Here is a 72,089-nt window from a genome sequence, read left to right as displayed (position 1 = left end):
AAAATGGAAAAAAGAAAACTACCAGTATTCCAGTATATATAGAGTATAAACATATACTTTTATAATACGGCTTGTTGGTTGTTAACACCTCTGAGATTTTATGTATTAATTTATTTGTTTTTTATTTTTTTATTATCGAGTACATTTTAGGTTAAGTATTAAGTTGGCATACCAGTTTTTTTTTTTTTCAATTTTCGTGTACTTCATTTTGTTTGGTATCTGTGACATTTGTACATTTTTTATTTTGTGTTTATATATATATATATATATACAGCAACCATGTAGTATGTTTGTGTAAAAAAACAGAAAGAAAATGTGATAAACCATTGAGATAGTTACGTCACTGTTTGTACACCCTTTTCTCTCTCTTCTAGTATAAAAAAATTACACCCTACAATTAACAGATTTGGCAGCTTGTTTCTTCTTTTTTATCACCTTTTTTTAATTACTTTACTGTACTTTATTACACTTCATTTGATCTGATAAACACACACACACACACACACACACACACACACACACACACACACACACACACACACACACACACACACACACACACACACACACACACACACATACATACTCATATATATATATATATAAAACACAAAAACATGTTGTGGATGATTCATATTCTATCCCCGGGAAAAACTGACCGGGAAACTACTGAAGATAAATTGATGAAAAGTTGTATACAGGTTCATCTTATGGTGTAAGTGAATACTAAAAAAATAATTTTTAATTTATAAATTCCGAATTTAAAGGATTAAAATATAATAAAAATTAAATTTATAATTTTTTCAATTTCTGGTTTAAAATGTAGAGATATGAATTTGATTTCGGTATGCGCAATCCTTATGCAAATAATAATAAAAATTAATTTCCAGATTATTCGAAATTCTCATTTGAAAGTATTAAAATTACGTAAAATTGAAATTTAATGTTTCTTTTTTAATTTCTTGGAAACAAATGAAAATATCAATTTGATTTCTTATATGTTTAACCATGTGGATATCTAAAAACAAATTTTTGATTTTCTTGAAATTCGATTATTAAAGGGGTAAAGAGAGATAAAAAAATTTCGAACAATTATTTATCCTTTTAGATTAGATTAGATTTATCCTTTTTCCGACTATACGATATATTTAGTAGATTTAGTCATGAAAAATATTCTTTAGTTAAATATCTAAAAACTATTTTCTGATTTATTATTTTTTTTTTCTTTAATTACGAAATTTTAACGGGTGCGGTGTTGTACGGCGTGGCTACTAAATGAACACAGCAACTATTTTACTGTATGTATGATGCAGGCTGTACCTGCTTCCGATTACTTCACAAAAAAAAATAAAAACAAATTATCGTAGTGGGAAACGCAAGTAATCACATAGCACGGACGAAGCCGCGAAGGGAACACATATGTGTGTTCTGACTGTTAAAATTTATTTACAAATGGCATCAATTTTTTTTTCTAATGTTACGGTTAAAATTAATTTTTTTTAAATTTGATTTATTTTTTTACTTATCATTATCAAATAAGGGAAAAATTCAAAAAATTTACAAATAGATTATAAATTCCTCCCTTCAGATCCTGGCAATCATATAATTAATAATTATTTTATTTTTAATTTCAGTTATTTAAAAATTTTTTATTAAATTTTTTGTTTAAATAAACGCTGACAACTAAGTTGTAGGATTTTCCCGTTACACGGATTTTTAGGTAGATTTTTGATATGAAAGCTACCTATTTTAATGGGTATTATGATTCAACTTCCGGAAAATTTCGACATATCTTTGCGTTCCATATCCCCAAGACCCTAAAACCACCTTCAGTTCAAAAGTTTATATATGCATTTATATATTTCACTTTCTTGTGGACACGATAACTGCCGTAATTTTGCGCGCCAATCACTTTCAAATTCACGACCTAAAATCTCGGTCTAGTTCGTTAATGGGCAAAATCGGATTATGAGGGTGGAAATGGCGGGGGGGGTGTTGCTTTTTCAAGAAATCGAAATATATAACTTTCTGATTAAGTAAAATATCGAATTCGTTTAAAGTTCGTACTTTTCTTTGGATAAGGGCCTAAAATTTATTTAGGTAAAGTTTTTTGATATCTCTAAGGGTCCAAGGGAGGGAAAAAATTGGGTTTCGAAGAGAAAAAAATCATACCTCTCTTAATAGACACAGTATTGGATTTTTTTTTACAGTGTTATGACCAACCCTTACGGCAAGGGATGACCAAAATGTTACTGTAATTGTAAGAAGATGGGGCTTGTCGTATGCTAAACATGTGAAACTTTTTTTACATGCAATCATTGTCGTATTGAGTAAATTTGAAGTTTTTCTTAACTTTAAAGTGGAAATCTTTTTTATCCCATATTTAGCACCGGTGAAAAACGCCTCCGACTTCTGGCGTGCCGAAAGGGATATTTTTTTCTAATGCACGGCTTACACATACAGTTTATAATTTTTTTAAATATAATTTATTTTCTTTTTTTCAATTCAATGATTCTCACTAAATCCCGCGAGCATATCGTATTTCATTATCGCGGGTGTAACAGTACTAGTTGCCATTTTAAATACATTTTTCCACTTCAAATATTATTAATTTATTTAATTCTACAGTTGCATCACTACAAAAAATATTACTTAATATTCTAAGAAGTGTAACAGCTGTTTTTGTGTAAGTTAGATGTGACTAGTGCGTGCTAATGAAAAATTATCTTTTACCGAGTGTAACCAGGTATTATATTGTAGATTATATCATTTATAAACTGTATTGTGTATTATTATTTTAGTATTGTCTCCAGAATGAATATTTTCATTCGGTGTCGTTTTCAAATAAGCGACATAATCTTTCATAGTGCGTTGCTACGGACCAGCTACAACCTGTTAGTCCTAGTAACGGCGAATCATCGGATGTAAACAATAACCTATTATCTCTTGTAAACCCGAACATACAAGGTATTAGAATATGTAGGCTTCTAAAGTGTTCTAATAGGGACCCTCGGAAATCAGCGCGACGTAAGTTAACTCTAAAGACGACATTATCGATAACATGGGTGACTTTTCAGGAGTATTCATTGAAAGTGATGTTATGGATTTTAGTAAGGCAAACCCTCCATGCCAAGTAATACCAGTATTGCTCATATAAAACTATAATATCAATTGGCAGAATGATGAAATTCCAGTGGCAAAAAAAACCCCAATGCACAAATTATACTTAACCTAATATTCGCGTACAATCAACTGGTATTTTTGCTGTTCCTATGTCAAATAAATTTAGTATTTTTGAAAAAAGTTGTTGACAACGAAGATTTTCATGCAAAAACATTAAAACCTGAACCTATATATTTGTATCAGCCGTCAATGCAATAACTGAATTGAAAATATCACAGTTATATCCTAATTGTTATTAAATAAACAAATTGACAATGAAATCGGGCCACACGGTAAAAGTTCTGCCAGTTGATATTAAAATATTATAATGTCAAAAATGCTTGAAAACAATATCAGTCGTTGTGTATATATATATATATATATATATATAGTTAAACATGAAAGAGAATATTGAGTGGTCATGCGAGGCATGTATCACTCCGTTGATAAATCTGTAATCATTGATGAATTGACGAAGTTAGGCCACGAGGTTTAGAAACGTTCTACTTGGTCAACCGAAGGAACCGCTGCCACTTTATTTCGTAGATTTGGAACCCAATTCAAATAATTAAGAAATTTTTGTTGTGAAATCTCTCAAGTATACAATAGTAAGCTTTGAAAGTCTGTATTTTAAAAAAAAAATGGTCCGATGCAAAGGTTGCAAACGTTTGAGGGCATACTAATTTTGGGTTTCAATCAGTCATTCATGCAGCACATCTTGTTTTAGACAGAGTATTTCTAAAATGGTCGGCTGGTTATACTTTTTCGGTTTCTACATGTAAAACTAAAAAAATATTCGTTTCCCCCCTATTCGCTATTTTGTAATTTTTATATAAAAATTTATATCTCAAATTCGGATCGACTAATCACATTAATATTTGGTAAGCGTCTTTGTAATAAGGTAAAAATTTAGCAAAATATCAGCAATTAAATTCCTATTCAAATTACAAAATGGTGGGCATGTTTATTTTTAAATCCATTATATCTCCGTAAATATTATTTTTATCAAAATTTATGTAATACTAAAATATTAAGACATTTATTTTCAACAAAATTACATTTTATTTGTTTAAATCGGTTAACAAATAGATGAATTAATGGCAGAAAATGATGTTGTAATTGTATCTGCTTTCATGTCCTCCACTTTAAGTTCAATTCAACACTTTAACATCTCGGTGAAATATTAATTTTTTTTTATTTATTGAAAATTCTAGTATTGTAAATTAGTAAAAAAAATTAAGTAATAATTTTTCTCACAATAATCGATCTAATTATTATGACAAAATTACATCAATTTTCTCCTATCGACTATTTATTAACCGTTTAAAAAAAAAAAAATTGCATTTTGTTCAAAATAAAAGACTTAATATTTTATCAAATAATATAAATTATGATAAAATTAATATTTATGAAGATATAACGGATTGAAATACAAATATGGCTGCCATTTTGTAATTTGCGAACGTATTAAAGTCTTGATTTTTTTTATAATTTTTAACTTTAATTACCAAGACGCTTACCAAATATTAATGTGATTCGTTTATCCGAACGTCAGATATAAATTTTTATATAGAAATAACAAAATGGCGTACAATGGGAGAAGGAAGGAGAAATTGTCATTTTTCCTAAAGATATTTTTTGTTTAGTTTACAAGTAGAATCCGAAAAAGTATAGCCAGCCCACTATTTTAGAAACTATTTTATATATATATATATATATATATATATATATATATACAAAATGATTCAAAGAGACGGGAAATTTAAAAAATTAAATGAAAATTTTTTTTAGAATGAAACTTTATTTCATGTAATTGTACAAATGTTGCCATTTTAGGATAAATACATTTTAGTTTATTTTTTAAAGATGACATCTTGCAGGTGACCTCCTCCTACGTAAACACTCAGGAAGTGTCTTTCTTAAATTGATCATGGTTTGACGTAACATCTCGACTGGAATTTTCGCAATTGCTTCTCAGATCTTTGCCTTCAGTTCTTCCGTTGTAGTAGGTCTACTGTGGAACACTTAGCTTTTAAGGTAACCCCGAAAAAGTAATCGCAAGCTGAGAGATCAGGCGATCTGGGAGGCCATCTAACGTCACCGTTTCGTGAAATGACACGTTGTCCAAACAATCGGTGTACAGCTGCCATCGATATTCGTGCAGTATGAGTCTGGCTCCACTTATCAAGTGGTACCAATCGTTCACGGCTACCAACACAACTTTCAAAATTTCCCGTTTCTTTGAATCACTCTATATACACAGTGATTCAGGAGGATAGGGCAATACTTTTTGACAACTCAATCTAGAGGCTAAAAATAAGAAAAAAGTGCATATAAACATAGATCCGAAAACGCTTCGTTAGCGTTTCAAACGAATTGAAATGCATTACCAACTTGATGTAGCTCCTACACACTCGTCGGTTTTGTTGTTAATAAAAGTCGACATGTTTAAAATTTTATTTCTTTTTTGTTGACATTATTTACATCAATCTTCTTATAATTAAATTCTCTACAATTTATTTTTTTTAAATGTATGATTTATTCCCAATTAACAACGTTATTGTACGTCAAACGTAAAAAAAATGTGTTTTTTGACACTATTTTTGGCGTTTTACATATCTTAGAAACTAAGAGAGATACAGTTCTTGGAGCTATTTTTTCGATTTCCCAGCTCAAAAACCATAAGAAATAATTGAATCGTTCCTTAATTGACTTTCCCAGAATATCAGAAAGCCTTAATTTACCCGGAGGAACTGAAACTCGGGCGAAATCTTTCATCCTGTATAACTCTCTAACGAAGCGTTTTTCGGACATATGTTTATATGAACTTTTTTCTTATTTTTAGCCTCTAGAATGAGTTGTCAAAGTATTGCCTTATCCTCCTGAATCAACCTGTATATATATTTTGTGTATAAAATTAATGTTTAAATACATTAATTGTATTAAATAAAAGGAAGATATTAAGAAACATTTTTAATTCCGTAATTGAATTATTTGTTTGTAAAAAAATAATCAATTTATCAAGCGAAAAAGAAAACTTCACAATTTAAATTACAATAACTTGAAAAGAAAAAAAAACAAGTTTTTTTTTGTCTGTTCGAACTGTTTACTATATATTTCTGTAACTAAGTATAAGTTGAATGTAAAAGAATGTTAGTTAAAAGGAAGTATAAAATAAAATTGTAAAATTTTAAATAAGACATAAAAAAAGGAATATGAGAGAATGAGAAAGTAATATTGTTGTATTGGTTAATTGGGTATGGGATGGAAATAGAAGTAAGACAAAAAATGGAAAAAAGAAAACTACCAGTATTCCAGTATATATAGAGTATATACATATACTTTTTTAATACGGCTTGTTGGTTGTTAACACCTGTGAGATTTTATGTATTTATTTATTTGTTTTTTATTTTTTTATTATCGAGTACATTTTAGGTTAAGTATTAAGTTGGCATACCTGTTTTTTTTTTTTTCAATTTTCGTGTACTTCATTTTGTTTGGTATCTGTGACATTTGTACATTTTTTGTTTTGTGTTTATGTATATATATATATATATATATATATATATATATACAGCAACCATGTAGTATGTTTGTGTAAAAAAACAGAAAAAAAATGTGATAAACCATTGAGATAGTTACGTCACTGTTTGTACACCCTTTTCTCTCTCTTCTAGTATAAAAAAATTACACCCTACAATTAACAGATTTGGCAGCTTGTTTCTTCTTTTTTAACTCCTTTTTTTTATTACTTTACTGTACTTTATTACACTTCATTTGATCTGATAAACACACACACACACACACACACACACACACACACACACACACACACACACACATATATATATATATATATATAAAACACAAAAACATGTTGTGGATGATTCATATTCTATCCCCGGGAAAAACTGACCGGGAAACTACTGAAGATAAATTGATGAAAAGTTGTATACAGGTTCATCTTATGGTGTAAGTGAATACTAAAAAATAATTTTTAATTTATAAATTCCGAATTTAAAGGGTTAAAATATAATAAAAATTAAATTTATAATTTTTTCAATTTCTGGTTTAAAATGTAGAGATATGAATTTGATTTCGGTATGCGTAGTCCTTATGCAAATAATAATAAAAATTAATTTCCAGATTATTCGAAATTCTTATTTTAAAGTATTAAAATTACGTAAAATTGAAATTTAATGTTTCTTTTTTAATTTCTTGGAAACAAATGAAAATATCAATTTGATTTCTTATATGTTTAACCATGTGGATATCTAAAAACAAATTTTTGATTTTCTTGAAATTCGATTATTAAAGGGGTAAAGAGAGATAAAAAAATTTCGAACAATTATTTCAGATTTATCCTTTTTCCGTCTATACGATATATTTAGTAGATTTAGTCATGAAAAATATTCTTTAGTTAAATATCTAAAAACTATTTTCTGATTTATTATTTTTTTTCTTTAATTACGAAATTTTAACAGGTGCGGTGTTGTACGTAGTGGCTACTAAATGAACACAGCAACTTTTTTACTGTATGTATGATGCAGGCTGTACCTGCTTCCGATTACTTCACAAAAAAAAATAAAAACAAATTATCGTAGTGGGTAACGCAAGTAATCATATAGCACGGACGAAGCCGCGAAGGGAACACAGATGTGTGTTCTGACTTAAAATTTATTTACAAATGGTATCAATTTTTTTTTCTAATGTTGCGGTTAAAATTAATTTTTTTTAAATTTGATTTATTTTTTTACTTATCATTATCAAATAAGGGAAAAATTCAAAAAATTTACAAATATATTATAAATTCCTCCCTTCAGATCCTGGCAATCATATAATTAATAATTATTTTATTTTTAATTTCAGTTATTTAAAAATTTTTTATTAAATTTTTTGTTTAAATAAACGCTGACAACTAAGTTGTAGGATTTTCCCGTTACACGGATTTTTAGGTAGATTTTTGATATGAAAGCTACCTATTTTAATGGGTATTATGATTCAACTTCCGGAAAATTTCGACATATCTTTGCGTTCCATATCCCCAAGACCCTAAAACCACCTTCAGTTCAAAAGTTTATATATGCATTTATATATTTCACTTTCTTGTGGACACGATAACTGCCGTAATTTTGCGCGCCAATCACTTTCAAATTCACGACCTAAAATCTCGGTCTAGTTCCTTAATGGGCAAAATCGGATTATGAGGGTGGAAATGGCGGGGGGGGGGGGTGTTGCTTTTTCAAAAAATCGAAATATATAACTTTCTGATTAAGTAAAATATCGAATTCGTTTAAAGTTCGTACTTTTCTTTGGATAAGGGCCTAAAATTTATTTAGGTAAAGTTTTTTGATATCTCTAAGGGTCCAAGGGAGGGAAAAAATTGGGTTTCGAAGAGAAAAAAATCATACCTCTCTTAATAGACACAGTATTGGATTTTTTTTTACAGTGTTATGACCAACCCTTACGGCAAGGGATGACCAAAATGTTACTGTAATTGTAAGAAGATGGGGCTTGTCGTATGCTAAACATGTGAAACTTTTTTTACATGCAATCATTGTCGTATTGAGTAAATTTGAAGTTTTTCTTAACTTTAAAGTGGAAATCTTTTTATCCCATATTTAGCACCGGTGAAAAACGCCTCCGCCTTCTGGCGTGCCGAAAGGGATTATTTTTTTCTAATGCACGGCTTACACATACAGTTTATAATTTTTTTAAATATAATTTATTTTCTTTTTGTCAATTCAATGATTCTCACTAAATCCCGCGAGCATATCGTATTTCATTATCGCGGGTGTAACAGTACTAGTTGCCATTTTAAATACATTTTTCCACTTCAAATATTATTAATTTATTTAATTCTACAGTTGCATCACTACAAAAAATATTACTTATTATTCTAAGAAGTGCAACAGCTGTTTTTGTGTAAGTTAGATGTGACTAGTGCGTGCTAATGAAAAATTATCTTTTACCGAGTGTAACCAGGTATTATATTGTAGATTATATCATTTATAAACTGTATTGTGTATTATTATTTTAGTATTGTCTCCAGAATGAATATTTTCATTCGGTGTCGTTTTCAAATAAGCGACATAATCTTTCATAGTGCGTTGCTACGGACCAGCTACAACCTGTTAGTCCTAGTAACGGCGAATCATCGGATGTAAACAATAACCTATTATCTCTTGTAAACCCGAACATACAAGGTATTAGAATATGTAGGCTTCTAAAGTGTTCTAATAGGGACCCTCGGAAATCAGCGCGACGTAAGTTAACTCTAAAGACGACATTATCGATAACACGGGTGACTTTTCAGGAGTATTCATTGAAAGTGATGTTATGGATTTTAGTAAGGCAAACCCTCCATGCCAAGTAATACCAGTATTGCTCATATAAAACTATAATATCAATTGGCAGAATGATGAAATTCCAGTGGCAAAAAAACCCCCAATGCACAAATTATACTTAACCTAATATTCGCGTACAATCAACTGGTATTTTTGCTGTTCCTATGTCAAATAAATTTAGTATTTTTGAAAAAAAAGTTGTTGACAACGAAGATTTTCATGCAAAAACATTAAAACCTGAACCTATATATTTGTATCAGCCGTCAATGCAATAACTGAATTGAAAATATCACAGTTATATCCTAATTGTTATTAAATAAACAAATTGACAATGAAATCGGGCCACACGGTAAAAGTTCTGCCAGTTGATATTAAAATATTATAATGTCAAAAATGCTTGAAAACAATATCAGTCGTTGTATATATATATATATATATATATAGTTAAACATGAAAGAGAATATTGAGTGGTCATGCGAGGCATGTATCACTCCGTTGATAAATCTGTAATCATTGATGAATTGACGAAGTTAGGCCACGAGGTTTAGAAACGTTCTACTTGGTCAACCGAAGGAACCGCTGCCACTTTATTTCGTAGATTTGGAACCCAATTCAAATAATTAAGAAATTTTTGTTGTGAAATCTCTCAAGTATACAATAGTAAGCTTTCAAGGTCTGTATTTTAAAAAAGAAATGGTCCGATGCAAAGGTTGCAAACGCTTGGGGGCATACCAATTTTGGGTTTCAATCAGTCATTCATGCAGCACATCTTGTTTTAGACACAGTATTTCTAAAATGGTCGGCTGGTTATACTTTTTCGGTTTCTACATGTAAAACTAAAAAAATATTCGTTTCCCCCCTATTCGCTATTTTGTAATTTTTATATAAAAATTTATATCTCAAATTCGAATCGACTAATCACATTAATATTTGGTAAGCGTCTTTGTAATAAGGTAAAAAATTAGCAAAATATCAGGAATTAAATTCCTATTCAAATTACAAAATGGTGGGCATGTTTATTTTTAAATCCATTATATCTCCGTAAATATTATTTTTATCAAAATTTATGTAATACTAAAATATTAAGCGATTTATTTTCAACAAAATTACATTTCATTTGTTTAAATCGGTTAACAAATAGATGAATTAATGGCAGAAAATTGATGTTGTAATTGTATCTGCTTTCATGTCCTCCACTTTAAGTTCAATTCAACACTTTAACATCTCGGTGAAATATTAATTTTTTTTATTTATTGAAAATTCTAGTATTGTAAATTAGTAAAAAAAATTAAGTAATAATTTTTCTCACAATAATCGATCTAATAATTATGACAAAATTACATCAATTTTCTCCTATCGACTCTATTTATGAACCATTTAAAAAAAAAAAAAATTGCATTTTGTTCAAAATAAAAGACTTAATATTTTATCAAATAATATAAATTATGATAAAATTAATATTTATGAAGATATAACGGATTGAAATACAAATATGGCTGCCATTTTGTAATTTGCGAAGGTATTAAAGTCCTGATTTTTTTTATAATTTTTAACTTTAATTACCAAGACGCTTACCAAATATTAATGTGATTCGTTTATCCGAACGTCAGATTTAACTTTCATTACCAAGACGCTTACCAAATATTAATCTGATTCGTTTATCCGAACGTCAGATATAAATTTTTATATAGAAATAACAAAATGGCGGACAATGGGAGAAGGAAGGAGAAATTGTCATTTTTCCTAAAGATATTTTTTGTTTAGTTTTACAAGTAGAATCCGAAAAAGTATAGCCAGCCCACTATTTTAGAAACTATTTTATATATATATATATATACAAAATGATTCAAAGAGACGGGAAATTTAAAAAATTAAATGAAAATTTTTTTTAGAAGGAAATTTTATTTCATGTAATTGTACAAATGTTGCCATTTTAGGATACATACATTTTAGTTTATTTTTTAAAGATGACATCTTGCAGGTGACCTCCTCTTCTACGTAAACACTCACGAAGTCTCTTCGTTAAATTGTTCGTGGTTTGACGTAACATCTCGACTAGAATTTCCCCAATTACTTCTCGTATTTTTGCCTTCAGTTTTTCCGTTGTAGCAGGTCTACTGTGGAACACTTTGCTTTTAAGGTGACCCCACAAAAAGTAATCGCAAGCTGAGAGATCAGGCGATCTGGGAGGCCATCTAACGTCACCGTTTCGTGAAATGACACGTTGTCCAAACAATCGGTGTACAGCTGCCATCGATATTCGTAAAGTATGAGTCTGGCTCCACTTATCAAGTGGTACCAATCGCCCACGGCTACCAACACAACTTTCAAAATTTCCCGTTTCTTTGAATCACTCTATATACAGAGGGATTCAGGAGGAAAGGGCAATACTTTGACAACTCAATCTAGAGGCTAAAAATAAGAAAAAAGTGCATATAAACATAGATCCGAAAACGCTTCGTTAGCGTTTCAAACGAATTGAAATGCATTACCAACTTGATGTAGCTCCTACACTCTCGTCGGTTTTGTTGTTAATAAAAGTCGACATGTTTAAAATTTTATTTCTTTTTTGTTGTCATTATCTACATCAATCTTCTTATAATTAAATTCTCTACAATTTTTTTTTTTTTTATGTATGATTTATTGCCAATTTAACAACGTTATTGTACGTCAAACGTAAAAAAAGTGTTTTTTGACACTATTTGTGGCGTTTTACATATCTTAGAAACTAAGAGAGATACAGTTCTGGGAGCTATTTTTTCGATTTCCCAGCTCAAAAACCATAAGAAATAATTGAATCGTTCCTTAATTGACATTCCCAGAATTTCAGAAAGCCTTAATTTACCCGGAGGAACTGAAACTCGGGCGAAATCTTTCATCCTGTATATCTAGCTAACGAAGCGTTTTCGGAGATATGTTTATATGAACTCTTTTCTTATTTTTAGCCTCTAGAATGAGTTGCCAAAGTATTGCCCTATCCTCCTGAATCAACCTGTATATATATTTTGAGTATAAAATTAATGTTTAAATACATTAATTGTATTAAATAAAAGGAAGATATTAAGAAACATTTTTAATTCCGTAATTGAATTATTTGTTTGTAAAAAAATAATCAATTTATCAAGCGAAAAAGAAAACTTCACAATTTAAATTACAATAACTTGAAAAGAAAAAAAAACAAGTTTTTTTTTGTCTGTTCGAACTGTTTACTATATATTTCTGTAACTAAGTATAAGTTGAATGTAAAAGAATGTTAGTTAAAAGGAAGTATAAAATAAAATGGTAAAATTTTAAATAAGAGATACAAAAAGGAATATGAGAGAATGAGGAAGTAATATTGTTGTATTGGTTAATTGGGTATGGGATGGAAATAGAAGTAAGACAAAAAATGGAAAAAAGAAAACTACCAGTATTCCAGTATATATAGAGTATAAACATATACTTTTATAATACGGCTTGTTGGTTGTTAACACCTCTGAGATTTTATGTATTAATTTATTTGTTTTTTATTTTTTTATTATCGAGTACATTTTAGGTTAAGTATTAAGTTGGCATACCAGTTTTTTTTTTTTTCAATTTTCGTGTACTTCATTTTGTTTGGTATCTGTGACATTTGTACATTTTTTATTTTGTGTTTATATATATATATATATACAGCAACCATGTAGTATGTTTGTGTAAAAAAACAGAAAGAAAATGTGATAAACCATTGAGATAGTTACGTCACTGTTTGTACACCCTTTTCTCTCTCTTCTAGTATAAAAAAATTACACCCTACAATTAACAGATTTGGCAGCTTGTTTCTTCTTTTTTATCACCTTTTTTTAATTACTTTACTGTACTTTATTACACTTCATTTGATCTGATAAACACACACACACACACACACACACACACACACACACACACACACACACACACACACACACACACACACACACACACACACACACACACACACACACACACACACACACACACACACACACACACACACACACACACACACACACACACATACATACTCATATATATATATATATAAAACACAAAAACATGTTGTGGATGATTCATATTCTATCCCCGGGAAAAACTGACCGGGAAACTACTGAAGATAAATTGATGAAAAGTTGTATACAGGTTCATCTTATGGTGTAAGTGAATACTAAAAAAATAATTTTTAATTTATAAATTCCGAATTTAAAGGATTAAAATATAATAAAAATTAAATTTATAATTTTTTCAATTTCTGGTTTAAAATGTAGAGATATGAATTTGATTTCGGTATGCGCAATCCTTATGCAAATAATAATAAAAATTAATTTCCAGATTATTCGAAATTCTCATTTGAAAGTATTAAAATTACGTAAAATTGAAATTTAATGTTTCTTTTTTAATTTCTTGGAAACAAATGAAAATATCAATTTGATTTCTTATATGTTTAACCATGTGGATATCTAAAAACAAATTTTTGATTTTCTTGAAATTCGATTATTAAAGGGGTAAAGAGAGATAAAAAAATTTCGAACAATTATTTATCCTTTTAGATTAGATTAGATTTATCCTTTTTCCGACTATACGATATATTTAGTAGATTTAGTCATGAAAAATATTCTTTAGTTAAATATCTAAAAACTATTTTCTGATTTATTATTTTTTTTTTCTTTAATTACGAAATTTTAACGGGTGCGGTGTTGTACGGCGTGGCTACTAAATGAACACAGCAACTTTTTTACTGTATGTATGATGCAGGCTGTACCTGCTTCCGATTACTTCACAAAAAAAAATAAAAACAAATTATCGTAGTGGGAAACGCAAGTAATCACATAGCACGGACGAAGCCGCGAAGGGAACACATATGTGTGTTCTGACTGTTAAAATTTATTTACAAATGGCATCAATTTTTTTTTCTAATGTTACGGTTAAAATTAATTTTTTTTAAATTTGATTTATTTTTTTACTTATCATTATCAAATAAGGGAAAAATTCAAAAAATTTACAAATAGATTATAAATTCCTCCCTTCAGATCCTGGCAATCATATAATTAATAATTATTTTATTTTTAATTTCAGTTATTTAAAAATTTTTTATTAAATTTTTTGTTTAAATAAACGCTGACAACTAAGTTGTAGGATTTTCCCGTTACACGGATTTTTAGGTAGATTTTTGATATGAAAGCTACCTATTTTAATGGGTATTATGATTCAACTTCCGGAAAATTTCGACATATCTTTGCGTTCCATATCCCCAAGACCCTAAAACCACCTTCAGTTCAAAAGTTTATATATGCATTTATATATTTCACTTTCTTGTGGACACGATAACTGCCGTAATTTTGCGCGCCAATCACTTTCAAATTCACGACCTAAAATCTCGGTCTAGTTCGTTAATGGGCAAAATCGGATTATGAGGGTGGAAATGGGGGGGGGGGGGTGTTGCTTTTTCAAAAAATCGAAATATATAACTTTCTGATTAAGTAAAATATCGAATTCGTTTAAAGTTCGTACTTTTCTTTGGATAAGGGCCTAAAATTTATTTAGGTAAAGTTTTTTGATATCTCTAAGGGTCCAAGGGAGGGAAAAAATTGGGTTTCGAAGAGAAAAAAATCATACCTCTCTTAATAGACACAGTATTGGATTTTTTTTTACAGTGTTATGACCAACCCTTACGGCAAGGGATGACCAAAATGTTACTGTAATTGTAAGAAGATGGGGCTTGTCGTATGCTAAACATGTGAAACTTTTTTTACATGCAATCATTGTCGTATTGAGTAAATTTGAAGTTTTTCTTAACTTTAAAGTGGAAATCTTTTTTATCCCATATTTAGCACCGGTGAAAAACGCCTCCGACTTCTGGCGTGCCGAAAGGGATATTTTTTTCTAATGCACGGCTTACACATACAGTTTATAATTTTTTTAAATATAATTTATTTTCTTTTTTTCAATTCAATGATTCTCACTAAATCCCGCGAGCATATCGTATTTCATTATCGCGGGTGTAACAGTACTAGTTGCCATTTTAAATACATTTTTCCACTTCAAATATTATTAATTTATTTAATTCTACAGTTGCATCACTACAAAAAATATTACTTAATATTCTAAGAAGTGTAACAGCTGTTTTTGTGTAAGTTAGATGTGACTAGTGCGTGCTAATGAAAAATTATCTTTTACCGAGTGTAACCAGGTATTATATTGTAGATTATATCATTTATAAACTGTATTGTGTATTATTATTTTAGTATTGTCTCCAGAATGAATATTTTCATTCGGTGTCGTTTTCAAATAAGCGACATAATCTTTCATAGTGCGTTGCTACGGACCAGCTACAACCTGTTAGTCCTAGTAACGGCGAATCATCGGATGTAAACAATAACCTATTATCTCTTGTAAACCCGAACATACAAGGTATTAGAATATGTAGGCTTCTAAAGTGTTCTAATAGGGACCCTCGGAAATCAGCGCGACGTAAGTTAACTCTAAAGACGACATTATCGATAACATGGGTGACTTTTCAGGAGTATTCATTGAAAGTGATGTTATGGATTTTAGTAAGGCAAACCCTCCATGCCAAGTAATACCAGTATTGCTCATATAAAACTATAATATCAATTGGCAGAATGATGAAATTCCAGTGGCAAAAAAAACCCCAATGCACAAATTATACTTAACCTAATATTCGCGTACAATCAACTGGTATTTTTGCTGTTCCTATGTCAAATAAATTTAGTATTTTTGAAAAAAGTTGTTGACAACGAAGATTTTCATGCAAAAACATTAAAACCTGAACCTATATATTTGTATCAGCCGTCAATGCAATAACTGAATTGAAAATATCACAGTTATATCCTAATTGTTATTAAATAAACAAATTGACAATGAAATCGGGCCACACGGTAAAAGTTCTGCCAGTTGATATTAAAATATTATAATGTCAAAAATGCTTGAAAACAATATCAGTCGTTGTGTATATATATATATATATATATATATATATATATATATAGTTAAACATGAAAGAGAATATTGAGTGGTCATGCGAGGCATGTATCACTCCGTTGATAAATCTGTAATCATTGATGAATTGACGAAGTTAGGCCACGAGGTTTAGAAACGTTCTACTTGGTCAACCGAAGGAACCGCTGCCACTTTATTTCGTAGATTTGGAACCCAATTCAAATAATTAAGAAATTTTTGTTGTGAAATCTCTCAAGTATACAATAGTAAGCTTTGAAAGTCTGTATTTTAAAAAAAAAATGGTCCGATGCAAAGGTTGCAAACGTTTGAGGGCATACTAATTTTGGGTTTCAATCAGTCATTCATGCAGCACATCTTGTTTTAGACAGAGTATTTCTAAAATGGTCGGCTGGTTATACTTTTTCGGTTTCTACATGTAAAACTAAAAAAATATTCGTTTCCCCCCTATTCGCTATTTTGTAATTTTTATATAAAAATTTATATCTCAAATTCGGATCGACTAATCACATTAATATTTGGTAAGCGTCTTTGTAATAAGGTAAAAATTTAGCAAAATATCAGCAATTAAATTCCTATTCAAATTACAAAATGGTGGGCATGTTTATTTTTAAATCCATTATATCTCCGTAAATATTATTTTTATCAAAATTTATGTAATACTAAAATATTAAGACATTTATTTTCAACAAAATTACATTTTATTTGTTTAAATCGGTTAACAAATAGATGAATTAATGGCAGAAAATGATGTTGTAATTGTATCTGCTTTCATGTCCTCCACTTTAAGTTCAATTCAACACTTTAACATCTCGGTGAAATATTAATTTTTTTTTATTTATTGAAAATTCTAGTATTGTAAATTAGTAAAAAAAATTAAGTAATAATTTTTCTCACAATAATCGATCTAATTATTATGACAAAATTACATCAATTTTCTCCTATCGACTATTTATTAACCGTTTAAAAAAAAAAAAATTGCATTTTGTTCAAAATAAAAGACTTAATATTTTATCAAATAATATAAATTATGATAAAATTAATATTTATGAAGATATAACGGATTGAAATACAAATATGGCTGCCATTTTGTAATTTGCGAACGTATTAAAGTCTTGATTTTTTTTATAATTTTTAACTTTAATTACCAAGACGCTTACCAAATATTAATGTGATTCGTTTATCCGAACGTCAGATATAAATTTTTATATAGAAATAACAAAATGGCGTACAATGGGAGAAGGAAGGAGAAATTGTCATTTTTCCTAAAGATATTTTTTGTTTAGTTTACAAGTAGAATCCGAAAAAGTATAGCCAGCCCACTATTTTAGAAACTATTTTATATATATATATATATATATATATATATATACAAAATGATTCAAAGAGACGGGAAATTTAAAAAATTAAATGAAAATTTTTTTTAGAATGAAACTTTATTTCATGTAATTGTACAAATGTTGCCATTTTAGGATAAATACATTTTAGTTTATTTTTTAAAGATGACATCTTGCAGGTGACCTCCTCCTACGTAAACACTCAGGAAGTGTCTTTCTTAAATTGATCATGGTTTGACGTAACATCTCGACTGGAATTTTCGCAATTGCTTCTCAGATCTTTGCCTTCAGTTCTTCCGTTGTAGTAGGTCTACTGTGGAACACTTAGCTTTTAAGGTAACCCCGAAAAAGTAATCGCAAGCTGAGAGATCAGGCGATCTGGGAGGCCATCTAACGTCACCGTTTCGTGAAATGACACGTTGTCCAAACAATCGGTGTACAGCTGCCATCGATATTCGTGCAGTATGAGTCTGGCTCCACTTATCAAGTGGTACCAATCGTTCACGGCTACCAACACAACTTTCAAAATTTCCCGTTTCTTTGAATCACTCTATATACACAGTGATTCAGGAGGATAGGGCAATACTTTTTGACAACTCAATCTAGAGGCTAAAAATAAGAAAAAAGTGCATATAAACATAGATCCGAAAACGCTTCGTTAGCGTTTCAAACGAATTGAAATGCATTACCAACTTGATGTAGCTCCTACACACTCGTCGGTTTTGTTGTTAATAAAAGTCGACATGTTTAAAATTTTATTTCTTTTTTGTTGACATTATTTACATCAATCTTCTTATAATTAAATTCTCTACAATTTATTTTTTTTAAATGTATGATTTATTCCCAATTAACAACGTTATTGTACGTCAAACGTAAAAAAAATGTGTTTTTTGACACTATTTTTGGCGTTTTACATATCTTAGAAACTAAGAGAGATACAGTTCTTGGAGCTATTTTTTCGATTTCCCAGCTCAAAAACCATAAGAAATAATTGAATCGTTCCTTAATTGACTTTCCCAGAATATCAGAAAGCCTTAATTTACCCGGAGGAACTGAAACTCGGGCGAAATCTTTCATCCTGTATAACTCTCTAACGAAGCGTTTTTCGGACATATGTTTATATGAACTTTTTTCTTATTTTTAGCCTCTAGAATGAGTTGTCAAAGTATTGCCTTATCCTCCTGAATCAACCTGTATATATATTTTGTGTATAAAATTAATGTTTAAATACATTAATTGTATTAAATAAAAGGAAGATATTAAGAAACATTTTTAATTCCGTAATTGAATTATTTGTTTGTAAAAAAATAATCAATTTATCAAGCGAAAAAGAAAACTTCACAATTTAAATTACAATAACTTGAAAAGAAAAAAAAACAAGTTTTTTTTTGTCTGTTCGAACTGTTTACTATATATTTCTGTAACTAAGTATAAGTTGAATGTAAAAGAATGTTAGTTAAAAGGAAGTATAAAATAAAATTGTAAAATTTTAAATAAGACATAAAAAAAGGAATATGAGAGAATGAGAAAGTAATATTGTTGTATTGGTTAATTGGGTATGGGATGGAAATAGAAGTAAGACAAAAAATGGAAAAAAGAAAACTACCAGTATTCCAGTATATATAGAGTATATACATATACTTTTTTAATACGGCTTGTTGGTTGTTAACACCTGTGAGATTTTATGTATTTATTTATTTGTTTTTTATTTTTTTATTATCGAGTACATTTTAGGTTAAGTATTAAGTTGGCATACCTGTTTTTTTTTTTTTTCAATTTTCGTGTACTTCATTTTGTTTGGTATCTGTGACATTTGTACATTTTTTGTTTTGTGTTTATTTATATATATATATATATATATATATATATATATATATATATATATATATATATATATATATATATATATATATATACAGCAACCATGTAGTATGTTTGTGTAAAAAAACAGAAAAAAAATGTGATAAACCATTGAGATAGTTACGTCACTGTTTGTACACCCTTTTCTCTCTCTTCTAGTATAAAAAAATTACACCCTACAATTAACAGATTTGGCAGCTTGTTTCTTCTTTTTTAACTCCTTTTTTTTATTACTTTACTGTACTTTATTACACTTCATTTGATCTGATAAACACACACACACACACACACACACACACACACACACACACACACACACACACACACACATATATATATATATATATAAAACACAAAAACATGTTGTGGATGATTCATATTCTATCCCCGGGAAAAACTGACCGGGAAACTACTGAAGATAAATTGATGAAAAGTTGTATACAGGTTCATCTTATGGTGTAAGTGAATACTAAAAAATAATTTTTAATTTATAAATTCCGAATTTAAAGGGTTAAAATATAATAAAAATTAAATTTATAATTTTTTCAATTTCTGGTTTAAAATGTAGAGATATGAATTTGATTTCGGTATGCGTAGTCCTTATGCAAATAATAATAAAAATTAATTTCCAGATTATTCGAAATTCTTATTTTAAAGTATTAAAATTACGTAAAATTGAAATTTAATGTTTCTTTTTTAATTTCTTGGAAACAAATGAAAATATCAATTTGATTTCTTATATGTTTAACCATGTGGATATCTAAAAACAAATTTTTGATTTTCTTGAAATTCGATTATTAAAGGGGTAAAGAGAGATAAAAAAATTTCGAACAATTATTTCAGATTTATCCTTTTTCCGTCTATACGATATATTTAGTAGATTTAGTCATGAAAAATATTCTTTAGTTAAATATCTAAAAACTATTTTCTGATTTATTATTTTTTTTCTTTAATTACGAAATTTTAACAGGTGCGGTGTTGTACGTAGTGGCTACTAAATGAACACAGCAACTTTTTTACTGTATGTATGATGCAGGCTGTACCTGCTTCCGATTACTTCACAAAAAAAAATAAAAACAAATTATCGTAGTGGGTAACGCAAGTAATCATATAGCACGGACGAAGCCGCGAAGGGAACACAGATGTGTGTTCTGACTTAAAATTTATTTACAAATGGTATCAATTTTTTTTTCTAATGTTGCGGTTAAAATTAATTTTTTTTAAATTTGATTTATTTTTTTACTTATCATTATCAAATAAGGGAAAAATTCAAAAAATTTACAAATATATTATAAATTCCTCCCTTCAGATCCTGGCAATCATATAATTAATAATTATTTTATTTTTAATTTCAGTTATTTAAAAATTTTTTATTAAATTTTTTGTTTAAATAAACGCTGACAACTAAGTTGTAGGATTTTCCCGTTACACGGATTTTTAGGTAGATTTTTGATATGAAAGCTACCTATTTTAATGGGTATTATGATTCAACTTCCGGAAAATTTCGACATATCTTTGCGTTCCATATCCCCAAGACCCTAAAACCACCTTCAGTTCAAAAGTTTATATATGCATTTATATATTTCACTTTCTTGTGGACACGATAACTGCCGTAATTTTGCGCGCCAATCACTTTCAAATTCACGACCTAAAATCTCGGTCTAGTTCCTTAATGGGCAAAATCGGATTATGAGGGTGGAAATGGCGGGGGGGGGGGGGTGTTGCTTTTTCAAAAAATCGAAATATATAACTTTCTGATTAAGTAAAATATCGAATTCGTTTAAAGTTCGTACTTTTCTTTGGATAAGGGCCTAAAATTTATTTAGGTAAAGTTTTTTGATATCTCTAAGGGTCCAAGGGAGGGAAAAAATTGGGTTTCGAAGAGAAAAAAATCATACCTCTCTTAATAGACACAGTATTGGATTTTTTTTTACAGTGTTATGACCAACCCTTACGGCAAGGGATGACCAAAATGTTACTGTAATTGTAAGAAGATGGGGCTTGTCGTATGCTAAACATGTGAAACTTTTTTTACATGCAATCATTGTCGTATTGAGTAAATTTGAAGTTTTTCTTAACTTTAAAGTGGAAATCTTTTTTATCCCATATTTAGCACCGGTGAAAAACGCCTCCGCCTTCTGGCGTGCCGAAAGGGATTATTTTTTTCTAATGCACGGCTTACACATACAGTTTATAATTTTTTTAAATATAATTTATTTTCTTTTTGTCAATTCAATGATTCTCACTAAATCCCGCGAGCATATCGTATTTCATTATCGCGGGTGTAACAGTACTAGTTGCCATTTTAAATACATTTTTCCACTTCAAATATTATTAATTTATTTAATTCTACAGTTGCATCACTACAAAAAATATTACTTAATATTCTAAGAAGTGTAACAGCTGTTTTTGTGTAAGTTAGATGTGACTAGTGCGTGCTAATGAAAAATTATCTTTTACCGAGTGTAACCAGGTATTATATTGTAGATTATATCATTTATAAACTGTATTGTGTATTATTATTTTAGTATTGTCTCCAGAATGAATATTTTCATTCGGTGTCGTTTTCAAATAAGCGACATAATCTTTCATAGTGCGTTGCTACGGACCAGCTACAACCTGTTAGTCCTAGTAACGGCGAATCATCGGATGTAAACAATAACCTATTATCTCTTGTAAACCCGAACATACAAGGTATTAGAATATGTAGGCTTCTAAAGTGTTCTAATAGGGACCCTCGGAAATCAGCGTGACGTAAGTTAACTCTAAAGACGACATTATCGATAACACGGGTGACTTTTCAGGAGTATTCATTGAAAGTGATGTTATGGATTTTAGTAAGGCAAACCCTCCATGCCAAGTAATACCAGTATTGCTCATATAAAACTATAATATCAATTGGCAGAATGATGAAATTCCAGTGGCAAAAAAACCCCCAATGCACAAATTATACTTAACCTAATATTCGCGTACAATCAACTGGTATTTTTGCTGTTCCTATGTCAAATAAATTTAGTATTTTTGAAAAAAAAGTTGTTGACAACGAAGATTTTCATGCAAAAACATTAAAACCTGAACCTATATATTTGTATCAGCCGTCAATGCAATAACTGAATTGAAAATATCACAGTTATATCCTAATTGTTATTAAATAAACAAATTGACAATGAAATCGGGCCACACGGTAAAAGTTCTGCCAGTTGATATTAAAATATTATAATGTCAAAAATGCTTGAAAACAATATCAGTCGTTGTATATATATATATATATATATAGTTAAACATGAAAGAGAATATTGAGTGGTCATGCGAGGCATGTATCACTCCGTTGATAAATCTGTAATCATTGATGAATTGACGAAGTTAGGCCACGAGGTTTAGAAACGTTCTACTTGGTCAACCGAAGGAACCGCTGCCACTTTATTTCGTAGATTTGGAACCCAATTCAAATAATTAAGAAATTTTTGTTGTGAAATCTCTCAAGTATACAATAGTAAGCTTTGAAAGTCTGTATTTTAAAAAAAAAATGGTCCGATGCAAAGGTTGCAAACGTTTGAGGGCATACTAATTTTGGGTTTCAATCAGTCATTCATGCAGCACATCTTGTTTTAGACAGAGTATTTCTAAAATGGTCGGCTGGTTATACTTTTTCGGTTTCTACATGTAAAACTAAAAAAATATTCGTTTCCCCCCTATTCGCTATTTTGTAATTTTTATATAAAAATTTATATCTCAAATTCGGATCGACTAATCACATTAATATTTGGTAAGCGTCTTTGTAATAAGGTAAAAATTTAGCAAAATATCAGCAATTAAATTCCTATTCAAATTACAAAATGGTGGGCATGTTTATTTTTAAATCCATTATATCTCCGTAAATATTATTTTTATCAAAATTTATGTAATACTAAAATATTAAGACATTTATTTTCAACAAAATTACATTTTATTTGTTTAAATCGGTTAACAAATAGATGAATTAATGGCAGAAAATGATGTTGTAATTGTATCTGCTTTCATGTCCTCCACTTTAAGTTCAATTCAACACTTTAACATCTCGGTGAAATATTAATTTTTTTTTATTTATTGAAAATTCTAGTATTGTAAATTAGTAAAAAAAATTAAGTAATAATTTTTCTCACAATAATCGATCTAATTATTATGACAAAATTACATCAATTTTCTCCTATCGACTATTTATTAACCGTTTAAAAAAAAAAAAATTGCATTTTGTTCAAAATAAAAGACTTAATATTTTATCAAATAATATAAATTATGATAAAATTAATATTTATGAAGATATAACGGATTGAAATACAAATATGGCTGCCATTTTGTAATTTGCGAACGTATTAAAGTCTTGATTTTTTTTATAATTTTTAACTTTAATTACCAAGACGCTTACCAAATATTAATGTGATTCGTTTATCCGAACGTCAGATATAAATTTTTATATAGAAATAACAAAATGGCGTACAATGGGAGAAGGAAGGAGAAATTGTCATTTTTCCTAAAGATATTTTTTGTTTAGTTTACAAGTAGAATCCGAAAAAGTATAGCCAGCCCACTATTTTAGAAACTATTTTATATATATATATATATATATATATATATATACAAAATGATTCAAAGAGACGGGAAATTTAAAAAATTAAATGAAAATTTTTTTTAGAATGAAACTTTATTTCATGTAATTGTACAAATGTTGCCATTTTAGGATAAATACATTTTAGTTTATTTTTTAAAGATGACATCTTGCAGGTGACCTCCTCCTACGTAAACACTCAGGAAGTGTCTTTCTTAAATTGATCATGGTTTGACGTAACATCTCGACTGGAATTTTCGCAATTGCTTCTCAGATCTTTGCCTTCAGTTCTTCCGTTGTAGTAGGTCTACTGTGGAACACTTAGCTTTTAAGGTAACCCCGAAAAAGTAATCGCAAGCTGAGAGATCAGGCGATCTGGGAGGCCATCTAACGTCACCGTTTCGTGAAATGACACGTTGTCCAAACAATCGGTGTACAGCTGCCATCGATATTCGTGCAGTATGAGTCTGGCTCCACTTATCAAGTGGTACCAATCGTTCACGGCTACCAACACAACTTTCAAAATTTCCCGTTTCTTTGAATCACTCTATATACACAGTGATTCAGGAGGATAGGGCAATACTTTTTGACAACTCAATCTAGAGGCTAAAAATAAGAAAAAAGTGCATATAAACATAGATCCGAAAACGCTTCGTTAGCGTTTCAAACGAATTGAAATGCATTACCAACTTGATGTAGCTCCTACACACTCGTCGGTTTTGTTGTTAATAAAAGTCGACATGTTTAAAATTTTATTTCTTTTTTGTTGACATTATTTACATCAATCTTCTTATAATTAAATTCTCTACAATTTATTTTTTTTAAATGTATGATTTATTCCCAATTAACAACGTTATTGTACGTCAAACGTAAAAAAAATGTGTTTTTTGACACTATTTTTGGCGTTTTACATATCTTAGAAACTAAGAGAGATACAGTTCTTGGAGCTATTTTTTCGATTTCCCAGCTCAAAAACCATAAGAAATAATTGAATCGTTCCTTAATTGACTTTCCCAGAATATCAGAAAGCCTTAATTTACCCGGAGGAACTGAAACTCGGGCGAAATCTTTCATCCTGTATAACTCTCTAACGAAGCGTTTTTCGGACATATGTTTATATGAACTTTTTTCTTATTTTTAGCCTCTAGAATGAGTTGTCAAAGTATTGCCTTATCCTCCTGAATCAACCTGTATATATATTTTGTGTATAAAATTAATGTTTAAATACATTAATTGTATTAAATAAAAGGAAGATATTAAGAAACATTTTTAATTCCGTAATTGAATTATTTGTTTGTAAAAAAATAATCAATTTATCAAGCGAAAAAGAAAACTTCACAATTTAAATTACAATAACTTGAAAAGAAAAAAAAACAAGTTTTTTTTTGTCTGTTCGAACTGTTTACTATATATTTCTGTAACTAAGTATAAGTTGAATGTAAAAGAATGTTAGTTAAAAGGAAGTATAAAATAAAATTGTAAAATTTTAAATAAGACATAAAAAAAGGAATATGAGAGAATGAGAAAGTAATATTGTTGTATTGGTTAATTGGGTATGGGATGGAAATAGAAGTAAGACAAAAAATGGAAAAAAGAAAACTACCAGTATTCCAGTATATATAGAGTATATACATATACTTTTTTAATACGGCTTGTTGGTTGTTAACACCTGTGAGATTTTATGTATTTATTTATTTGTTTTTTATTTTTTTATTATCGAGTACATTTTAGGTTAAGTATTAAGTTGGCATACGTGTTTTTTTTTTTTTTCAATTTTCGTGTACTTCATTTTGTTTGGTATCTGTGACATTTGTACATTTTTTGTTTTGTGTTTATGTATATATATATATATATATATATATATATATATATATATATATATATATATATATATATATATATATATATATATATATATATATATACAGCAACCATGTAGTATGTTTGTGTAAAAAAACAGAAAAAAAATGTGATAAACCATTGAGATAGTTACGTCACTGTTTGTACACCCTTTTCTCTCTCTTCTAGTATAAAAAAATTACACCCTACAATTAACAGATTTGGCAGCTTGTTTCTTCTTTTTTAACTCCTTTTTTTTATTACTTTACTGTACTTTATTACACTTCATTTGATCTGATAAACACACACACACACACACACACACACACACACACACACACACACACATATATATATATATATATAAAACACAAAAACATGTTGTGGATGATTCATATTCTATCCCCGGGAAAAACTGACCGGGAAACTACTGAAGATAAATTGATGAAAAGTTGTATACAGGTTCATCTTATGGTGTAAGTGAATACTAAAAAATAATTTTTAATTTATAAATTCCGAATTTAAAGGGTTAAAATATAATAAAAATTAAATTTATAATTTTTTCAATTTCTGGTTTAAAATGTAGAGATATGAATTTGATTTCGGTATGCGTAGTCCTTATGCAAATAATAATAAAAATTAATTTCCAGATTATTCGAAATTCTTATTTTAAAGTATTAAAATTACGTAAAATTGAAATTTAATGTTTCTTTTTTAATTTCTTGGAAACAAATGAAAATATCAATTTGATTTCTTATATGTTTAACCATGTGGATATCTAAAAACAAATTTTTGATTTTCTTGAAATTCGATTATTAAAGGGGTAAAGAGAGATAAAAAAATTTCGAACAATTATTTCAGATTTATCCTTTTTCCGTCTATACGATATATTTAGTAGATTTAGTCATGAAAAATATTCTTTAGTTAAATATCTAAAAACTATTTTCTGATTTATTATTTTTTTTCTTTAATTACGAAATTTTAACAGGTGCGGTGTTGTACGTAGTGGCTACTAAATGAACACAGCAACTTTTTTACTGTATGTATGATGCAGGCTGTACCTGCTTCCGATTACTTCACAAAAAAAAATAAAAACAAATTATCGTAGTGGGTAACGCAAGTAATCATATAGCACGGACGAAGCCGCGAAGGGAACACAGATGTGTGTTCTGACTTAAAATTTATTTACAAATGGTATCAATTTTTTTTTCTAATGTTGCGGTTAAAATTAATTTTTTTTAAATTTGATTTATTTTTTTACTTATCATTATCAAATAAGGGAAAAATTCAAAAAATTTACAAATATATTATAAATTCCTCCCTTCAGATCCTGGCAATCATATAATTAATAATTATTTTATTTTTAATTTCAGTTATTTAAAAATTTTTTATTAAATTTTTTGTTTAAATAAACGCTGACAACTAAGTTGTAGGATTTTCCCGTTACACGGATTTTTAGGTAGATTTTTGATATGAAAGCTACCTATTTTAATGGGTATTATGATTCAACTTCCGGAAAATTTCGACATATCTTTGCGTTCCATATCCCCAAGACCCTAAAACCACCTTCAGTTCAAAAGTTTATATATGCATTTATATATTTCACTTTCTTGTGGACACGATAACTGCCGTAATTTTGCGCGCCAATCACTTTCAAATTCACGACCTAAAATCTCGGTCTAGTTCCTTAATGGGCAAAATCGGATTATGAGGGTGGAAATGGCGGGGGGGGGGGGGTGTTGCTTTTTCAAAAAATCGAAATATATAACTTTCTGATTAAGTAAAATATCGAATTCGTTTAAAGTTCGTACTTTTCTTTGGATAAGGGCCTAAAATTTATTTAGGTAAAGTTTTTTGATATCTCTAAGGGTCCAAGGGAGGGAAAAAATTGGGTTTCGAAGAGAAAAAAATCATACCTCTCTTAATAGACACAGTATTGGATTTTTTTTTACAGTGTTATGACCAACCCTTACGGCAAGGGATGACCAAAATGTTACTGTAATTGTAAGAAGATGGGGCTTGTCGTATGCTAAACATGTGAAACTTTTTTTACATGCAATCATTGTCGTATTGAGTAAATTTGAAGTTTTTCTTAACTTTAAAGTGGAAATCTTTTTTATCCCATATTTAGCACCGGTGAAAAACGCCTCCGCCTTCTGGCGTGCCGAAAGGGATTATTTTTTTCTAATGCACGGCTTACACATACAGTTTATAATTTTTTTAAATATAATTTATTTTCTTTTTGTCAATTCAATGATTCTCACTAAATCCCGCGAGCATATCGTATTTCATTATCGCGGGTGTAACAGTACTAGTTGCCATTTTAAATACATTTTTCCACTTCAAATATTATTAATTTATTTAATTCTACAGTTGCATCACTACAAAAAATATTACTTAATATTCTAAGAAGTGTAACAGCTGTTTTTGTGTAAGTTAGATGTGACTAGTGCGTGCTAATGAAAAATTATCTTTTACCGAGTGTAACCAGGTATTATATTGTAGATTATATCATTTATAAACTGTATTGTGTATTATTATTTTAGTATTGTCTCCAGAATGAATATTTTCATTCGGTGTCGTTTTCAAATAAGCGACATAATCTTTCATAGTGCGTTGCTACGGACCAGCTACAACCTGTTAGTCCTAGTAACGGCGAATCATCGGATGTAAACAATAACCTATTATCTCTTGTAAACCCGAACATACAAGGTATTAGAATATGTAGGCTTCTAAAGTGTTCTAATAGGGACCCTCGGAAATCAGCGTGACGTAAGTTAACTCTAAAGACGACATTATCGATAACACGGGTGACTTTTCAGGAGTATTCATTGAAAGTGATGTTATGGATTTTAGTAAGGCAAACCCTCCATGCCAAGTAATACCAGTATTGCTCATATAAAACTATAATATCAATTGGCAGAATGATGAAATTCCAGTGGCAAAAAAACCCCCAATGCACAAATTATACTTAACCTAATATTCGCGTACAATCAACTGGTATTTTTGCTGTTCCTATGTCAAATAAATTTAGTATTTTTGAAAAAAAAGTTGTTGACAACGAAGATTTTCATGCAAAAACATTAAAACCTGAACCTATATATTTGTATCAGCCGTCAATGCAATAACTGAATTGAAAATATCACAGTTATATCCTAATTGTTATTAAATAAACAAATTGACAATGAAATCGGGCCACACGGTAAAAGTTCTGCCAGTTGATATTAAAATATTATAATGTCAAAAATGCTTGAAAACAATATCAGTCGTTGTATATATATATATATATATATAGTTAAACATGAAAGAGAATATTGAGTGGTCATGCGAGGCATGTATCACTCCGTTGATAAATCTGTAATCATTGATGAATTGACGAAGTTAGGCCACGAGGTTTAGAAACGTTCTACTTGGTCAACCGAAGGAACCGCTGCCACTTTATTTCGTAGATTTGGAACCCAATTCAAATAATTAAGAAATTTTTGTTGTGAAATCTCTCAAGTATACAATAGTAAGCTTTGAAAGTCTGTATTTTAAAAAAAAAATGGTCCGATGCAAAGGTTGCAAACGTTTGAGGGCATACTAATTTTGGGTTTCAATCAGTCATTCATGCAGCACATCTTGTTTTAGACAGAGTATTTCTAAAATGGTCGGCTGGTTATACTTTTTCGGTTTCTACATGTAAAACTAAAAAAATATTCGTTTCCCCCCTATTCGCTATTTTGTAATTTTTATATAAAAATTTATATCTCAAATTCGGATCGACTAATCACATTAATATTTGGTAAGCGTCTTTGTAATAAGGTAAAAATTTAGCAAAATATCAGCAATTAAATTCCTATTCAAATTACAAAATGGTGGGCATGTTTATTTTTAAATCCATTATATCTCCGTAAATATTATTTTTATCAAAATTTATGTAATACTAAAATATTAAGACATTTATTTTCAACAAAATTACATTTTATTTGTTTAAATCGGTTAACAAATAGATGAATTAATGGCAGAAAATGATGTTGTAATTGTATCTGCTTTCATGTCCTCCACTTTAAGTTCAATTCAACACTTTAACATCTCGGTGAAATATTAATTTTTTTTTATTTATTGAAAATTCTAGTATTGTAAATTAGTAAAAAAAATTAAGTAATAATTTTTCTCACAATAATCGATCTAATTATTATGACAAAATTACATCAATTTTCTCCTATCGACTATTTATTAACCGTTTAAAAAAAAAAAAATTGCATTTTGTTCAAAATAAAAGACTTAATATTTTATCAAATAATATAAATTATGATAAAATTAATATTTATGAAGATATAACGGATTGAAATACAAATATGGCTGCCATTTTGTAATTTGCGAACGTATTAAAGTCTTGATTTTTTTTATAATTTTTAACTTTAATTACCAAGACGCTTACCAAATATTAATGTGATTCGTTTATCCGAACGTCAGATATAAATTTTTATATAGAAATAACAAAATGGCGTACAATGGGAGAAGGAAGGAGAAATTGTCATTTTTCCTAAAGATATTTTTTGTTTAGTTTACAAGTAGAATCCGAAAAAGTATAGCCAGCCCACTATTTTAGAAACTATTTTATATATATATATATATATATACAAAATGATTCAAAGAGACGGGAAATTTAAAAAATTAAATGAAAATTTTTTTTAGAATGAAACTTTATTTCATGTAATTGTACAAATGTTGCCATTTTAGGATAAATACATTTTAGTTTATTTTTTAAAGATGACATCTTGCAGGTGACCTCCTCCTACGTAAACACTCAGGAAGTGTCTTTCTTAAATTGATCATGGTTTGACGTAACATCTCGACTGGAATTTTCGCAATTGCTTCTCAGATCTTTGCCTTCAGTTCTTCCGTTGTAGTAGGTCTACTGTGGAACACTTAGCTTTTAAGGTAACCCCGAAAAAGTAATCGCAAGCTGAGAGATCAGGCGATCTGGGAGGCCATCTAACGTCACCGTTTCGTGAAATGACACGTTGTCCAAACAATCGGTGTACAGCTGCCATCGATATTCGTGCAGTATGAGTCTGGCTCCACTTATCAAGTGGTACCAATCGTTCACGGCTACCAACACAACTTTCAAAATTTCCCGTTTCTTTGAATCACTCTATATACACAGTGATTCAGGAGGATAGGGCAATACTTTTTGACAACTCAATCTAGAGGCTAAAAATAAGAAAAAAGTGCATATAAACATAGATCCGAAAACGCTTCGTTAGCGTTTCAAACGAATTGAAATGCATTACCAACTTGATGTAGCTCCTACACACTCGTCGGTTTTGTTGTTAATAAAAGTCGACATGTTTAAAATTTTATTTCTTTTTTGTTGACATTATTTACATCAATCTTCTTATAATTAAATTCTCTACAATTTATTTTTTTTAAATGTATGATTTATTCCCAATTAACAACGTTATTGTACGTCAAACGTAAAAAAAATGTGTTTTTTGACACTATTTTTGGCGTTTTACATATCTTAGAAACTAAGAGAGATACAGTTCTTGGAGCTATTTTTTCGATTTCCCAGCTCAAAAACCATAAGAAATAATTGAATCGTTCCTTAATTGACTTTCCCAGAATATCAGAAAGCCTTAATTTACCCGGAGGAACTGAAACTCGGGCGAAATCTTTCATCCTGTATAACTCTCTAACGAAGCGTTTTTCGGACATATGTTTATATGAACTTTTTTCTTATTTTTAGCCTCTAGAATGAGTTGTCAAAGTATTGCCTTATCCTCCTGAATCAACCTGTATATATATTTTGTGTATAAAATTAATGTTTAAATACATTAATTGTATTAAATAAAAGGAAGATATTAAGAAACATTTTTAATTCCGTAATTGAATTATTTGTTTGTAAAAAAATAATCAATTTATCAAGCGAAAAAGAAAACTTCACAATTTAAATTACAATAACTTGAAAAGAAAAAAAAACAAGTTTTTTTTTGTCTGTTCGAACTGTTTACTATATATTTCTGTAACTAAGTATAAGTTGAATGTAAAAGAATGTTAGTTAAAAGGAAGTATAAAATAAAATTGTAAAATTTTAAATAAGACATAAAAAAAGGAATATGAGAGAATGAGAAAGTAATATTGTTGTATTGGTTAATTGGGTATGGGATGGAAATAGAAGTAAGACAAAAAATGGAAAAAAGAAAACTACCAGTATTCCAGTATATATAGAGTATATACATATACTTTTTTAATACGGCTTGTTGGTTGTTAACACCTGTGAGATTTTATGTATTTATTTATTTGTTTTTTATTTTTTTATTATCGAGTACATTTTAGGTTAAGTATTAAGTTGGCATACCTGTTTTTTTTTTTTTCAATTTTCGTGTACTTCATTTTGTTTGGTATCTGTGACATTTGTACATTTTTTGTTTTGTGTTTATGTATATATATATATATATATATATATATATATATATATATATATACAGCAACCATGTAGTATGTTTGTGTAAAAAAACAGAAAAAAAATGTGATAAACCATTGAGATAGTTACGTCACTGTTTGTACACCCTTTTCTCTCTCTTCTAGTATAAAAAAATTACACCCTACAATTAACAGATTTGGCAGCTTGTTTCTTCTTTTTTAACTCCTTTTTTTTATTACTTTACTGTACTTTATTACACTTCATTTGATCTGATAAACACACACACACACACACACACACACACACACACACACACACACACACACACATATATATATATATATATATAAAACACAAAAACATGTTGTGGATGATTCATATTCTATCCCCGGGAAAAACTGACCGGGAAACTACTGAAGATAAATTGATGAAAAGTTGTATACAGGTTCATCTTATGGTGTAAGTGAATACTAAAAAATAATTTTTAATTTATAAATTCCGAATTTAAAGGGTTAAAATATAATAAAAATTAAATTTATAATTTTTTCAATTTCTGGTTTAAAATGTAGAGATATGAATTTGATTTCGGTATGCGTAGTCCTTATGCAAATAATAATAAAAATTAATTTCCAGATTATTCGAAATTCTTATTTTAAAGTATTAAAATTACGTAAAATTGAAATTTAATGTTTCTTTTTTAATTTCTTGGAAACAAATGAAAATATCAATTTGATTTCTTATATGTTTAACCATGTGGATATCTAAAAACAAATTTTTGATTTTCTTGAAATTCGATTATTAAAGGGGTAAAGAGAGATAAAAAAATTTCGAACAATTATTTCAGATTTATCCTTTTTCCGTCTATACGATATATTTAGTAGATTTAGTCATGAAAAATATTCTTTAGTTAAATATCTAAAAACTATTTTCTGATTTATTATTTTTTTTCTTTAATTACGAAATTTTAACAGGTGCGGTGTTGTACGTAGTGGCTACTAAATGAACACAGCAACTTTTTTACTGTATGTATGATGCAGGCTGTACCTGCTTCCGATTACTTCACAAAAAAAAATAAAAACAAATTATCGTAGTGGGTAACGCAAGTAATCATATAGCACGGACGAAGCCGCGAAGGGAACACAGATGTGTGTTCTGACTTAAAATTTATTTACAAATGGTATCAATTTTTTTTTCTAATGTTGCGGTTAAAATTAATTTTTTTTAAATTTGATTTATTTTTTTACTTATCATTATCAAATAAGGGAAAAATTCAAAAAATTTACAAATATATTATAAATTCCTCCCTTCAGATCCTGGCAATCATATAATTAATAATTATTTTATTTTTAATTTCAGTTATTTAAAAATTTTTTATTAAATTTTTTGTTTAAATAAACGCTGACAACTAAGTTGTAGGATTTTCCCGTTACACGGATTTTTAGGTAGATTTTTGATATGAAAGCTACCTATTTTAATGGGTATTATGATTCAACTTCCGGAAAATTTCGACATATCTTTGCGTTCCATATCCCCAAGACCCTAAAACCACCTTCAGTTCAAAAGTTTATATATGCATTTATATATTTCACTTTCTTGTGGACACGATAACTGCCGTAATTTTGCGCGCCAATCACTTTCAAATTCACGACCTAAAATCTCGGTCTAGTTCCTTAATGGGCAAAATCGGATTATGAGGGTGGAAATGGCGGGGGGGGGGGTGTTGCTTTTTCAAAAAATCGAAATATATAACTTTCTGATTAAGTAAAATATCGAATTCGTTTAAAGTTCGTACTTTTCTTTGGATAAGGGCCTAAAATTTATTTAGGTAAAGTTTTTTGATATCTCTAAGGGTCCAAGGGAGGGAAAAAATTGGGTTTCGAAGAGAAAAAAATCATACCTCTCTTAATAGACACAGTATTGGATTTTTTTTTACAGTGTTATGACCAACCCTTACGGCAAGGGATGACCAAAATGTTACTGTAATTGTAAGAAGATGGGGCTTGTCGTATGCTAAACATGTGAAACTTTTTTTACATGCAATCATTGTCGTATTGAGTAAATTTGAAGTTTTTCTTAACTTTAAAGTGGAAATCTTTTTTATCCCATATTTAGCACCGGTGAAAAACGCCTCCGCCTTCTGGCGTGCCGAAAGGGATTATTTTTTTCTAATGCACGGCTTACACATACAGTTTATAATTTTTTTAAATATAATTTATTTTCTTTTTGTCAATTCAATGATTCTCACTAAATCCCGCGAGCATATCGTATTTCATTATCGCGGGTGTAACAGTACTAGTTGCCATTTTAAATACATTTTTCCACTTCAAATATTATTAATTTATTTAATTCTACAGTTGCATCACTACAAAAAATATTACTTAATATTCTAAGAAGTGTAACAGCTGTTTTTGTGTAAGTTAGATGTGACTAGTGCGTGCTAATGAAAAATTATCTTTTACCGAGTGTAACCAGGTATTATATTGTAGATTATATCATTTATAAACTGTATTGTGTATTATTATTTTAGTATTGTCTCCAGAATGAATATTTTCATTCGGTGTCGTTTTCAAATAAGCGACATAATCTTTCATAGTGCGTTGCTACGGACCAGCTACAACCTGTTAGTCCTAGTAACGGCGAATCATCGGATGTAAACAATAACCTATTATCTCTTGTAAACCCGAACATACAAGGTATTAGAATATGTAGGCTTCTAAAGTGTTCTAATAGGGACCCTCGGAAATCAGCGTGACGTAAGTTAACTCTAAAGACGACATTATCGATAACACGGGTGACTTTTCAGGAGTATTCATTGAAAGTGATGTTATGGATTTTAGTAAGGCAAACCCTCCATGCCAAGTAATACCAGTATTGCTCATATAAAACTATAATATCAATTGGCAGAATGATGAAATTCCAGTGGCAAAAAAACCCCCAATGCACAAATTATACTTAACCTAATATTCGCGTACAATCAACTGGTATTTTTGCTGTTCCTATGTCAAATAAATTTAGTATTTTTGAAAAAAAAGTTGTTGACAACGAAGATTTTCATGCAAAAACATTAAAACCTGAACCTATATATTTGTATCAGCCGTCAATGCAATAACTGAATTGAAAATATCACAGTTATATCCTAATTGTTATTAAATAAACAAATTGACAATGAAATCGGGCCACACGGTAAAAGTTCTGCCAGTTGATATTAAAATATTATAATGTCAAAAATGCTTGAAAACAATATCAGTCGTTGTATATATATATATATATATATATAGTTAAACATGAAAGAGAATATTGAGTGGTCATGCGAGGCATGTATCACTCCGTTGATAAATCTGTAATCATTGATGAATTGACGAAGTTAGGCCACGAGGTTTAGAAACGTTCTACTTGGTCAACCGAAGGAACCGCTGCCACTTTATTTCGTAGATTTGGAACCCAATTCAAATAATTAAGAAATTTTTGTTGTGAAATCTCTCAAGTATACAATAGTAAGCTTTGAAAGTCTGTATTTTAAAAAAAAAATGGTCCGATGCAAAGGTTGCAAACGTTTGAGGGCATACTAATTTTGGGTTTCAATCAGTCATTCATGCAGCACATCTTGTTTTAGACAGAGTATTTCTAAAATGGTCGGCTGGTTATACTTTTTCGGTTTCTACATGTAAAACTAAAAAAATATTCGTTTCCCCCCTATTCGCTATTTTGTAATTTTTATATAAAAATTTATATCTCAAATTCGGATCGACTAATCACATTAATATTTGGTAAGCGTCTTTGTAATAAGGTAAAAATTTAGCAAAATATCAGCAATTAAATTCCTATTCAAATTACAAAATGGTGGGCATGTTTATTTTTAAATCCATTATATCTCCGTAAATATTATTTTTATCAAAATTTATGTAATACTAAAATATTAAGACATTTATTTTCAACAAAATTACATTTTATTTGTTTAAATCGGTTAACAAATAGATGAATTAATGGCAGAAAATGATGTTGTAATTGTATCTGCTTTCATGTCCTCCACTTTAAGTTCAATTCAACACTTTAACATCTCGGTGAAATATTAATTTTTTTTTATTTATTGAAAATTCTAGTATTGTAAATTAGTAAAAAAAATTAAGTAATAATTTTTCTCACAATAATCGATCTAATTATTATGACAAAATTACATCAATTTTCTCCTATCGACTATTTATTAACCGTTTAAAAAAAAAAAAATTGCATTTTGTTCAAAATAAAAGACTTAATATTTTATCAAATAATATAAATTATGATAAAATTAATATTTATGAAGATATAACGGATTGAAATACAAATATGGCTGCCATTTTGTAATTTGCGAACGTATTAAAGTCTTGATTTTTTTTATAATTTTTAACTTTAATTACCAAGACGCTTACCAAATATTAATGTGATTCGTTTATCCGAACGTCAGATATAAATTTTTATATAGAAATAACAAAATGGCGTACAATGGGAGAAGGAAGGAGAAATTGTCATTTTTCCTAAAGATATTTTTTGTTTAGTTTACAAGTAGAATCCGAAAAAGTATAGCCAGCCCACTATTTTAGAAACTATTTTATATATATATATATATATATATATATATATATATATATATATATATATATATACAAAATGATTCAAAGAGACGGGAAATTTAAAAAATTAAATGAAAATTTTTTTTAGAAAGAAACTTTATTTCATGTAATTGTACAAATGTTGCCATTTTAGGATAAATACATTTTAGTTTATTTTTTAAAGATGACATCTTGCAGGTGACCTCCTCCTACGTAAACACTCAGGAAGTGTCTTTCTTAAATTGATCATGGTTTGACGTAACATCTCGACTGGAATTTTCGCAATTGCTTCTCAGATCTTTGCCTTCAGTTCTTCCGTTGTAGTAGGTCTACTGTGGAACACTTAGCTTTTAAGGTAACCCCGAAAAAGTAATCGCAAGCTGAGAGATCAGGCGATCTGGGAGGCCATCTAACGTCACCGTTTCGTGAAATGACACGTTGTCCAAACAATCGGTGTACAGCTGCCATCGATATTCGTGCAGTATGAGTCTGGCTCCACTTATCAAGTGGTACCAATCGTTCACGGCTACCAACACAACTTTCAAAATTTCCCGTTTCTTTGAATCACTCTATATACACAGTGATTCAGGAGGATAGGGCAATACTTTTTGACAACTCAATCTAGAGGCTAAAAATAAGAAAAAAGTGCATATAAACATAGATCCGAAAACGCTTCGTTAGCGTTTCAAACGAATTGAAATGCATTACCAACTTGATGTAGCTCCTACACACTCGTCGGTTTTGTTGTTAATAAAAGTCGACATGTTTAAAATTTTATTTCTTTTTTGTTGACATTATTTACATCAATCTTCTTATAATTAAATTCTCTACAATTTATTTTTTTTAAATGTATGATTTATTCCCAATTAACAACGTTATTGTACGTCAAACGTAAAAAAAAATGTGTTTTTTGACACTATTTTTGGCGTTTTACATATCTTAGAAACTAAGAGAGATACAGTTCTTGGAGCTATTTTTTCGATTTCCCAGCTCAAAAACCATAAGAAATAATTGAATCGTTCCTTAATTGACTTTCCCAGAATATCAGAAAGCCTTAATTTACCCGGAGGAACTGAAACTCGGGCGAAATCTTTCATCCTGTATAACTCTCTAACGAAGCGTTTTTCGGACATATGTTTATATGAACTTTTTTCTTATTTTTAGCCTCTAGAATGAGTTGTCAAAGTATTGCCTTATCCTCCTAAATCAACCTGTATATATATTTTGTGTATAAAATTAATATTTAAATACATTAATTGTATTAAATAAAAGGAAGATATTAAGAAACATTTTTAATTCCGTAATTTAATTATTTGTTTGTAAAAAAATAATCAATTTATCAAGCGAAAAAGAAAACTTCACAATTTAAATTACAATAACTTGAAAAGAAAAAAAACAAGTTTTTTTTTGTCTGTTCAAACTGTTTACTATATATTTCTGTAACTAAGTATAAGTTGAATGTAAAAGAATGTTAGTTAAAAGGAAGTATAAAATAAAATGGTAAAATTTTAAATAAGAGATAAAAAAAAAGAATATGAGAGAATGAGATAGTAATATTGTTGTATTGGTTAATTGGGTATGGGATGGAAATAGAAGTAAAGATAAAAGTGGAAAGAAGAAAACTACCAGTATTCGAGGTTCATAATAAATGTGGATTTAATTTGGAGGGTATAAGTTTTGTTGTTCATTGAATTAAAGTGTAGTAAAAAGTTTAAATACGCTATTTTAAGTGCCTTTTAAAATTGGTTTATCTTCTAAACGAACGAAAATGTTGCTTATTCTTTTGTAATATTTATTTTATAAACTCTAATAAAGTAATAAAAGTAATATTTAAATACGAAAAATTGTCAATAATTTACCCAAAAAATACGTTATCCCAACTTCATAAATAATTATGAAAAAATACACACACACACACACACACACACACACACACACACACACACACACACACACACACACACACACACACACACACACACACACACACACACACACACACACACACACACACACACACACACACACACACACACACACACACACATACACACACACACACACACACACACTTTTATAATATTTCAGTATGCTAACATCACTGTAGTAATAATAGTATCAAATTTATTCAGGTTATTAATACTGGTGTTTAAACTAATATTTCACTTCTATAATGTTTCTGAGTAACAAATTAACAGTGGTCTTAGCATTTCAATTTAATATTTCAAAGAGAACGACGTAAAACTGGGAAAAAATTCAAGAACGTAATATTACGTCAATGATACTTTAGACGTAATATTACATCAGGCATAGGAAAGTAGTTAATAAAGATCATCCTGTATTTTAAGTATTGTTATTTTTGTTGTAGATATGTTTTTATAGAAAATTTAATTATTTTTCTTATGTTTTTGTTTTACAGGTAAAAAAATTTACGATTAATCAAGACGTTATTAATTTAATGTAAGTAAAAAAAAAATCTTTGGTATTACTATTTTTTACTCGACTGCCCAAAAAGGTGTGTAATATATTTGGGTGTATGTATGTTTGTTCCAACATAGCAGTTCAACGGCTGAACCGATTTAAATGTATTAACTGCGTTGGAATCGTTACGTTATCGGGAGCGTCATATATTTATTTAGATAACTTTAAAAGATTATTTTTTTTTTTCAGTCTTCAGTCATTTGACTGGTTTGATGCAGCTCTCCAAGATTCCCTATCTAGTGCTAGTCGTTTCATTTCAGTATACCCTCTACATCCTACATCCCTAACAATTTGTTTTACATATTCCAAACGTGGCCTGCCTACACAATTTTTTCCTTCTACCTATCCTTCCAATATTAAAGCGACTATTCCAGGATGCCTTAGTATGTGACCTATAAGTCTGTCTCTTCTTTTAACTATATTTTTCCAAATGCTTCTTTCTTCATCTATTTACCGCAACACCTCTTCATTTGTCACTTTATCCACCCATCTGATTTTAACATTCTCCTATAGCACCGCATTTCAAAAGCTTCTAATCTCTTCTTCTCAGATACTCCGATTGTCCAAGTTTCACTTCCATATAAAGCGACACTCCGAACATACACTTTCAAAAATGTTTTCCTGACATTTAAATTAATTTTTGATGTCAACAAATTATATTTCTTACTGAAGGCATTTTATATCGTCCATCTTTAGTAATTCTACTTCCCAAATAACAAAATTCTTCTACCTCCATAATCTTTTCTCCTCCTATTTTCACATTCAGTGGTCCATCTTTGTTATTTCTACTACATTTCATTACTTTTGTTTTGTTCTTGTTTATTTTCACGCGATAATTCTTGCGTAGGACTTCATCTATGCCGTTCATTGTTTCTTCTAAATCCTTTTTACTCTCGGCTAGAATTACTATATCATCAGCATATCGTAGCATCTTTATCTTTTCACCTTTTATTGTTACTCCGTATCTAAATTGTTCTTTAACATCATTAACTGCTAGTTCCATGTAAAGATTAAAAAGTAACGGAGATAGGGAACATCCTTGTCGGACTCCCTTTCTTATTACGGCTTCTTTCTTATGTTCTTCAATTGTTACTGTTGCTGTTTGATTCCTGTACATGTTAGCAATTGTTCTTCTATCTCTGTATTTGAACCCTAATTTTTTTAAAATGCTGAACATTTTATTCCAGTATACGTTATCGAATGCCTTTTCTAGGTCTATAAACGCCAAGTATGTTGGTTTGTTTTTCTTTAATCTTCCTTCTACTATTAATCTGAGGCCTAAAATTGCTTCCTTTGTCTCTATACTTTTCCTGAAACCAAATTGGTCTTTTCCTAACACTTCCTCCACTCTCCTCTCAATTCTTCTGTATAGAATTCTTGTTAAGATTTTTGATGCATGACTAGTTAAACTAATTGTTTTGTATTCCTAACATTTATCTGCCCCTGCTTTCTTTGGTACCATTACTATAACACTTTTTTTGAAGTCTGACGGAAATTCCCCTTTTTCATAAATATTACACACCAGTTTGTATTATGAGGTACATTAAATTTTGAAATGTATAGGATTGTTTTTGATTATTTTTATTTCCGGGTCATATGTTTCTTACAAAAGAAAATAAATTTTATTTATTTTTTTATGTATATATATATATATATATATATATAACGGGTAATTTTCCGTAGTTAACCTGCAAAATATTACGGTGAACTAACTTTTTTTCTGTTTTTTTTTTTTTTACATTGCTGTTAATCTGATATCCTAGTAAGTAGTTATAAAAACGGTTGTTGGTCATGATGCACAAGGGGAAAATCCTAATATTCTCAAAGGAGAGACGAATTTTTAAAGGGTCTTTTCACACATAATATCTCTACTAACCAAATCTATTACGCTAGAGATTTAACAGTTTTATATATTTTTTCTTGTACTAAAATAATAAAATAAAAATATTCCTTAGTGAATACTCTGATTTATTTAATTTTTTATTTTTTAAATGATCGTTGTTTAAATTAATTTTTCTTTTTAAAATTACATTATTCTTCATAATTCATTATCAGTTTTTTTCCCTTTATATCTAGATGAGTGTAATCAAGTTTAACGGTATATAAAATACATCTAATTTAACGGTACATAAGGAGGTGATGTGATCTTTAGCCATATCATCTACTGGAAGATGCATAAGTAAAAAAAATAAAATGGGACTGAATAGATATAAAATATATTTAATAGATGCTATTTAATTTTAAATTTTATAATAATTTTGAAAAAGTCCAGCTCTAAGGTAGAGAAGATTCGATTCATCTTATAATACTTTTGAATATCTTTCGTAATGTTGTTCCTTTACTTTTTTTTAATATTTTTACTTCCTTGTACGAAATAAAGGAAGTATTGTGATCGTAAAAGATTTCGGTTTTCAGATTTTAACGGAAATATCCATTTCTGGCCATCCCTGAATCCATTTTAATTAGTTACGGCGTGACATTTGTACGTACGTAAAAAGGATTAGCCGGAGGATGTTGAAATTTTATATTTAGGACTGGTGTAACATCTAGTTGTGCATCTTCCTTTTTGATTGCAAAAAAACTGGTGTAAAAGTGTCCATGAAAGCCTAAAATAAAAAAATTGAATTTGGGAAATTTTCTTAAATGCAACAGTAAGCCCTCATTGAGAGCTTTTCAAAGATGTATGTATATATATATATATATATATATATATATATATATATATATATATATATATATGTTTCATTGGTTTCACATTTATAGTCAAATAAAAGGTGATTTAATGAAATATTTGGATCTTACAAGGGAAAGGCACACATCCGTTCGAATCAGACTTCATCACCTTTTTTTTTTTTTTAATTTAGATTTTTTTTTTGTAATTTAGATTTTTTTTTGTCTTCAGTCATTTGATGCAGCTCTCCAAGTGTCCCTATCTAGTGCTAGTCTTTTCATTTCGGCATACCCCCTACATACTACATTCTAACAATTTGTTTTACATATTCCAAACGTGGCCTGCCTATTTAATTCTTTCCTTCTACCTGTCCTTCCAATATTAAAGCGACTATTCCAAGATGCCTTAGTATGTGGCCTATAAGTCTGTCTCTTCTTTTAGCTATATTTTTCGAAATGCTTCTTTCTTCATCTATTTGCGTAACACCTCTTCATTTGTCACTTTATCCAACCATCTGATTTTTAACATTCCCCTGTAGCACCACATTTCAAAAGCTTCTAATCTTTTCTTCTCAGATACTCCGATCGTCCAAGTTTCACTTCCATTTTCTGATATTCAAATTAATCATAGAAATCACGATCGGCTCAGTGAACGAGCTATCATTGTCGCAAAGAATAAAGACGTCTATCAACTTAATAATGTTATTCAATCCAGCATTCAAAATGAGGAAATTATATATAAGTCGATAGACACCGTTGTGGGAGCAGATGAAGTAGTTAATTATCCAACGGAATTTTTAAACTCACTTGATCTGCCAGGAATGCCACCACACATATTAAAATTGAAAATAGGTGTGCCAATTATCCTGTTGCGGAATATTAATCGGCCAAATCTCACCAACGGCACGCGATTTGCAGTTAAGAAATTGATGAATAACGTAGTGGAAGCAACGATTTTAACGGGGCCTTTCAAAGATGAAGATGTCCTCATTCCTCGAATACCCATAATCACGACCGATACACCATTTTAATTTAAAATATTGCAATTCCCAATTCGATTGGCATTTGCAATCACAATCGATAAAGCTCAAGGTCAATTTTTGAATTTTGTGGTTTATATTTAGATGCGGATTGCTTCTCACATGGGCAACTGTATGTTGCGTTTTCCCGAGTCGGCAAACCAGATAGCCTTTATATCTAAGCAGACAGTGGAAAAACAAAAAATATTGTATATCCACAAGTATTGCAAAATTAAACTTCTATGCAACGTATGCTTTGTTTTGTTTCTCATTTCTCATTCATGCAACCACAATGTGCCACAGCGAATCGTGGCGGGTACAACTAGTTATTAATAAATTCGTAAAATGCATTATTAAAACATGTAGAATATTTTATTTTGAGAAAATTGATTTAATAAAGTCTTTGAATAACAAAAAAAATAAAAATAAAAATCAACTTTTATTAAAAAAAAAAATTTATAATATAATAAAACTTTTTCAAACTTTTTAAAAAACTTGCTTTAAACTTTTTAGTCATATTTTAATCAAATTATTAATCATACATTGCATGAGTTTTATCAGTAGGTTAATTTGGATTTCAAAAGATAACATCATATATTATAAGTTTTAATAAAATATCAAACAAATTTTTAATAAAATATTTACTATACAAAGTAACGAAATTGTGAAGTTTTTGCATAGGGAAATTTTTATTTTTATATATATATTTTAATTATATATATATATAAATTTTTAATTATTCTATATAAAGAGCAAATCTTTATTTTCTTGGTAGTCCTGTTTTTTAATTTTTATATTTGTCTCTTGTTATAAAAAAAAAAATAATAAACAAAAAAACATTTATTTAATTTACAAATAAGTATTTCATTATATATTTACTTACATTACTTGATTACAATGTTATTTAAAGTTTCCTTAGAAGGAGGTACTTCTTGCTTGAAATAAGAATAAATATATCTGCTTCATTTGAACTTAATTTTAATCGTTAATTTAAGTCTAGGTTCAGTTTTAATTAAATTTTTTTTTTTTTTTTTTTTTTTTTTTTTTACTGTCACGATAACAGAAAACTCTTTTACAAAGATATGTGGTAGAAAATAGACTTAAAATAACAGTGCTTTTTTAGACGTTGATAAATATCCCTTCTTAACCTTCAGCCAAAATTCATTTAACTATAATTCAGTAAATTCTGTTTTTTTTTCAAATTTCCATCACAAGATAATTCTACCAAACACTGTTTCGTTGTTAGTTAGGGTTTCAAAAATATAACCAGTACGAAAGGGTTTTGTGTCAATAGAAATTCAAAATGATTTTTTAAAATATTCTTCCAAAGTTTCAGCTACATTAGAGATTAAACATATTATTTTAAGATTATCTTTAATAATCATCTTTCTTGTAGATTTCCATTCAAAACAATATTTTTCATAATTTGATATTTTTTTTTTATAAATGCCTTTATTTTTTCGTCAATTGAAAATATATATATTTTTTTTTATGTATATTGCTTTATTTATAAGCAGTTTCTTGAAGAATGAAACTACAAATAAATTGTACAGTATAATAACAATGTAAAATGGAGGCATCCAGTGATACCTTCATAGAAAATAGAAAGATTTAAACAGAGTATGGTACAATAAAAATACAATAAATAGAAATATAACTAACAAACCTTTAACAATAAAATTTAATGGTTAAAAAAAAACAGAGATTAACACTAGTCACTTTTTTTTTATTTACTTATAACCAGCTTCTACAATGAAGCTATAAGTAAGTCGTATGACTGACCATCACTTGAAAGAGGGACATCCAATGTTAATTTTCAAGTAATACAAAAACATTAGTATAACATAAATAATATAACATTTAATAGTGCTTTGAATGTCAATTAAAATGTCCAGTCAACATTAACATAATAAAACAAAATAAGTAACAACCTTAAATAGAACAGTAAACGAAACAGTAACTTTGAAACATCCGAGAAACAATAAACGCGAGCACCAAGCCGCCAATCCGGATCATTATAACGAGCTATCACCAAGATCAAGCACGTAGAACCTTTTTAGTCTTCTAATGTCCTCGCTATTGTCTAGCAGATTCAAAGCGAGATCATTAATAAGATTACCCAAACTGATCACGTACCTCGAAACTGGACGTCTAACTCCCTCTCGATCGTATGGAATGCCTAAATTCATGAATCTTATTAGCATTTCCCACGAACCAAGACGCATTGATTTCACTTGCCACCACTTGAGTGGTTCCACGCGTTTGAACCACTCTTTTAGATCATGGGCTCGAGAGTCCCCGCACTTCATCGACCACCGCCCACCCTTACAAGCACGGGCGTACGGCAGCTTCTCAGCTTCTCCACCCCCTCGCTTACCGATATTTATTTGTAGTATTCTCGACACAAAACTTGTCACGGTGTCGAAATCCACCGAACTTGTAACATCGTTCTAACGATGTTACAAACTGAATAATATTTAAAGTGTAAAAAAGTATCTCTCTGGCTGGGTCTGGAATTAGAACAGCCGGTCTACTCGGTATCTCGTGCGTTAAGCCTCGCGGCTACACTAGTCTGCCGATCGTACAAGCGAAAATTTGTTATATGTATAACTGCGGCTCTAGTACCGTAACACCCGAGTGAATTAAATACGGTATTTGCTCGCGCTTTAGTTATAATATCTTTTCCTTTAATTCAATAATTCTAACTATATTTATTATAAATATTTTAAATTAAGTTCGCGTGTGTGTGTGTGTGTGTGTGTGTGTGCGCCCGCGAGTTTTAGCTGTGCATCAGGAACATCTATAATTGAATAAATATTCTACTATATCATTTATAATCAACGATTCGGTCTCTTATTTTATATTAATTTTTGCGGTTTTTTTTTTAATTAGAATAGAAAATATAAATTTTTAAATTTAATTCTGTAATTTATTAAGTTAAGCAAACAGAACTTTTGTTTACAGAACTACAAATTAATTTTTCTATTTTACTATTTTATGTTAGGTAAAAATTATTATTTTCATAAATAAAAGTAAATATAAAACCCTAATTTTTAAAGTTTTACGATCAAATATTTTTTCATAAATAAATTTTTTTTTTTTTAATAGTTTTAATTCGTAAATCACTCAAAACAAATTTCATAACATAATCAAATAAAATATTTTGTAATTTATATGTTTTTTATAGCAAATTTTATTATTTGTATCTTGTTTCCTACGACCTGTACTAAAGTTTCAATTATCAGAGGAATTATTTAAGAAAAAAAAAGAAGCTCTATATATATATATATATATATAAAGGGTCTATATCACGTGAAAAATCCTGACTTCGTACGTGAATTCCTCACACTTGGGTCCCGTAAAAAAAAAAAGAACGCATTCCCATTTTCACTCGAATTGAGAACCGATGAATACCCTGTAGACAAGTAAGAGCGGCTTCGAAAAAAAATTACTTGTCATGTGTTTTACCACTACGAAGCTGGTGCTAGTGTACGCCGATATAAATAATAATAATAATAATAATAAAGATTTGAAACTTTTTATAAAAAAATAAGTTTTATTTTTATATTTTATCCGACTAATTATTTTAATAAAAATAAATTTAATTATTTATGATAAGCTCTAGTGTTTTTATGTTTAATCTTAAAATTTCGGGTATATTTAACTAATTTTTCACACGCTTTAAAATTACTGTATGCTTTATTATTTTCAAATTATATTCAGGGGACAGTAACGGCTCGCGTATAGACACTGTGTAATTGCAACACCTGCCTATTTGAACTTTATATTATCGATAACATTTAATATAATGAGTCCTTTTTTATTTAATTCTTTATTTATACTTGTACAATTTATAATCCTTAAGCTTAATATCAGTAACCATCCCTTAATTTATGAAAAACATACAAAAATCTTTGTATGGAACTGTGCGCTTCACAGTTCCAGCGACGTGGGTGTTTGGCTGTTGTGCGTATGGGCTCAGGAAGTTGCACGCGAGGAAGAGAGAACACTGTCGCTTCCGCAGTGCCGACTCTGGCGTGCTGGTAGAAGGTATTTTTTTTTACTCTGCCTATGTATGAAAAGTTTCTTGTCGATTCCCTTTTCTAGTTTTGTCGGTGGAAGGAATATGAAAACGGTTTAGATTTTTTTTTCAGTTGTGATTAGAAGATGGTGGAAAAGCAAGGGTTCTTTGATTGCTAAATCTGTTCATTTGATTGCTAAATCTGTCGGCCTTCCAACATAATTGGAATGCCGAAGGAGAAAGTAACTATTAAAAACTAATTACGTATTTGTTTCTGAGTACATAGAAATTTAAATTAAGCTCCGTTGGACTATAGTTTTTATAACCGGATATTTTATTAAGTTATTATTTATTAATACTAAAAAATATTATCTGTATTGATATTTTATTATTTATTCGGTTAAATCGAATACGGTTTTATAGCGCAATGTGCTTAAAAACCGTGTACTTTATTCTTGAATGTGATAAAAGTGTTAGAATTAGATTATTATTCTGTTTCCAGCTATTCTAATTTTTTTTTTGGTTTTTTTATTTTACAGAAAAATTTAACCATGGCCTTGGAAAGGCCCAGAAAAATGTTTTCTGGACACTGGTCCAGAAAACATCTATTTAACACAAATTAGTGGGGGTACTGACCCCCACTAATTTTAACTATGAGCCGCCACTGAGGGGGACATGAAATATTCAGTGCATTTTTAGAGTAAAAAAAAATTAATAATGCAACTTTGCGTACGTTGTTTTTCTTTCAAATATTGTAGTAGATCGATAACTATGTTTCTCAATTACTGATAACTATGAATGAACAACTCGGCGTCATGTAACGTTAGGGGTCATTAGTTGATCATTCGGTACCGTGAATGTGAAAATAATGTGCGTACTATGGTTTCATAAAAGTGTATCTTTTATTACTATTCGTAGAATTTTTGTTTAGAGTACAGCCGAAATTTTTCTCATAAAGAAGGGTCATATAAACATTTAAGAATAGATTAGCAGTTTAAAAATACAAGAAGTATAGTACACGAAAACATTATTTAGCAGACCTCCCGTCTCTTAAATCGACTTGTCATATCGATTTAGGACTGGGAATACCGCAGTCGACAATTGTAAAGATACAATACAAAAGTTAATAGTTACAAATTCAGTCTGTTTATGCAATTAAAAATGACGTAAGCCCCGCCGTTGTAATTCTTAATAAAAGTGAAATAAAATAATTTTAAAAGCTATCTTCCATATTTCTGGCCACATTAACCGTCGTAAATGTTAGATTTGTGGTAGCGAGAACAATCATGCCATTCGACAAACACAACGTGATTGCCCGAAAATTAAATTAAATTTATTTTGTTTTGACTCTTTATGAAGTGTTCCAACCATTTGTCTTTCCGATTCAACGATTACTAGCGTTAGTTATCTAGACGTATTATAGGAATATGTATTACCACAAAATGAACATCGATAATCCAATTTCCAGCAAGGTAGCACATCTTGACCTCAGAGGAAAAACACCCACCGTGTGACGAATTCGGCCGTCACGCCATCCTCTCCGTACCTAGCCTTTAGAGGTTGGTATTGGGTTATTTTTTTTTTGTTTTCTAGTTTTTGGTTTCGACCCCTACCAAAGGTTATTTGTATTTTTCGACATATACCGGCGAAGGTCCGAATAAGCAAATACTTTGGTCTTTTACCAATATGTTTGGTATGTTTTTCGTAGAATATCGACATTCACGGTAACATCTCTTATATAAAAGAGAATGTCCTGACTGATTCACTGTCAACGTACAACTAAAACTATTATAGGTGGAGACTTAACATTTTCAGGGTACCTTCAAATCTTTAAGTAGGCGAGCACTAAAAAATTATTTTAAGTAATTTTGATTTTAAGGGGTTCAAATCAATAAAAAACTAAATTTCGTGTAGGACGTAAAAGAAATTTACGCTATAATAAATATTTTACGATTCCATTGCAATGTTTCCGTTATGTGTGTTCGTTATAGGCTAAAATATTACTAGACCGATTTACGCACGGGGAAGAAGGGAGAAAGGGAATAATCAGAAAAGGGAAATAGAGAAAAATTGAAAATGGTAAAAGGGAAGAAAGGGAAAAGAAGAAAAGGAAGGGGAAAAGTGAAGTAAGGGAATTAGAAACGGGAGAAGGAAAGGGAAACGGGAGAAAACGGGAAGGGAGAGCGAAGCGAGCCATGACCCTCTGATAGTGACGGGAAGCGCAAATAACCATAGAATACGGGCGAAGCCACGATGGGGATGCTAGATTTGGGATTGTAATAATTTTTTTGTTTATATTTATTGGACTTTTTTATTGAACTAATTTTAATTCATTCATAAAATGGATTGGTTTAACAAATATTGTTAAATTTTCTTATCTTCCTTTATTTAAGTTTTGGGCAACAATTCATTGTTTATCGTATATTCCTTCAGTATTTTTCATAAAAAATTTTATTTACCGTTTTATCAGGATTTAATGAAAATCTAAATATAATATTGTCGATTAAATATTTGTATTTATTAAAAAAGCATTGCGAGTGAAGCTACATCTATTTTTTGTGGGCGAAGTCGGGACGGGGTACGCTAGCATATATATACACACACATATATATATATATGTTTATTACTATTATTATTACTTATTTCAGTGGATTCAAGAGCAATTTTTAGCCAAATTCTAATTTAACTAAGGCGTTAGAATGTAAATGTTCTTGAAATATAAAAATAGATAAACGTTAAACGCAAATTACGTATAAAAACAATCTATGCATTTTTTTTTCCAAAGCACTATTTTGTTTGTAACCTACAGTTAAAAAAGAATTAAAATAAAAAATGCAAAAAAAAAATATATATATATAATATGTATATCTGTGTGTGTAAAGTACAGTACAAAGGATATATATACTCCGTACAGCCTATGTTTCATAGTACAAGTAACAGGTAAAAAAGAAAAAAAAAACAAGAGAGCTTAGCTGTATGGGAGTTTACTGAGAATGTAGATGAGAGAGGAGAGAACGTCGTTTGATAAAAGTATAGTCGTATAAAGGATCTTGTGAGATCATCTCAATACTCTTTTTTTTTCTTTTTTTTTTTAGAAGGTGTACCAACCTCCTCACTTCACTATATATATGTATATATATATAATATTTGAATAAATTTGCATAAATGGTTAAGAAAAGATTTTAGATAGAGCGTATCATGTGTACGTAGATATCGCATACGCGTGCGTGAATTTTGAAAAGAAAAATTGAGATATATATATAGTCTTTCATGTTATGTAGGGATATATATATATATATATATATATATATATATAAGGGAGAATGACAAAGGGAGGTTGGTAACCGTGAACGATAGAGGCATACCAATTTGATTGGTCGTTTTTTTTTTTAAAAGTTGTGGCACTACTGGTAGAATGCTACCAGTGGTAGTAGATATAATTTATTAGCATCCAATGTTTATGACTAGTGATTCCGATTTATTGCTTTTGTTCTTCATTATCTATTATAATCTCTATTCACTTATTTATTCTCTGTATTTTATTTATTTATTTGAACAATACTAAATAATATCGATTGGAAATAATAATAACATAATTACTCGTTTGATGTATTAATTTAATAATTCCGTAGAATATTAACAGGGTAATGTTCTATTATAGTTATAATGAATTTTGTAAGATTTAAAAAAAAAAATACTATTCCTGACTGGCAGTCGAACCCGGAACTTCCGAATGAAAGGCAGTTACGTTATCACTGCACCACGAAAAACAATTGTTATTAATAATAATAATAATCATAACAATAAAAAAACAATTATCTTATAATCTTTTAATGGATCTCCAACAAAGTGTTTGTGAAAATCGGTTAGATTTTCTAAAAAACGTGTCGTGAAGAGGTGATATAAACTCTTTATAAGATTTTTTCATTTGCTCTACCGGACGAAAATTTTAACCGATTTTTAACAGAAATTTTTGGGATAATGTAAACTTATTGGGAATAGATACCTATTGATTTTTAAGACAATTGGTTTACGGAAACCGGAATTAGAGACAAAAATTTGAATTTTGGGTAATATTTTCAGTTTTTTCGTTCTATTCGGAGCGTTTTTTAAACCGATGAAACTTGGTGAGGGTGATACAAACCTGTTGGAAATAGAACCGTATTGATTTTCAAGCGAATCGGATTGATTTTAAACATTTTCGCCCACTGCCCAAATTGAGAATCATAGCGCCCCCCAAAATATTACCAACTGTTAAGATAAACTCTTAAAAACAGCAATTACAATTATTGTTCTGAGACTGTAACATGATCTTGGGTTAAGCTGAGAGTGCAGTCTCAATATCTTTATACTTTTCAATACATCGGCACAAAAGTAAAAAACTGCAACGCTACATTAAAGACCTCATAATTTTTCATTAAAGTTGGTTCAAATCCCTTTAATTTCCATATTTATTTGTATCGATAGGTTACATAGATCGGGAGGTATGCAGCATTAAAAACAAAACTGGCCTTTTCTCTTTAAAGTAGAATATGTACTTTCAGAAATATCGTATAGTCACATACAAAAAGAGAATTTAAACAACTATTTGTTAACCGATTTTCAAAAATAAAATGTAATTTTGTTCAAAATAAAATGCTTAATATTTTATCAAATAACATAAATTTTGATAAACGTAATATTTAAGGATATATAACGGATTGAAAAATAAACGTGGCCGCCATTTTTTAATTTGCAAAAGTATCTAACAACTGATTGTTTTCTAATTTTTAAAAAATTTATTACCAAGACGCTTACCAAATATTAATGTGATTCGTAAATCCGAACTTGAGATATAAAATTTTATATAAAAATAACAAAATGGCGGATAATGGAAGAACGAAGGAGAATTTTCCATTTTTCCTAAGGATATTTTTTGGTTAGTTTTACAAATAGAAACCGACAAATTATATCCAGCACACCATTTTATAAACATTCTATATATATATACATATATATAGTATCCCATATAAAACGCAACCCATCAATCACTCATCCATTAAATTTCAAAAGTAAAGCTTACTCCCCTACTCGTTACTGAAATGGACTCGTCCAACATCAGAACATCGCGGCGACCCAGTAAAACACTACCGATAGTAACAACAACAATGCAATCATAACGTTCAGTGTATTGCTAGAGACAAGATGATGTTTTCGCTAGATGAACGTGTTTTCATTGTCGAGTCGTACTTCAGTACGAAATCAGCGTTTGCAGTGCAAGATTTGTTTCGCCACCCAGATAAACCAGCTCCTAACAAAACATCAGTATTAAGGTTAGTCGCAAAATTTAGAGAGACTGGTTCTGTTAATAACAAGGAACACAAAAGATCTGCGTCAGTGTTGAATACAGATACAGTCACTGAAATCAAAGACCGATTACTCGCCTCGTCAAATAAATCGATCAGACGTTTGTCTGCTAAAATTAATTTGTCTAAATCGACTGTTCATCGGGCGACCAAACGTTTACAATTACGATCTTATCGTATTCAAACGGTTCATCGACTTCTTGAGCCCGACAAAGAAAAACGGCTACAATATTGTCAACGGTTCCGTCGATTTCTGCGTGAGGAAATTAATGTTAGGGATTCGTTATTTTTCACAGATGAAGCACGGTTTCATTTGGATGGCTACGTAAACAGCCAAAACAGTAGAATTTGGAGTGCTGAAAATCCCCGCGTTTATCACGAAAAACAATTACACCCGCAGAAGTTGGGCGTGTGGTGCGCGATATCGCGGAAGAAAATAATCGGTCCTATTTTTTTCGAGTACACCATTAATGCAGAACGATATCAGGATATTTTATTTCAGTTCATCGCACTCTTGGAAGAGGAAGACAGACACTGTTGGCTACAACATGACGGTGCGACATCGTACTACGCAGGTTCAACTTGTGATTTCGTCGAGGAATTCTTTGGTAATCGTGTTATCGGTCGAGGCTTGTGGCCACCAAGATCTCCAGATTTGACTGCGACGGATTTTTTTCTACGGGGTTACCTCAAAGAAAAAGCCTACAGAAACAAACCACGAACACTTCAACGATTGAAAGTCAATATTGAACAAGCTGTATTTATTATCCAGCCACAAACTTTGAAAAAAGTTGCAAGAAATGCTGTAAAAAGAATTGAACATTGTATTCAAGAAGATGGCGGCCACTTCCAACATTTACTCTAAATGTAAAGTAATGGATGGTAATAATAAAAATTACATTTACATTTACACATGCCTTTTTATTATTTCAATACCACCTACCAATATAAGGTTGGGTTGCCCTTTATATGGGACAATCTGTATATTAGCATCTCCATCGCGTCGCGGTTTCACCCACGCTGTTCGCTTACATGCGTTTCCTATAAGATCAATTTTTTTTAAATATTTTTAGTCAAGTAACTGGAAGCATTCGTAACCAGTCGTGTAACATACTGAAATAATGGCAGTGGGCGTGTTGTTTAGCTGCCTCGCCAAAAGAATAAAAGAATATAAAGAATTATAAATGTACATCAATTAAACTACATTAATTTATAAAAGGTAATATTACATTACTTTTACGTCAAAAAACAGTGTATACAGTTTAGAAAATTATAAATTAAAATTTTTTTTACTCATCGATAATAATTTAAATTCTACTAGAAATCTATCTGTACAGATTACTTTTCAAAATATATGTGAAAAAGTAAAATAAATTGTACCTGATGAAAAAATAACAAAGATATAAAAAAATATATATAAAGAAAAAAAAATATGTATGAATGAATGAGGGGAAAACAAACAAAAAAAGATAAAGAAGAAAAAAAAAGAAAATTTGATGACATTGAGAAGTTGAGTGAATGATAAGGGCAACGACGGAGAGAAAAATAAAGAATAAAAAGAAAAAAAAGAGAAGAGAATGAGTTGTTACATTTTACATTTTACATTTTACTTGGACCAAGACTGTACAAGCCAAGGCTTTTTACTTGTGATTTCCCATGATACTATCTCCATCCGTATTCTACTGCTAGAATGTAAGAGTCTATAATGTAACTTCTCTTTTTTTTTAACATTTTATAGATGTATATATTATATTGTCTTAAGATATATTTCAACATCAATTTGTTAAATTTTGAAAAGTATATTTTTTGAATTTCTTTTTTTTTTATTATAGTGTTAACGGTTGAAGAAAATCATAAAATACTTAAAAGGCCTACGTAATTACATATTTTCTTTAAAATCCTCATCATTAGATTATTGTTATTATTAAAACTGGTCATAAATATTGTGATGAAAAGATTGTTTGCAAAAGACTTTAGCATTATCTACGTTTCGAAAATAATATATTTATTTATATATATATATATATATATATATATATACAAGGTGTCCCATATAAAACGCAACCCATCAATCACTCATCCATGAAATTTCAAAGCTTACTCCCTTACTCGTTACTGAAATGGACTCGCCCAACATCTGAACATCGCGGCGACGCAGTATTTTTTTTTCTTTTCATCAGTGATCCATCCTCTCTTCTCTGAGAGCTGGTGACCCGCAATTCATTCTGCTGACAATTTCCAGCCATGGCTCAAGGTCCTCTGCAAATCGGTTTTCTCCTCTTCAATTTGGTCCAGCATGTTTTCAGCGGTCTTACGCGTTACCTGTTACCCTCGATTTTTCTTTTACCTTATTATTATCTAAAAATCTGATTTAACGAAATAATTTTTAATATTCTATACTATATAGGTCTACTTTTTTTTTCTTTTTGATAACTATTTATTTATCTGGAATCCTTAATTTAGTCAATTTGTTTAAATTGTATTTGTGTTTTAGTTCATTATTTAACTTACCGAATAATTCTTGTAGGATACGTGAACCTATTTTTGAATGATACCTTAATTTATATTAAAAAAACACCTGAGTTTTAGGGGCATATTTTCCGTAGACTAACAGAAGTTTTGTATCTTTCATAAATTTCTTTAATATCCGTTAAATTTACCTAAACCTCCATCGTTTAATAACTTTCATTTTCAGAGGCCCACTGTTTTGAATTCAGTTTTGTTTAATGTCAAACTAATTCTACATTCTGGCTTAAATCCAATGTAGTTTTAACCCTGCTTTTTGGCCAGTTAACTCTCTTTTATTACTACAAATCACTGATTATCCACCCATCCAAGATAATATTAGGCTTTATAAATTATAATATTTACATAATATTTTAATCATATAATCACGTTTGGTTAATTAAATTAGATTATTTATAACAGGGTTTATTTATAACTGGATAATTTCCAGTTCTACGCTTGTCAATTTTAGCTTGGAACAAGTTTATTTTATATATTTTTATTTGATGTGAATGTCTTTATATCCTTTACAATTTTTTCTAAGGATTAAGTTTTGTGAAAAATCATTTATATACATAAATGTATTTAATTATTTAATTGTAGAAATGGTTGTGAAAACCTCCTTGGCGGAATGAAACAGTCTCTACCTTTTATTCGGAGGTCCCAGGTTTAAATCCTGGTCAGGCATGACATTTTTCATACGCGATAAAATTCTATTTCCATATCCCACGCACAAGATTTAAAAATATGTGACAATATCAAGCAAAAATAAAACTTACAACTGCGGGTTGTTTCTGATGTACTCCTTAAACACACAACTTAATTTAAAATATTTATCATTTTATTTAAACATATATTTTCGTTTACTTAATATAATTATTCTAAAAAAATCGCGCGCACATACCGTATTTAATTCGCACAGGTGTGGTGGTCCTATACAAACTATACTAATGTAAATTACACAGAAAGAAATTTCGTTTTTACGGTCGATCGACTGACTGAAATATTTTGGTGGAATTGTTCACCGTGTTAGTCACGTACGTTTTCGAGGTTGTCCGGGAAAAAATCCTGTTATGAGTGGAGGAAATGTATTTTCAAAGATATATTACATGGCTCTGTATATAAAGTAAGAAGTTGATTAAAAATATTGTGGTAATTGTCGGATTTTTGTTTGCCGAGAAAACTTTTGTAAATGTCTTGGAATGATGTCCAAGCTGTATTTTCTACATTATTTAACATCGAGTATACATCATCTTTGACCAATTCTCTTATTTGAGGGCCAACAAATATTTCTTATTTAATTTTTCCTTCATTTACATTCGGAAATTTCTGCCTGATGTACAAAAATCCGGGATTATCCTTCTTTATTGCTTTTACAAAATTTTTCATTAGTCGTAGCTTGATAGTGAGAGGAGGTAAAAATATTTTTTGGGATTCAACTAAGGGCTCATGAATAATATTTTTCCCTTTTTGTAGTTAAGTGTCTCGTTTCTTACATTCCCCTTCTAATAACGCTGTATGTATGTGTGTGTGTGTGTGTGTGTGTGTGTGTGTGTGTGTGTGTGTGTGTGTGTGTGTGTGTGTGTGTGTGTGTGTGTGTGTGTGTGTGTGTGTGTGTGTGTGTGTGTGTGTGTGTGTGTGTGTGTGTGTGTGTGTGTGTGTGTGTGTGTGTGTGTGTGTGTGTGTGTGTGTGTGTGTGTGTGTGTGTGTGGGTTTTGGGTGTGTGCGTGCGTGTGTGGGTGTGGTATATTTATTTATTTACGTAATACCAAGTTACGTAGTAACAGCACAGTGACATGACGTCAACAGTATTCTGGAGAGAAGCTTAGACACATCTGTACACAGTCTACTATTTAAGTTAAAGTGTTCCGATAAATGTGTAGTCTTGAACAGACCTAGATCGACCATTCATGAGACGTGTGGTTTAATTGAAATCCAACCACCAAAGAACACCGTCTATGAATTCAAATGTATATAAAAGCAAACGAAGTTTACTAGAATTTGAACTTTGTAACTCTCAACTTCGAAAATCAGCTGATTTTCCGACGACAAGTTTATCCATAATGGGTTAGTCTAGTACAATAGTAATTTTTGATCGAGCCAGGAAAGTTATGCAATACTTGGTTAACTTTTTTGAAATGAAAAAGAAATTATCTTAATTTTTAACATAAAAATTCGGAATTAAATTAAATAAACAGGTTTAATTTAACAGAAATATTATAAACAAAGTAAAAGGTTATCATAAAAGAAATGATATGAAATTTATTTAAACGTTTTTAATTAATAATTAATTTAAAAAAAAATAATATTGATTACACTACTATCAAAGATAACGAATGCGACATTTGGAACTTTTCTTTGTTATAGGGTGCATAGGAAAAGCTGTTAAAATATTTACAATATTTTAGTGGAATGCAGCCACAAGGAATATTTTATAATATTAAATGAAAATTCCCAAAATATGCTAGGCACGCATATGTATGTGCTTTATATACTTAATATTTATTAAACAACCTGTTAGATTTTAACTTTCTTTTAATACCAGTATCTAATATATATATATATATATATACATTACCGATAATACATATATATATATATATATATATATATATATATATATATATATATATGTATTATCGGTAAATAACACATAACACATTATGAATTTTTGTTGTACGTGTCATCTCTTCCTATGTTATTCTATGTAAGAATTTATAAATCACCGTTACGTATATTTAAACCAAGTGAATTTTAATTCATTTACGTATTTTTTAATATTTATCTAAAATAAATATTATACCGCAAAAATAATAATAATAAAAATAATACTAATAGGCCTTTTTCGTATTAGCTTTCGGAACCATTGTAACGTATTATTTCAGACGATGATTTGTTTGACTATAAATGAAGTGCAGTCTTGTGTAATCTCAGGTCAACCATTCCTGAAATCTTTGGTTAATTGAAACACAACTACCAAAGAAGAGCTTTTACTAAAAAATTGATTTGTAAAAAATCCCCTCTTGGACTATTCCGGTAGACCACTAACCGGGCAGTTCCTTACCTTAAGCGGCTTTATCTGCAGTTCTCAAAATGCCGTTTGCCTTTATCGTGTTGGAGCACTTGATGGGCACAGACGTACCCCCTCCGAGATCACCGTTAGATATTGCTTCAGAGGATGAGATGACGGGAAAAAATCCTGTTAAAATGCCAACCCTGACCAGGATTAGAACCCGGGACGTTCGAATGAAACGCTGCCACTCGCGCCACAGGGCCGGTAGCCGAAGTCTTCTTGGTGAAAGATAGAATAGCGAATTGAAGTGTCAATATATAGGTTCACAAATGTAATAAGCCTCTAATGAAGACATATCCTTTGCTCTGGTCACCACTTTTGAGAACGAAATCAATATCTCACCCAACTTCTTGATTTTTAACTAAATCAAAAGGAGTTTGAGGAAATTGAATTTTAGGAAAAAAATTTCGTTGTTGCGATCTTCACTTTTGTTTTATTGGTATGAAAATAATAAATTTTGGTTTTTAAAGAGTCAATCAAGTAATGAACTCTGTGCATAGTCTAATACTAATTGAAATTATAAATAGGAAGGGTTTTTCGGTGTTAGAGGAAGCCGCGTGGATCGCGCTTCCGCGGTTAATTCGATATTGAGGGCTGTAAGTTATAGTAGGTGGTCGTGATTGAATGGGGTTGTGTAAATACAATAATGGAAATATCTGCCGAGGCGTTTGCATCCTGACATAGGTCAAGCTGATGACGGTGTTGTGTTTAAATAGTTTAGAGAGTCTAAATGACGATCTCTGATAAAGTCCATCAGGGCTAGAAGTGTAAATTGTGATCGTCACAATGCTTCCTTTATTTCATACAAAGAAGTTTAAATTTAAACCAAAAATAATCGATGTTCCGTTTCGATCGCTAATCTCATCTAATTAACATTAAATATGTTATTCTCTGATATTAGAAGCGATTAATCAAATTCATCGCATTCAAGATACATTGTGAATTTTTACTAAAAAATATTTTTATAAAAAAAAATTAGACAAAAGGCAAACGATCTAACCATTTATTTGTATCGTTATCTTTCATCAATGTAGTTTTTTTTAACCTCCAGGTTCACCACCGTTAGGCATACTTCAGAGGATGAGATGAGGGCAAAGTATCGTGTGAAAATGCCATCCATACCTGACCGGGATTCAAACCCGGTAACTCCCGATGAAAGGCTACCACTCACGCCATGGAGGCCGACTCATCCGTGTAGTTAACATAATATGTATATCATGATTGGATCTTTCTATTTATAAAATTATGATAATTTGATTAAATTTTTTCATACATGCCATGAATTTGATTAATCGCCTCCTATGTTAAATAACATGATATATAATTTGTATGTTTAACGTTAATTAAACGAGGTTAGCAAGCGTAGGTTATGTTTACTTTAAAATAAACTTCATTTTTTACAGGGTTTTTCGTAATCTATTTACATTGCAGATTCGTAGTGGGAGATGTTTTTTAATTTCTAGTTTTCGTTTTGACGCCCACCGTAGCTTATCTATGTTTGTCGACATATAGTGGCGAAGGACTGAATAAACAAATATTTCAGTTTTTCACCGACGTATTTGGTATGTATCGACATTCATCGGAGAATATTGATGTTCTCTATTTTCGGTCTTTCACAGTTTTATATATATATATATAAATGTGTAAATTACATTTATATATATGTATATAAATGTATATTTTTTTTATTTTACCAAAGGGCATTTGTAAGTGGGTTTTTGCTTGTGTCCGTCTCCCCCTTAGGTTAGCACCGGAATGTACCGATTACTAGCGGAAAATCCCGATTCGTTAGTATAAATTTCTAATTTAACTTTTTTTATATCAGTTTTCATCATTCAAAATAGAATTGTTTTATACAAAATTTAATCAATTTTACACACTTAATAATCCCATTCCGAGACGCTTTCCTCCAGGACAAACCACTTGGAGGACCTAAGCACGCCTCGGCAGCTAGTAATATATATGTATATATATATATATATATATATATATATATAATTTTTAATTGTAATTCTTTACTCTAAAGTAATTAATCACCCATATTTTATTCGTAAATCTAAAGTTGAATGAAAAGAGAGAGAGTGTGAGTGAGTGAGAGAGAGAGAGAGAGAGAGAGAGTTAGAGAAAATTGTTTACGTAATGTTCATTAACTACACACAATAGCGCTACCAAACAATACAGCAGCAACAAAACGTACTGGTTATGACCGGCTTAGTTAACCTAATGTAGAATTAAAACAACGCTTCTTACCTTTTTTTTATTTTACATATAAATTTAACTATGTTAAAAGAAATCATTTCACGAAAATTTTAAATATATAAATTCAACCAAATATATATATATATATATATATATATATATAAAACATTTATATAATGTTAAGTACGTTTGTTAAGTACCACACATCTCAGGAATGATCGAACTGAGAATGTAACAAGACTACATTTCTTTACACTCATACATATCGTCCTCATTCATCCTCCGAAGAATTATCTAAACGGTAGTTACCGGAGGCTAACCAGGAAAAGAAAGTACGTTTGTGAAAGATTCAAAAACTCAAAATGTTCTGCACCGATTGAGCTCAAATTTTTTATTTGATATATATATATATAAATCAAACATCAGATAATAGCTGCGACATTGTTACCAGGTGGAAGGACTGCGCATTCAGCTCTGAAATCGCCATTAAACATCAAATCATCGAGATTCCCACGTGCAGATTTCCAAAGCATCCTGTATGGGAAAAGTATTATAAAAATGTAAACTCATTGTTTGGGATGAATGCACGATGGCACATAAAAAATTGCTTAAAGCTCTTGATCGATCGTTACGAGATTTGCGAGGAAACGTTCAACCGTTCGGGAATGCTTTGATATTGCTCGCAGGAGATTTTAGGCAAACATTTCCTGTAATTTCTCGATCGATACCAGCAGACGAAATAAACGCTTGCCTGAAATATTCAACACTGTGGCGACACGTACGTACAGTGTAGTTGACTACGAATATGCGTGTCCAGTTGCTGAATGATCCATCAGTTGAGGTATTCTCACGACAGTTACTGGACGTTGGAAACGGACAGCTGCCAGTCGATGAGACGTCTAGACGAATATAATTTCCTGATAATTTTTGGCCATCTTGCGTTGAGCTGATTGGTTTCCCTTTGTTTATATTTCCAAATTAAAAATAGATAGATAGATTTATTAAAAATAGATGAAAACAGTCTTTGATGCGGGTTATATATCGTGTTTTTTTTTTTTTTTTAATAAAATACAAATGTTTTAGCTGTTAAATATAATTCAAAGAAATTTGGTCGTTGTGTTTGACAGCGGCCATCTTGCATTGATCTGATTCGTTTTCCTTTGTTTATATTTCCAAATTAAAAATGTACAAATTTAAATAGATAGATAGATTTATTAAAAATAGATGAAAACAGTCTTTGATGCGGGTTATATATCGTGTTTTTTTAGTTTTTTTTTAATAAAATACAATTGTTTTAGATGTTAAATATAATTCAAAGAAATTTGGTCGTTGTGTTTGACAGCGGCCATCTTGCATTGATCTGATTGGTTTTCCCTTGTTTATATTTCCAAATTAAAAATGGACAAATAAAAAATAGATAGATAGATTTATTAAAAATAGATGAGAACAATTTTTGATTCGGGTTATATATCGTGCTAAAATTTGAGCTCAATCGGTGCAGAACATTTTGAGTTTTTGAAGCCGTTCACAAACGAACTTAACATTTTTTTATATATATAGATATATATAGTTACTTTAATTAATTTTTTTTTTTAAATTTCAATTGATGTATCCTAAATTATTACTAGGATAGTTCAGGGAAAGTATTAGTTCTTACAAAGATATAGTGGAAGCATGACGAAATGACTTAAGATATTTATCAAGTATGATCCTTTAGATTATGTGTTGTATAATTTCAGGCGCTTGCTTTAAATTGATGATTCTTTGTGACAATGTAGTAAATTTTTTTTTAAAAATAGATAAAAAACTTTGCAAACACGCAAAAAATATTATATTTAATTTTAATGAATTTTTCTCTTTGCTTTTTCGATTGTATAAATGTCATGTGGTTAAATTTAACATGGACGTATATAGGTTCAAGATGATAAACAGAAGGGATGCCCAGAAACCGATGTGACTAATGAAATGATCATAAAAATCCATAATGCGTATTAAATGATCGCCTACTAAAGGTGTAAACCAGCTTACCGGCACCCCAAACATCTTTATATACCGTATACACTATATTTTACATGATTTTTTAAATATGAAAAATCATTTTGCTCGATGGATGTTGCGTTTATAAAAAGTCGACCAAAAAATTATATCACTGATTACTTCAGTCAAATATTTAAAATTATTTAAACGCAAACGAGATGCGACTACAATCCTTTTAAAAGGAATGATAGCTTTAAAAAAAAACTCTGCTTTTCACCGTAAGATAAAACAGCCTTGTAAAATATCAACTGCTTTGAGCGTGCTGATGGTGCGGTCAACGAGACTTATTTGCTACCTCCTTTCACTAATCACGTTGTTTCGAATGATTTGTTTTCTAAAGAGTGTGATTCGTAATGAGTGGCAAAATAAATGACTCACCGGGTTGGTCCTAGTGGTGAACGCGTCTTCCCATATCAGCTAGCTGATTTGAAAGTTGAGAGTTCCAGCGTTCAAGTCTTAGTAAAGCCAGTTATTTTTACACGGATTTGAATACTAGATCGTGGATACCGGTGTTCTTTGGTGGTTTTGGGTTTTTCAATTAACCACAGATCTCAGGAATGGCCGAACTGAGAATATTCAAGACTACACTTCATTTACACTCATACATATCATCCTCTGAAGTGCTATTTGAACGGAAGTTACCGGAGGCTAAACATGAAAAAGGAAAGATAAAATAAATGGAATAACCCACCGGGTTGGTCTAGGATTAACTCGTCATCGCAAATCAATTGATTTCGAAGTCGAGAATTCCAAGGTTCAAATTCTAATAAAGACAGTTATTCTAGTAAAGACAGTTATTTTTACACGGATTTTAATACTAAAACTGGTGTTCTTTGGTGATTTTTTTTTTTTTTTTTGGATTCCGTAGGGGAAGGAAAAGCTCTGCCAGCCGTCGTCAAGCCCTCTCTGACTGCAAGTGCGGGGCTCACACCCGCTAAAACCATTTCTAGCCACGCAGGGGCCGGATGTAATTCATAAGGTTCACAGCTCCAACGCAATCACCCGGACGCTCTTGTCACCAAATTAGAATAGCCGGAGCGATGTTCCCAAGGGATCATCGACGAACGACGAGTACGAAGAGCCCACCCCCCGACGCTGGCCATCCACAATCACCCGGTATCGGTTGCTGTTCCATAAGTTAACTAACTCCCGGCCTATCTGTCTCCTTCCTCCGCTGTCTTGTTTCGAATAATGGCTGTCACCACAGATGTTACCCTCCCCCAACCTTCTCTATCACTCAACTTCACATTTATGGTATCGTCCGCGTTGACTGCACCTTGATCCATCATGTAGGTCATCCAGGAGAACACTACATGTTTGATCGTATTCTTCTTACCACAATCATAGCAGCATCTAGTGTTACTCCTACTCATACGGTACAGGTAGTCTTGGAAGTAGCTATGCCTTGAGAGGAACTGGGTGCTTCTTCTCTACCCACAGCCTCTTTGGTGGTTGGGTTTCAATTAACCATACAATTCAGGAATGGTTGAACTGAGACTGTACAAGACATCTTCATTCATCCTCTGAAGTAATATCTTACGGTGTTCACGGAGACAAAACTAAAAAGAGAGAGAGAGAGTGAGAGAGGGAGAATGAATGGAATGCTACCATCAATAAATAATCTAGTTAAGAACACTTTATCATCCTGGAGCTTTTCAAGGAATAACCCTGGTTTTCGAATAGGACATACTAGGCACATCCATGGATATCTGATGACTCAGACATCAACCCGTTTGTGTTCCTGCGTCTGCCAACCGGTGTAATATACTTGGATTGTGTCGGTGATACGGCGTTGGGTCAGAAATTTAAAATTGGGGCTAACATCAGAAATACTTAAGGGAACAATAAATCTATGTTATCAAATGTCTTACGATTTCTTAAGACCTTACATCTGGATTCAAAAATTGTATTCGTTAAATATTTTTGGTCTATTTATGCCATTTGGTGTATGTCAGATGGTAGTTTTGTTCTTTTAGATTAAATTTTAATTATTATATTTAATTGACTTTTAGCATATCGCGTTCCAGCGCTAATGACGTAACTTCGTTTTGGGCCGAGGAGTAAAGAAGAAAAGTCAACGCGGATCATGATATTTTTATGAAAGTTTAAAGGAAAAATATCTGTTTTTACAAACTAGAGATAATTGGAAATGAAATAAAGATGAATTTTGCTTTTAAAAACAACATAAAAATTGTAATTTCGTAATCATTAGCCTTATACTTACAGCAGCATATTACGGACAGTTACAATTTTAGGATATGTATTTTTAATTGAATGAAATTTATTGAAACAAATATATCTAAATAGTATTTTAAAATGTTATATTAATTAAAATTTCACAAATTTTTAAAATTTTAAATTAACTAACGAAAGTATGAATGGAATAAACAAACACATCTTAGTTCTTGATATAACAATAAAACTTAAATAGAATGAAGAAACATCGTAGTGTGTAATGTTTTAATAAAATTGTCACTTACGAGAAAGTTGTTGTTAACGTCTCTCATGAAAGAGACAGTCGTTTCAAACTGCTTTATTAAAACAGTTGTTTACGTGAGACCGTTGCGTAAATTCGTTGTTTTATCAACATCTCTGTCTGGATTGTATTATGTGTATTGAATTTATCGTCAGCGTATTGCCGTGTAATTCATCATCAAAATATTTTCACACTAATCTTTATAACCTGTCAACTTGAATGTAGAATTTTTAGTTGTAATTTTGATTGTAAATGTTCTGGTAATTATTGTATTGTATATATAGAACTTTTCTTTTTACCTTCGGGATCACCGTCTTAGATATTGCTTCAGAGGATGATATGAATGATTTGTAGGGTGTGAAAATGCCATGCCTGACCGGGATTCGAACCCGGGACCTCCGGATGAAAGGCCGAGACGCTACTACCCGGGCCACAGAGGCCGGTGTATATATAGAACTAGACAGGATAAATTGATTTTTTAATAGTATTTTCGCGTATTCGCTGTACGTCCACAGGATATTGAGAAATTATCAAACGTAAAAATTTCTTAAAAATTCGATTTATTACTGTAGAAACATTGAAGATAATTTTTTTTCGGAGGGAGGCGGAAATGCATTTACGCACGGAGTGTTGGGCTCCCACTGATGGTATTATCCAATCACAATCAGCAGACAACCGACTAAAACCACCCCCCTTTTTACTAGGACTCGACCCCGAACCGTTATATTACTTCCGGCCAAGTTCTCCTTTACTAGTCTGAGAAGGCTGCTATCTAATTTTCAGGACTACCCTGGTCACTCTTTTTGGTGCTGAGAATGCTGTCCATTAATCGGACTACACTCTCCCAACTGCTCTGGTTACGCAGCATCATCGCAACCACGTTGTGGGGGCTCAGCGCTTCGAAATCCGCCTCTAGTGTCCCTCGATTTGCCGCCCAACGAGCAAATTTGAAAAAGGTGTGCTCGGCGTCGTCCCGGACACCGGGGCAATACAGGAAGTCAGAGAACGGCGCTTTTCCTTTGACATGGAATTAAGCGCGGAAGTACCAAGTGACCCGTTAAAAACTGGGTCTTGTAGTACTCCACCTCTCCATACCACCGCTTCGTCCATGGTCTGACCGAGAGGATAAGCCTTGCGGTCCATTGTTCTTTGGTGTCGTGGTCCCAGATCTCTTGCCATGCGAGTGCGTTTCTCGTTGGCCATGGTATCCCGTTTTTCGCCTGCTCGTCGTTTCCTGTAGATCGTCTGGCGCTCCCTTGCCAAAATAGCAATAGGTATGACGCCGTGTAATAATGTAACTATATGTCTTAGCGTATGTCTGGTGGTGAACGCGTCTTTCCAATTCAGCTGATTTGGAAGTCGAGAGTTCCAGCGTTCAAGTCCTAGTAAAGTCAGTTGTTTTTACACGGATTTGAATACTAGATCGTGGGTACTGCTGTTCTTCTTTTGTGGTTGGGTTTCAATTAACTACACATTTCAGGAATGGTCGAACTGAGACTGTGCAAGACTATACTTCATTTAGACTCATAGATATCATCCTCTGAAGTATTATCTGATTGGTAATTACCGGAGGCTAAACAGAAAAAAGAAAGAAAAGATAAAATTAGTGAGGGGGGTTCTACTCCAGAAATTTTTTTTCTGAGCCTTTTCAAGGTCATAGTTAAAATTTTCTGTAAAATAAAAGAACCGAAAAAAACGAATCAAATTGAATGGCTGGAAGCAGGATAATAATCTAATTCTACACTTTCACATAGAAGAATATCGTACACGATTTTTAAGCACGCTTGAAATCCGTATTCGGTTTAACCGAAAAAACAATAAAATTTCATTACAGATAATACTTTTTAGTATTATTAGATAATAAATTAATAAAATGTCTGCTTATAGTCCAATGATGCCTAATTTAAATTTCTATCTACGCGGAAACAAATACATAATTAGTTTTTACTAATTACATTCTCTAATTATCTTCCTGCGTGTTTTTGGACAGATTTGGTAATCAAAGAACCTTTGCTTTCTGCCATCTTCTGATCACTAGTGAAAAAAAAAAAACAACTTAACCTCTTTCATTTACTTCCACTGACTAAAATAGAAAAGGGAACGAACAAGGAACGTTCCATATACACGCGGAGTAAAAAAACTATCTACCACCAGCATGCTAGGGTCGGCACTGTGGAAACGACGGTGCTGTTTGTCCCTCACAGCCTCGAGTACAGCCTCCTATGTGCGCATGCGCGCAACAGCCAAACACAACGCCGCTGGAACTGTGAAACGCACAGTTCCATACAAAAATGTTGTATCTTTTTCATAAACTGGGGAATGGTTACTGACATAAACTTAAGGATTATATATTTTACAAGTATAGAGAAAAAATTAAATAAAAAAAGACTCATTATAGTAAATGTTATCGATAATATCAAGTGTAAATAGGGGGTGCTGCAGTTCCACAATGCCTATACACGAGTCGTCACTGGGTATAGAGATCAATAAAATTAAATGGTTAAAAAACAGAACAAGCAATCGAATATAAAAAAAATTTCCACTAGTAATATATGAGAGAAAAAGGAAGACATAATAAATTAACAATGCTTATATATAAAAAACAAAGTCAAAACCACGAAACTTATACAAGTCATTAACAAAAGAATTCATATTAATAAATTAAAGTAATTTAACAGTAAAATTTCAGTACCAAATGGATGATATTTATTATACAACCAACTCTAGACCCAATACATGAAGCCTTTTCAGTCGACTCACATCTTTACTATTATCTAAAAGGTTAACAGCCAGATGGTTATGGTACATACTTTTAACTATCTTTCGTTTTCCTGTTTAGCCTCCGGTAATTACCGTTCAGATAATACTGCAGGGGATGAATGAGGATGATATGTATGAGTGTAGTGTAAATGAAGTGTAGTCTTGTACATTCTCAGTTCGACCATTCCTGAGATGTGTGGTTAATTGAAACCTAACCACCAAAGAAAACCGGTATCCCACGATCTAGTATTCAAATCCGTGTAAAAATAACTGGCTTTACTAGGACTTGAACGCTGGAATTCTTCGACTTCCAAATCAGCTGATTTGGGAAGACGCGTTCACCACTAGACAAAACCGGTGGTTTATACTTTTAACTAAGCCAGTGAATTTCTGCATGAGTATTAGTATAGAATTTCTGCCATCCCTATGTAATCGTGGCGCCCCTTGTTCTTCGCAAACCATGGCGACTTCGAAATGTTTTCAGCATTTTGTTATGAAGTTATGTCAATTTTTGGATGATGTCGGTATTACTAATCTTTGCCTTAACCAAAATTTGTATCCCGCAGGTCCATATTGACTTTAAAAATGGTTTGTAAAACTACAGTCTGTTAGTTAACATTCTTTCTAACAACCACTTTAACTGTCTAAGTTTGATATTTAATTATTTTTTCTTACATGATTTTTCCGATTTATAAATGGCATATTTTTTTTTAGTTTTTCTTTTTTTTTTTTTTAAATGTTATGAATTAATTTATATAATATAATCTATATATATAAAAATGTTAAGTTCGTTTGTGTACGTTTCAAAAACTCAAAATGTTCTGCACCGATTGAGCTCAAATTTTAGCACGATATATAACCCGCATTCAAAATTGTTTTCATCTATTTTTAATAAATCTATCTATATCTATTTTTAGTTGTACATTTTTAATTTGGAAATGTAAACAAAGGAAAACCAATCAGATCAATGCAAGGTAGCCGCTGTTAAACACAACCACCAATCACAAAGACACCCCGTATGGCCGTTTCCAATGTAAACAAAATCACAACTGATTAAGTAACAAATTTCTTTGAATTATATTTAACAGCTAAAACATCTGTATTTTATTAAAAAAAAAAAATAAAACACCAAAACAAAAAGAAAAGTCACCAAGAAGGATGTCTTACAGTAAATAAATTAAAACACCCAACTATCTTATAGTCCAGTTAGACTTATGACTATGCAAACAAAAAAAGTCGAAATAACCAAATACACAGAAAATAATATCCCTACATAATGACCAAAATTATCCTTTGTTATGTTAAATATTCACCACTTTTTTCTGAATTTACGGAAGGCATTTACAACGAAGCATTGATAAATATTGAAGACAATGTATATAATGTTCTTAGTCAATTGGGAATGCCAGCACCCATCCGAGCTGCGATTGCTTCATTTGATGTGGATTTACGCCGTGAACAGAGTTACAACATTGGTGATCTTCAGTCATATGTCCAATCAAACATTCTCAAATTAACGCGTGAACAACGGTTCGATCAAAAAATGACATAGCTCTTGCTTCGTCTGGAATAGCTGCGACATTGTTATCTGGTGGAAGGACTGCGCATTCAGCTCTGAAGTTGCCATTAAACATGCAAATCATCGTGACTCCTACGTGCAATATTTCCAAAGCATCCTGTACGGGAAAAGTATTACAAAAATGTAAACTTATTGTTTGGGATGAATGCACGATGGCACATAAAATATCGCTTAAAGCTCTTGATCGATCGTTACGAGATTTGCGTGGAAATGTTCAACCGTTCGGGAATGCTTTGATATTGATCGCAGGAGATTTTCGGCAAACATTGCCTGTAATTTCTCGATCGACACCAGCAGACGAAATAAACGCTTGTTTGAAATATTCAACACTGTGGCGACACTTACGTACATTGTAGTTGACTACGAATATGCGTGTCCAGTTGCTGAATGATCCATCAGTTGAGGTATTCTCACGACAGTTACTGGACATTGGAAACGGGACAGCTGCGAGTCGATGAGACGTCTAGACGAATATCAATTCCTGATAATTTTTTGTAATTTAGTAACATCGAAAGAAGAACTGATCGAAAAAGTATTTCCTGATATTCAAATTAATCGTAGAAATCTCAATAGGCAGGCTCAGTGAACGAGCTATCCTTGCCGCAAAGAATAAAGATGTCTATCAACTTAATAATGTTATTCAATCCAGCATTCAAAGTGAGGAAATTATATATAAGTCGATAGACACCGTTGTGGAAGCACATGAAGTAGTTAATTATCCAACGGAATTTTTAAACTCACTTGATCTGCCAGGGATGCCACCACACATATTTAAATTGAAAATAGGTGTGCCAATTATCCTGTTGCGGAATATTAATCGGTCAAAACTCACCAACGGCACGCGATTTGCAGTTAAGAAATTGATGAATAACGTAGTGGAAGCAACGATTTTAACGGGGCCTTTCAAAGGTGAAGATGTCGTCATTCCTCGAATACCCATAATCCCTTACACCATTTTAATTTTTTAAAATTACAATTCCCAATTCGATTGGCATTTGCAATCACAAACAATAAAGCTCAAGGTCAATTTTTATAATTGTGTGGTAGATTTAGATGCGGATTGCTTCTCACATGGACAACTTGTATGTGCGTTTTCCCGAATCGGCAAACCAGATAGCCTTTATATCTACGCAGACAGTGGAAAAACAAAAAATATTGTATATTCACAAGTATTGCAAAATTAAACTTCTATGAAACGTATGCTTTGTTTTGTTTCTCATTTCTCATCCATGCAACTACAATGTGCCACAGCGAAGCGTGGCAGGTACAGCTAGTTTTTTTCATAAAAGTATTTACTTTTAAAAATTTTCCCTTTGTATGGATTATTCTATATATATTTAAAAGAAAGATAAAAGGATAAAGTTAGAGGTCCAGTCAGATTGATGGGAAGGGAAGTGTTGAGGTGAACAAATTTTATTGAAAAAGCCTAGTTCCAAAAAAAAATAAAAGTTGGACGAAAATAAAATTAGGGCAAAGTCAAATTTGATTAGACTGCATTACAGAAGTAACATACGTTCTTGCTTTAGATCAGGGCTTTTGGGACCAACAGTGTACACAGGAAAAAAAAAACGATGGGGTTTTAGTAGTAGTAGAAACGGTTTTGTTGTGTAGTATTTAGGGGGATGATAGGGTATGGATCAGGGGGGAAACATTACTGGAATAATGGTAGGGGAAATAGTACCTACCAAAGAGTACGTTTATTTTCCATCTTCTCTTATATAAAGATCTTCTATCAGATCGCTGTTTTTGTTTGTTGTAATATAAAAAAAAACTGATATAGAGAAAGATAAAAAAATGAAAACAAACGATAGGGTTCAGAATAAATAGTAGGGGTAAACGTTTGGTAGGAGTTCTTGTAAAAAAAAAAAGTATAAAAGAACAAGTGTACTACATGGGTCAAAACGAGCACTGAATCCTAAATTGTGAGAGGGCGAGAGTCTGGTCTCTCTTCTCCTATGAAACGTCTTTTTTTTATGTTAAAATGAAATTAACTCTTAAATGTAATATCATCACCCTAAATTTCGTTTTATCAAACATTAATTATTTAGATTTAACCAATTATAAATCTCTAATGAACAAGTGTATTCGTTAAACATCATTCTAGTAAAAATTTATCTTAACCTCTTTTACTAACTATATCACTTTGTGAAACAAAGTTCTTTTTTGTTTTCAATTGAATCAAAATGCTCTTTTTTTGTTTTTTTTTTTCAAAAATACAAAACCCATCGATCTTTATAAAGGAAAAAAATATGATGTGGACGTCACATTACTTCTTTGTACACCTATTAAATTACATTTTATTTCATTAATAATTTCTAATATTTTTGCATAATTTTTTTTATTGTTATTATTGAATTATTTATCGTATATTTTTACAATCAGTGGTTAATAATTATAAATAAATCAATATATTGAAATTTAAAAAAAAAGTTCAAAGAAATATGATTCGAAGCGATGTGCCTTCCCCTTGTAAGATCCAAATATTTCATTAATTACAATTTTATTTGGTTATAACTATGAAACCAATGAATGAAAATAAGTACCACTTGTGAAAAAGCTCTCATTAAGGGCTTATTATTATTACACTTAATAAAAATTATAAAATCCAAATCTTTTGGAATTTGGCCTTTTTTGAACAATTTTTGTCCAGTTGATTGCAGTCAAAAGGGAAGGGCAAAATGTTACAAAATCCTAAATCCAAAATTTCAACATCCTAAGTCTAATCGTTTATGAGTAATGTGAGACATATACGTACGATGTTACGCCAAACTAATCAAAATTGATTCAGGGATGGTCAAAATCGATTTTAATCGATTAATCG

The sequence above is a fragment of the Lycorma delicatula genome, chromosome 13 (genome assembly GCF_047948215.1).
Source record: "Lycorma delicatula isolate Av1 chromosome 13, ASM4794821v1, whole genome shotgun sequence".
Lineage (NCBI taxonomy): Eukaryota > Metazoa > Arthropoda > Insecta > Hemiptera > Fulgoridae > Lycorma > Lycorma delicatula.
Note: the sequence above shows the minus strand (reverse complement) of the source record.